Source organism: Dreissena polymorpha, chromosome 3 (assembly GCF_020536995.1).
Source record: "Dreissena polymorpha isolate Duluth1 chromosome 3, UMN_Dpol_1.0, whole genome shotgun sequence".
NCBI classification, from domain to species: domain Eukaryota; kingdom Metazoa; phylum Mollusca; class Bivalvia; order Myida; family Dreissenidae; genus Dreissena; species Dreissena polymorpha.
The window spans coordinates 82,859,259-82,931,347 of NC_068357.1; the positions used below are offsets into that span (position 1 = coordinate 82,859,259).

At 32.6% G+C, this 72,089-nt stretch overlaps 2 protein-coding genes across 2 annotated transcripts; both read left to right on the plus strand.

Moving 5' to 3' along the window:
• Nucleotides 1-12,708: 12,708 nt before the first annotated feature.
• On the plus strand, nt 12,709-35,249 carry LOC127872365 (transient receptor potential cation channel subfamily M member-like 2). The gene is made up of 11 exons (XM_052415696.1): nt 12,709-12,830; nt 18,851-18,930; nt 19,345-19,410; nt 20,092-20,197; nt 25,999-26,106; nt 26,320-26,419; nt 27,342-27,570; nt 27,756-27,806; nt 30,260-30,403; nt 33,576-33,704; nt 35,010-35,249. The coding sequence occupies exons 2-11, from the start codon at nt 18,877-18,879 to the stop codon at nt 35,247-35,249; spliced, it is 1,227 nt and encodes a 408-aa protein (XP_052271656.1). The 5' UTR covers nt 12,709-12,830; nt 18,851-18,876.
• Nucleotides 35,250-35,367: 118 nt separating this feature from the next.
• On the plus strand, nt 35,368-43,624 carry LOC127875014 (transient receptor potential cation channel subfamily M member 3-like). The gene is made up of 7 exons (XM_052419747.1): nt 35,368-35,454; nt 35,776-35,950; nt 37,915-38,062; nt 38,555-38,724; nt 39,048-39,102; nt 39,507-39,641; nt 40,465-43,624. Exons 1-7 carry the CDS (start codon nt 35,377-35,379, stop codon nt 40,484-40,486), a joined length of 783 nt encoding a protein of 260 aa, XP_052275707.1. The 5' UTR covers nt 35,368-35,376; the 3' UTR covers nt 40,487-43,624.
• Nucleotides 43,625-72,089: the final 28,465 nt, after the last annotated feature.

The following is a 72,089-nucleotide window of genomic DNA, read 5'->3' on the forward strand; positions in this document are numbered from 1 at the left end:
CATAAGGAACATTGATTTTTAATTGGTTAAGTTTATTTTACGAACAATTGTACGAAATTTTCGTTGATTTCGATAGTAATGTTACTTTAATTTAAGCTGTTCCTTTAAATCTGACCGTGTCCCTGTCATATCGTCAGTCAAAACGCGGTGTATGTAATCACTAACAAGCCCTTTACTAGATTGATAAGCAACACATTTTAATTTATTCTCATCTAAATTGGTAAGCGTTCCATATTTTTCTACATTTTTAATCCAATTTTTAAATTCTTTTGAATTTCCATCATATGATTGTACAACATGTGAAATAGTCTGAGTGCTTATGGCCGTTTTAACATCTTTAATTTGTTCATTCAAATTTTGAAATAATTCAGGGATTATTTGATTTTCCATTTTGATACAAGCGTTAGGAAATAAAACAGTCACTCACCGGAAGTTGCAGAATATGTGCGGTCTGATGTCGTTGTTCCCGGCTCACGGTCGTTGTTACTGGTTACAGAAGTTGCCGAAACAGAGTTTCTTCGCGTTGTTTTTCATGGCTTCGTAATCGTAAGTGGAAGTATTTCTTTGTTCGAATCCTTGGTTCACGAGCACCATTTAACGTCCTGTGTCACGTAATCGTTCATAGTTCATGGACGACACAAAATTACTAGCAATGTTCATTACTCTTAAATTACTGGTGTGTGCCTATAATTCGATATCTCGTCATGCGCGTATTGTCAAGATGACGAGATTTGCATTAACTACCATTTTCTCGTGACACGCATGGGACGAGTCGGTCCATCTCTATTATGTTCGTTTCTCTGCATAATGTAGGATAAAATATTCAACAACGCCATATATCAGTTTCTAGTCAAATTTAATGTCTGACTTAACTAATATTTCAGTAATACAAATACGTTGTGATTGCTACATGATTGTGTCTTTTTCTATCTGTCCACCTCTAGGTCTAAACGCTAACTGCCTTGTTTCCCTCTAACATCTGCCCCGTGAAACTCAGTTATGAATCCCATTGGTCAGTGTTCTATACGTGCTTGTTGCTGATTGGTTGAATTACAACCTAGGATGGGTATGTACACGCTAATCAGCATTGTGATACAAATAAATAATGCAAATACAGCCTAAGGCTTGTGTCAACAGCATCGTTCTCCCTTTGTTGTTAAACATACACCAGATCCAAATATTTAATCTTTTGACCGTCATGCATACTCGCCACTGTTATACTTGTCAATATTTCGTACATAAAGAAAACCCAAATATTTCACCTACAATTTCTAACCATAATGTGACAGGTCATTGTTCAAGTAGATATATATATATGATCTGGCACGAGTTGTCATATCATACCATATTTTATGAAACGAGTTCAAGAATTGTGTTAGTAAGCGAGCCTTTGGCGAGCTTACTAACGAATTTCCTGGACGAGTTTAATACAATACGGTACGCTATGACAACGAGTGTCAGATCTTTTTATCACATGCATTTAAATGAGCAAATTAAATAAATATTTACGCAAACATAATGATAAATCCCGAATGTTGTTTTCTTTTCGTGACGTTATTTGACGTTGCAACGTCATTTCATCAAAATAACAAAATGCTTTTGGTCAATAAACGAAAACTAAGCCAATGAAAACGCTTAAAATTATATTACACACGTTTAAGATAAACATATTCGTAATGGTTATATTACATGGGAAACAGGGTGAAAAGGAGGCTTAATGCATGTGCGTAAAGTGTCGTGCCAGATTAGCCCGTGCAGTCCACACAGGCTAATCCGGCAAACACCTTCAACTTTTATGGTAATTTTCGTTAACAAAAAGTCTCTTCTTTGCAAAAACCCAGTTTAGGCGGAAAGTGTCGTCCCTGATTGCGAACTGCACAGGCTAATCAGGGACGACACTTTACGCACATGCATTAAATCCCTTTTTCACAAAGCACGGCCCAAATGCTTTCTAACCACTGGACTCTTCCGTTGTGAAGCATCAGGTTGAAAAATATTGTTGTCGCGTAGTAAAGGGCGATTTTTTGTTCGCTCTCTTAAACTACGCAATTTCACTGAGACGCGTGTGTAAGACAGAAGGCATACACACTTGCGACGCACATAAGATGTAAATAATCTCTACAGCCTTTTCTTTCTTGACTAATCATTTCTCTCTTTCACATCAAATAAAACGCGATGCACTATCAACAATGTAGATAATCGTATAGAAAACGCTTATCAGCAATTAAAAGTCGAATTAGAAGAAGGGCGGGCCAACGGACGGACGACAGGAAGGAATGTATTCAATCAGACGCTTAAACAGACAGACTGGCTAAAAGTAATTCTATTATAAATGTGCAAAGCTTATTTCAAGAAAACGACATATATTTTGTCACAGAGAAACAGCACCTACCACATCGGGCATCAGCTGTATAGTTTCGTGAAAAAGAAAAACATTCACTGTAATGCATACACAATATTATCAACCCATTTGTACCTTTGTTTTAGTCTATTACATGCTATACAATTTTGGTGTATGATGGTATATGATGGTACTGTTATGATATAAAAATTGGATACACGTGTGTATGTTTATATGCATTTCTGATTGAAAGCTTATATAAAAAAGATACACTTTAGATATTATAATATAGAACTTAAGGGTCACCAATCTTAAACGGATAGTTACTGAATTGTTCATCCAGTCTTAATTCATCCCATAAACCATAAATTAAATTATGCCACTTCGTTCGTACATCATAGTTTATGCTGATATATTCACAAAACTAACCGGATACCTTTGTGTCTATTGAAACCTACGAGATAAAATATGCAGACTTCCGGTCTCCGTATAAGCTTCATCTATGTTATTTTATTTTCTCGTTTGTTACCGGAAACATAAATGATGCCAAGCGAAATGCGGATGACGAAAATCATATCAAATTTCTCAGGTCGAAACCGATACTGACTTACTTAAGGACGTCAGTTTCAACTGTATTTAAAGGCAATACTTGATTTTTTATATACAGCTTAAAAACGTGATTAGTGGATATTATGAAACATCATGATGCTGTATTATTATTTTTTATTCATTTATTTATTTAAAATTTGGAAACCGCGAATGCCATTGGCAATCATTCAGGTCCTTATAATAATTTTGATTAATATGGTAATAGCAAATTATTACGCTTTTGCTTGAACGTAATTATGTCTATGGGTTACACACATAGAAAATGCAGGTTTTATAGGTTATATAACTTAAAAATTTCAAGAAATGTGTGTGTGGCGGGAATCCTCAATTTTTATTATCAGTAATACCATTATGCTATAAATATTACTATCGACTTTCCGTCGATACGCCCTTGCATCACATATCATGCACATTTATTTAAATGTTTACAGGAGTTCTAAAGGTCGGAAAACATGACTACAGTCTTGATCTACTGGATACCACGGAACACGTAAGTACTTCTCTGTCAGTATTCGTGCATGGTAGCAAATAGTGTTACTGTACGCCAGACCGGGTAGTTCAGTTGGTACAGTGATGGCTCACACATAGGAGACCATCGGGTTCGATTCTCAGCCCGGCAATATAACATACAAGGGTATTAAAGCCGCCAAAACGCTCAAAATTAACGAAAATTTCGTAGTAAAGTTGACACCTAAACAATCAGTGTTCCTTAATAGCAATAGCCACAATTTCAACGCTAGATGTGGTATGATTACATAGATTTTTATAGATACACAATGCTCGTTTTTATTTATTTGTGACACAATTAATTCAAATTTAATTTCAAGCGAATATATCTATTCATACGACACTCGAACACTAAAAAGGTACCATGTTAGTGTTCATGTATCGTACGAATAGATATCGTTACGGGAAATTAAAGTGGAATAAAATATGCAAAACAATAATAAAAACGAGCATTTTGTATCTACAAACATCTATTTTACCAGCCCACATCTGGCGTTGAAATTTCGGCAATTGCCATAAGGGACACTGATTTTTAATTGTTTATCTTTATTTTACGAAATATTGTACGAAATGTTCGTTGATTTAGAGTAGTAATTAGGCTTTATACTATTATCCCCTTACGTCTGATTTAAGTACTTGGGGGCGCATTGGGCAGTTACTGGCATAAGAAGTGGGCATGCACACGTACTGGGCGGGCGTAAGTACTAGGCGGTTGTGAGTTGCTAGTATGAGCACTCAAAACCCAGACTACCATCTGCGAGAGCGCCAGTATATGACTGATGCTCTTGATCAGTTTATAAACAATTGACACCCAATTATAAACAATTCTAGTAAATATAGGATCTTGCATGAGTGGTCGTTTTGTATTGAATTTATTAAACGAGTCATCTAAATAAAGGTAAAAACGAGGCTTGCCGAGTACAATACAAAATTTCAATACAAAATGACCACAAATCTAAGATTTTATTCATAACATGACCAACCCATTTTCTTTTTATTTTATGCTCTTTTCACCATTTATTCACATTGTGAAAGAGTTTAACTGAAGAAATTCGCTGGAATAATGACGTCATTTTGTCAAAAAATGACGTCATTTCACAGTTACATAACTAGTGTATCAACACCCGTGTAATAAACAAAATTGAGCATTACGTTATTTCACTTCTAGAGCGCAGGTCATGTTATAAATTCAGATATTATAGATTGTGAAAAGAAATGTTTTGATTCGAATCTTTAATGGTTGAAACACCTGATAATTTCTTAAAATTACGATACTCATTTGTACAATAAACAACGGGTTAAGAGTCGAAACTAGACGCTGCTCCGGAATAGAATCAAACTATGGACTGTGTATTGTATGTTACTCCAATATTGGCAAAACACGTCGTTATTTACGTTTATGTTTGCCATAAAAGCTAAAAAGAAAACGTTTTATTGATACAAAAAACTATACGCGACCGAAAATTTAAATCTCAAATGTCCTTCGATTCTCATATAGCAATGCAACAACATCTTTTTATGAAAGCGCTCCTCTATATTCTAACCTTGCAAATTGTGAGTAATCACGGGAATGTACTATCAACGTAAGATTCATCGACCTGTGACGTCATTTAGGCGTTCGTATGTGTAACAAGCGTCGTCAAAAACACTTAATATTTATGTACTTATTATATTCACTACGTAATATTGGTGATGTTTTGTGTTTGTTTCTATATCCGGTCCGTATTTTGATTTAGCAAAAATGAAATAAGGGTCAGCGTTACAGCGTATACATTTTTTAACCAAACATTTTTTATTAAATGTAAAGCATACACTTAAAATTAATAAAACTAACCCACCAGGCAAGAAAAATAAAGAAATAAAAGATTTCTTTTACTTTTTTTGCAATACAGTGGTCTACAATTTATAAAAGGAAGAACTATGTAAATATTTATGAAGTAAGTTTTAACAAAGACAGTGTTCTCAAGTAAACTTTCGAACTGCTTATTTTTAAAACAAGCTTCATTTAATTGGGAGAGCCGTAGTACAATTTTCGACTTTCTATTGGAGCTATGTAAGCCATCCGAAGAAAAAAAACGAATTACATGTACATGTTTTACTAAAGAGCATTTGTAGTTTTGACAGAGTTTAAACAATATATCAATTATTGTTCATCAAAAGAGTACGTATTTTGTGTTGTTGGTGTTTTTACACCGAACTGTTTATTTGTATATGCTTTGTACTGCTGTCAATTGTTTGTATGTTACAGTAATGTTTTTTCTGGCGACATTTAATGCTGTAGTGTATTAATTAATCAATTAAACGACTTAGTCATGTCGTCTCCATTCCTTTTCAATTCCAGCCTGATATTGAAGACAGACGACCAAGTTTTCCTGGAACTGACGTCATAATAATATGTTTCTCCGTAATAAATCCAGACTCGTTTAAAAACTTCCAGACCAAATGGATCCCGGAATTGAGAAAAGCCCTGGGAGTCACACCTGTCATTATTCTCGGAACTCATGTCGATTTACGACAAGACCCAGACGTTCTTCAGCAGTTGCAGATAAAAGGTCAAAAGCCCGTGAGTAGTCGCGTAGCCTCTGCGACTTGGCGGGAAATGTTACGTGGAGACATCTTCTGCAATGAAAACGCGCATGCGCAAAGCATTAGACGAAGCCCTACCGTCCGTTTTCAATCCTGACTTGAATCGTTCAGCCTGCTGTGTTCAATTATAACTGTCTTCTTTAATAAATGTATATTTATATTATATGACCAGTCGCACGTTCACTAAATGACGTCGGTTTTGAAAAACGCATATGTGCTTACCTTAAACGCTTTAAAAATACGGACGGTTTCTTAGGAAATTGCTATAACTTATACCAAATACGGTTACCAGTCGCTTGTTATCATGTTACTCTTACGACGCATGCTTTCCTGGTGATTTTAAGAACTGTGAGCATCGGACTTATACTGGGATGCCAGAAAATACTAGAGTGATGAGTGCATCAAGTGGTGAAGAAACAGGGGTTATCGAAACTGACATATCGGATTCATCAAGTATTACAAACTTAGTAGAACTAGGCCAAGTTATCGCAGTTCGTGCTGAAAATGACGAGTTCCTTTTGCTAGAAGCAAAGTACACATCCTTCATTCTAACGCTGGATAAACAGATGACTATCAAACAACTTATATGGCAGACACAAGTGTTATTTAGGGACTTTTTTATGAGCGTATGAAGACATCAATCTTTGAGTACAGGCTTTTACCAAAACATAGAGCATTCGTTCCTGCATTGTCAGATTTGCGAATTGTTGTTAGGTTCAAGGCAAACGAATAAAATTATCTGAAGCAGTTCATCAAACTGTTGTTGATACATTTGATGAACTTAAGTGTACATGTTAAAAATGTCACCGACTGATCCAATACGGCTTTTCATTTGTAAATGTATTGAATGTTGAGAACGGCTTTATTCATTTAATCATTATAACTTATCTGATCAAACACGTCTTAAAAATCAGTTTTATTCAAATAAATCTACGAAACGTTTTTCAAATTTCAAGTTAATCAACCGTGTTGTGTTATTATTTGTATTCATTTCTATAGGTGATTTCAATATACGAGGTGTGACTGTGCTTGATATTTTAAATAAACGCATTTGTTTTATGGGATTTCTGCCCGTCAAACGAGTGTGAGCGTATTCAAAACAGTCACGCTTGGAAACTTGAAGTTTATCATTTCATGTATAATCAGACGCTCCACGCAGAACGTCATCTCAACGTTCGTCATGTTACGCTAACGGGAACCAATAACGTACCGGTACCTGTATATATTTATGTATTAATTGTAATTAATCCGCATGCATGTACATGTTAAAATGTGCCTTGTACAGGATATCACATTCCCATGTAAACCCAAAGCATCCTGTCTTGATTGTTAAGTTTTAGCATATCTTGCTATGGTTTACCCGATTATCACTTATAATGCTGCTTATTTAAATATGAACGAGTAAAACATAAATCGAGGTACGTTATAGTCATTTTAGTCTTCAAATTATTATGTATTCACATTCCTTCATCCGAATCTTTATACAAATGAACGTTTTCTTCAAAAGAGAAGTGTGTCACTTGATTCACGTGATTTTAAGGACAACGACACGAATATGAAAAGTAATGCTTAAGTAAAAATACCGTGCACCGGATTTATACTTGAGAAAATCATTGTATGTAAGATAAATTGATATGCATATGTATCTCGAAAACCAAGAGGAATAACTCAGTTGTGCGATTTCATGTGTTAAATTACACTTATATGCCATTGCTATATCAGATCATGTATTATCTTTTTAAAGCGCATATCGACATTTTTCGCATTCCCCCAATATATGCATTTATTAAATCAATTATGAAATCGTTCAGAAAAATATGCACAATACCAAAAATATTGTTTCAACAGAGTCGTCTCGCTTTTATTTTTTTTCCGATTAAAGTAATTCTCTTATTGTAAAAATCCTGTTTAGGCGGAAAGTTTCGTCTCTGATTAGCCTGTTCGGACTGCACAGGTTATCTGGGATGACACTTTACGCACATACATTAAACCCCCTTTTCAAAGAGCGTGGCTCAAATGTCATGATTTTATTACTACTGCTGATGTTCCCTCTCCCGATAAGTGTCCAAGAAGAAAACTTTGTAAAATAAGACAAATAAACATTGTTCTGACCTAGACATATGCGTAAAAAGTCAAACATACTTTTCTCGAGATAATTTATTTTTTGAAAACAAAATACCATATAAACCAACGTAATGACTCCTTGCAGGTAATGTACCAATTAATCCTAAAGGGCATTACATCGCCTCTTAAAACCCGGAAATATCCGATGACGCTTAAGCATTTAATCATGGTATACATGCGTATACGGGAGCTGACTGGGTTTAAGTGAGTTAAGTTGGAACTGACTTCCAAAATGTAAATCGTTTTGAAGATTTTCGCTTGGAAATAACTTGTATTTTCACTCGGTAAACAACTTTTTAATTATATGTTCTTAAAAAGACTACTCCATTTTGGCTCTACGGTGTTTGAGCTTCCCTCGTTTTTTTTAGTTTCAAAATCGTATAGGTCAGAATGAGTTAGTTAAGCAAAACCGTCCACAAATGTGTTGTTAACTTACGTCACCTTCGAGTTGTTTGATGCACTTATATAATTTTCTCTCATCATACATAGAATTTGCGCATGTGTATTGTAAAATATAACGAAAACCAAGATAGATTTAATTTACCTACGCGGTTTTATCTCTTAAAATTAATTAAGTGCCGAAATATATCGATTCAATCCCCATTTCTGGAACTGACTTTCTTTTAAGCACATTTTGGGACCTGACTTTCAAATGGCAAACAGGTCTTTCATAGGTATTGAAGGTTTGACACGAAATACCTACCCATCTTTAATTTAGTTTATACGTGTACTTCAATATAATAGTTGTGTACAATGTTTTGTGCTGCAGTTAAGGTGTTTAATTAAACAGGTTACTAACATTAGCTTTATAACAATGCTGTACAACAAATCTGCCTATTTTCAAGAGGATTGGTTACGGGATGGCTGATATACGTGATAATAGAATGTTTATCTGCAATTTTCAGTAATATTTTAATGAATTTGATGTATTCTATGACGTGTCTACCTAATTATGATATGAACTTTTGTTTAACCATTCATTTTACTGTATTTTAAGAAGATGTAGGTCTCAGATGGCGCTTACAAGTGCATTTTGCGTTGCAGAATATGTAATTAGGAATTAAAAAATAGTGGAGGGCTGATATACCATTCCCAATTCATGGACCACATGAGTTTAAATGTAGAATATGCCAGAATCCTTCAACAGCAGATAAAGATACACGAACCAAACACAAAAATGCACAGCACACGTTTGTAAAGATTTGTATTAAGTCTACATAGACAAATTTGCTATAACTGCTACTTAATTACACGTTTCGTTACGTATGTGCCGTTATGCAAGTTTCTAACGTTTTTTTTCAAATACATTTTCTTTTAATTGTACTCTATATCAGTATCGTTTTGGCAAAATGGGTTTAATTTCATTGTTTTCAAATTAACGGTTAATATTTAAGTTTGCATTTTTGTAATCCCCTGATGAGCATCTTTAAAGCTAGCTTCAGGTAATCCAAATCGCTTAAGTCATCCCAAATCGCAATAAAGGATGTATTTGGCCTCATCAACCTGATAATAAAGTCTAACCGGCTTTACCTTTTTTCTATGGGAAACGTATATGGTACACCCTGATGCTTTAATGATGTCAAACTTCTACGACGGCATTATATATCAAATTTGTTACGGCGTAAAAATTAACTCCACGTGTCGACTTAAACTACGATGGCAAGTCATTTTCATAAGAGCATGACGCTAAAAATTATGTTGATTTGTCAACTTTGGATACGATTTCAAGACTTAAAGAACCCGGTTGTTGGCATAACAGTAATGTACTTATGATTGTATGTTCGTATGTATTCGTTTAAAATACATAAGATTTATATGTTTAACTTTTAATTTGTTTAACATGCAACTTTCATTTTTTTATTTAAATAAGACGAAACAGAAAATTCTAAAGGAAATAGAACTGAAACACTTGTACAACCAACTTTCACATTGTATTACCAATTTATGCAACCCATATAATTCTGTACAAATTACAATATAATAAGAATATTTCAACCAAAATAATACGCTGTATTTTATTTTGTTCTGTTCACCGATTTTTGACAAAATTTTAACAGTAAATCTTGTTAATCTTATTTTTAAATGATAAAAAAATGGTTGACCTCTTGTCGGTCCATTAAGCATTTCCATGATTTTGAACGCTACTTACATGTACTTCTCACAGCGATTGTGACAATGGGTAAAAACGTTCACAAACACTTCAAGGACATCCTTCCACAATCATCATTGGATATTGTTTGACTTGATGTTTATATTATTCAGTACTATTCAGGAAACATGGTGACATAGTCATTTGTGTGATGTTGAAGCTTCAGTTAAAGTGATGTTATGGGCATTTTTCACTGTTGAATTGAGCTGAAAAGAATTAACAGGTCAAACAAGTTAGTTAAAATGTGGTTACTTACCAATTATCTCCAACTCATCTTGCTACCAGTTGTTTATAAAAAATATGTATTATATATGATATTTTACGTGACTCACCCAGTCCTCTAAGTCGATATTATCCGTAAAACAAAATAGTGTCATTGTGTCGTATTCGAACTCTACACTAAACCTATATTTAGATTCACATCGTAAATCGAATGATTTCTGTTTTCAGTTGTCAAAGCGAAAGTACGGTTGATATTCAAATGCATTATTTTTCTCTTTCCGTGATATTGTTTTCGAATGTTGATACTGCATTAACAAATATAAGTGTTTATGAAGTGAACACACCAAAAATAAACAACGGTTGCAAATAGACGACACCTATAAACTGTAAGATGCCCATAATATCACTTTAAAGTGGGTATGCACGATTTTGTCAAAAATAATGAATTTATATAAAATGTGTAAAAAAAACTTAATTCACATATATTTCAATATATAAATTAAAATAAAAGTTAAAAGAACATGTGGCGGGAAATGCGACATAAGCCAGATATTTAATTCTGAAATAGAACATGTCTGTACAGTCGAATTCGCCAGAATGTATGGCATGCATGTACGATGTGTATCTATATTTAGTTTTACGGACCATTTTAATTTGCTGCAACGATTTCTATTCATTCGACACACGGACACTAACTCCAATCCTAATAAAAAGACGAATGCTTCGGTAAGTGTAATGCATCGTCACAATCGGCTCGGGGCGTAACTTTGTCTTTGCGGCATTTTATGAAATATGTATAATTTATCTAGCCTATTTTGTGTTATTGTAACATATGTTTATCAACATACTACAGTTGTACACATATAAAAATCATGCATACCCACTTTAATCAAGACATTATTAAACGTCTATTGTTGTTTTCATTTTAATTGCTGACCAGACACGAATCACACAAATAGGTTAAAATTGCAGCAAATTTATCACACGCCATAAAGTCCTCACCGGCTCCAACTGGATTGACTCGATTTTCTTATCGTCTCGAAGTCTCCACGAAGTACCATTTTTGTGATTGTCAGTCCCAATCACAATTGTCAACTCTTCTATTTTTGGCTCGAACTCGTTTCAGGTCACACACAGATGTCAATCGATAAGGCGCCCTTGATAAGTGTCCCGCGACGATTCATTTAAGAGTTGTTGCACGGTTGGCATCGAATAAATCGCTAATTTGTTGGAGTAAATACGGCAATTTGTATACAATATTGTCCTTTGTGTAAACAATATTATTACAATTTGTGCTAAAACGCTACCTTTATAAGTACATGAGCTTAAAGCAATTTCTTACAAACTGACACCCTAACGCATTTGTTTGTATTTCTATGTTATGTGTATGTTAATTTCATTGTATACTATATGTGTTTAATTGTGTGTTATATTTAAATTGAAAGCGCCTATGCATGTTTTGTATCTTTGCATTCATTCTTTCATGTAATTGTGCCTCTTAAAAATGTGTTGATCTACCGTACATTGATATTACTAGTATTATATGTGTCTGTCATAGTTGTTATACATTAATTATTTACATTATTTAATGATACTATATAAAATACCTATTTGCTTTATACTGATGCTTTATGACACAACAAACACACATATATGAATAAAACTGTGATAACAGCATACGTACGGTCAAAGGAAAGGCTTGGGGTGAACAGATATCAGATACTTTAATTTCTGACATATCAAATAATATCAGATACATGCACAATAATAACACAAATGTCTCATTACAAATTATAAATATACTGCAATATCGTTCAAATAAACAGTTAAAATGACAGGACCTTGACTTCATTTATCTCTTAACTTAAATAAACATCAAAGCATTGCATTAGTTCTTCTAATGCACTGGTCATAGTTTTATGTCTTGATTTCATGTTAAGTGTGTTTAATGTTAACCTCTATTATGTACTAACATGATCATATGCCATAAACAGATTTCCATAGGATGTCAAAAATGACCTTCATCAAAAAACTAGTTTTTTTTCCTATACTGACAGAACATGTAGTGAAGACAGATAATCAAACAACTTTAAATCTTGAGTGTCTGCTCTTGTCAGCAATTGTTAATCTATCTCGATAACGATAAGTGTTTTACCTGAAAGAGCAAACTACACCGACGTTATAAGTTTTCCAATTCAGCACTTGTTTAATAGCTGTCTAACACCGAAGTTGTGAACAACATAGATTTGCAGCAAATAAAATATATATAATATTTGAGATTTTTAGGATTAGGTAAGTACGCTTTTATTTTATAACTTCAATTACAATTGACTATAACTACAAATATGCAAATCAATGACTCTATTTAAATGTTTAATATTTCAACGAATGTATGTGAATCATGTACAAAAACCATATAGTTACTAATCATTTGATATATTGATGGTATTTAAAAAATATTCTTAGCAATTATCACACATTTAACTAAAATGTAAGCTTAAAACGTGTGCAATTAACTTAAGAAAAAGGGAAACATACCGTGCACTTTATAAAAGACCCATTCCGAACTTCTAATTTCAAGTTAATCGAGGAACGGATTGGAATGGAAATACACGCACAAAACATCGTAAATCTGTTGAATCGATTACATTGTATTCGATTTATGTTTAACTTTCAATATTTTCTGTGTGCTCATGTATACGAATATTGCATCTAAAGTAGAATACATGGTATAGTTTGTAAATGCATATCGAGGGTTGAAAGCGAAATATCCCCAAGTGACATTGTTTTTCAGAACATGATTTGTTTTAATTTTGCATCACTGCATATAGACATATCATATAATAAAACGTATTAATTATATGTAATCAATTTAAAAAAATAAGTCTTTTACTGCAATGTGAATCTGTAGATTATCATATTGGTGTGATGTTTTTGGTTGGTTAAAGTGTTTGTAAAATCAGGTAACCATTTCCGTGCAATTCGATTTGGATTGCTTCTGTGTTGGTGAAGTGTGAATAAATTAATAAACATTCTGTATGGATGTTAATTGCTTGAAATTGTGTTGTTGACAGGTTAATCAGTTCTGGTGTGCTGTGATTTGGTTCTTAACTGATTTGGTGAATTGTAATTCAGTAGGTAGCAATGCGATGTTGTTAGTTACTGATCAGGTGAAGTGTTAATCATTATGTTTCCACTCAGGTATGATGTGGTTTGGTCGTTATGTGTACTTGATTGATGTTGACCAGTACAAACCCTGTCAGGTGTTATTTATTTTGAATCTTTGTCAGGATATTTGTAAGTAACCATTCAGGATTGATGTGCTTTGGTTCGAATCTGTGAAAGTTGATGTAAATCGGTAAGTCACCAGTCAGGAGTGTTGTGATTTGATTGGTATCTGTGCCAGTCAATGTAAATGATTAGTAAACAATTCTGATGAGAAAACAGGATGGAGGTGGATGATACAATTCGCCTGTAATGTTATTCTGAATACGCCTTATGCGATATTAAGAAAGTTGTTTACAAACAAAGCTGGAAGATTTTAATGTGTTGTTAGTTGACAAGTTAATTGCAATATCTCCTGATTCAAAGCTAGACGACATTGCTTGCATAATCAGGGAAGAATGTTACGAACTATTCGGATCATCGTGGATTATGCATATTAACCATTTTTTTCCAACGACTAATACATTTCTAACTATGTCAGGAGACCTATTATTTTTTCGGTACAGAAATTATTTATATAGACCCATTAACTTATATAGTTTGGCACCCATAATCATTATTTAAACCTATTTGCTGTAAAATTACACAGAATGTGTTATATATCCAGACACGCAGGTCTTTTTTAATGATACCGCATACAGATCTATTGGTCGCACCTGAAATCATAGACCTCTGCGTAAAGAGAAGAGAGCCTGAGGCACGAGAAGTTCTCCAGTTTTTGACAGAATACCAGAAAGAAAACAGGAAAGTGAGGACGAAGATGAAATAGGGCAATGGGAATTGGATAGATGAGCAATTTATCAACATTTGCAGAAAGAAGGCCTACATCAACTTCAAAACACTCAAAAAACAGTCGACCCAAGGCCCTTGTTATAGCAGACGCTGACGGGAACAGCCTCATCGAGAGTAACTCAGTCCTGAACATGTTGAGTGAATAGTGCAGCGACCTATTCAACTAGCCCTAGTCACCTTCAGAATGATCCCAGACCACTAGCAGGCGATTAAAGATTTCCCATACTTTAGGCAGAGTTCGAGGTGCCAGTGCGCTGTCGGATGGTTGGATGTTAGAATTGAGAAGTCGAAGGTCATTGTTAGTAGCACCAACAACCCCAGCGCAGACATGAACGGCGAGAAACTGGAAGAAGTGACTTTCAGTTACTAAGGGAGCAACCCTATCCAAGGACGGTACCAGAAATCGAGGTCCGAATAAGAATCGCTATGGCAACTGCAACGATTGACAACTGCAGCGATTGGTATACTGAGAAGATTATGGACAAGCAGTTCCATCAGCTTTCCATCCAAGTTCAGGCTCTACAAGTCCCTCGAAGTCTTTATCCTACTGTACGGCTGCGATACCCGGACGCTTCACGCGGACACGGAACGCATGATACAGGCCTTTGAACACAAGTGCCTCCGAAGACTTCTCTGCGTCTCCTACATGGAGCACAAGACGAGTACATCCGGAACATGACAGCATCAATTATTGGCACGCGTCATAGTGACCGTCAAACGACGAAAACTGGTTTAGTTTGGACACATTACCAGGCACAACTCACTGTGCAAGACTGTGCTCCAGGGAACCCTATGAGTGGTTACCCGTCAGAAGAAACGCTGGATGGAAAACATGAAAGAATTGACGTCCCTTTTAATAAATGAGCTGCTCATAACAGCCCACACAGGACCTTACTTACGGATGATTATAATGATGATGCTTAATTAATTAAAATGTGTATGGGATAGGAGTTACAACGTACAATGAGTGTATCAATCCAATGGGAAGTAATTACTACTACCATTACTATGTCAACGAGATGTGAAGTAATTAGTAAGATCGGAGGTAATTCGTATCATGACAGTATATGTGAGATGCGAAGTAATCAGTTGCATGGCTGACTTAATGAGATAAGACATAGTTAGTACCATGACCGTCTCAATGAGATGGGAAGTAATTGGTTCCAGGACTATGTCAATTAGACGGGTAGTAATTAGTAGAATGACTCTGTCAGTGACATGGGTAGTAATTAGTATCATGACTGTGTAAATGAGACTGGAAGTAATTAGTACCATGACTGTATATATGAAATTGGAAGTAATTATTATCATTACTATGTGTTTGAGATCGGAAGTAATTAGTAACATTACAATCTTTATTCTGAAGGGAAGTAATGAGAACCATGGCTATGTTTGTTTGGCGTTAATTAGTTAGCACTTAGACTGTGTATATAGGGCGTAATTAGTACCTTCACTGTCTTAATGAGATGGAAAGTATATGCTACTATGACCATCTGTATGAATTTCAGAGTAATAAGTAGCATAACTGTTTTCTTGAGTTTTTTTAATTAGTTTGCACTACTGTTGACTGTTTTTGTGAGCGTGAGACTGGACGTTGTTGTAAAAATGACCACGTTTATGAGTTGGAAAGTTATGATTAGCGTGACATTTTGTGAGTTATTAAGTACTTGACTGTGATTGTGTCAGGGGAAGTTCTAACACTGTGTATGCAATGGTAAGTGCTAAGTACAATAAATGTGTTTTTGAAATATCATCTAGTCGATAAATAATTGTTTAATAAGAGATAATGATGGATGAATCATAGTTATGTGCCACATACAACATGCAAGCTTTATTTCATCTGTAATTGGTTTTCCCATATTATCGTATGTTAATTCGAAATAAAATTATATTCTTCATGACCAAAGCGATAGCTGTTTTGTGAAATATGAAACAGTTTAATGCATTTTGATACTATCATGCACTCAAATCAATAGTTCATTTTGCAAGCGAAACATCATACATTCGTGTTGCTGCTCATAATTTTTTAGATGTTAAACAGCTTCGTCTACTTGTGAAATATTGAGTCTGTACCTGCATACTGAAATACAGCTTACATTTTATACTCAGACACTGCTCGTATGCATTATTATGGATACTAACAGTTGTTGTTTTGTGCTTGAATTTTGTATACGAACTTTCAATAAGTGCAATAAAGAATGTTGACCTTCTTGAAGACGCTGTTTGAATGGACAAAATCTGCAAATGTATAAATCAATATGAGCGAATGTGTCAATAATGATAGCAACTCAACCTTGAATGTAAAATAAGTTTCATTGTGTTAGGATGGTTAAGCAAGTTGAAACAATAAATATCTTTTAATGCAATGTATTGTTTGAAGCACGCAAACCAACTAATTGTTATAATTTGCAAAAATGTTAGAGTGTGTCGTGTACAGATTTGCGTTAAAAGATCTTTTTTAATACGTGTTTGAGACATCTAAATAAATACATGAGTACAGTTCAAAGAAATATTAAGGCGATGTACAATAGCTATAAATTATCTTATACGAACGAAAAACGTTTGTGTATTTCGTTTCCAAATATAATTTAAAGAACCTATTTAAAAATGTAAAGTGCATTCAATTTTAAATAAATGGTATGAAGTGATCATTTCGTATAGTTTGTAAAGTCACTTAAAGTCCCTAAAAACAATAAGTTAAAAAAAAGTTTGTTTGTTTTCAAGGCGAAAAGGTTCTTAGTGCCATTATTTGCAAATTTATAATATTCCTATTTTTACAATCAAAACAAAACACTATTTAATATCAAATAAATACTCTAAACTGATGATGTGAGGTAGTAATAATATAACTAAGAAAATTTTCTCTCTAAACAGTGAGCAGATATATAGAAAATTCAGTGGGAAAATATTGCTATTGACATTTTTTGTAAATTACCTGATTTTTGCGAAACTATCAACAACAAAATTGATAAGATCAGACTGTTACCAATATAAAGTTGAAATTTAAAGCCTTTATTGTTAAAGTTGTTACTCCCAACCATTATAACCTTTTTCAGATTTTTTCAAATGCATATCGAGCTGTTTTTTTTTCAATCCTCGATATGTTCAGACGAGAAGTGCATAGCTACAATAAAATGTATATTCATTAACCGTGCAATATCAAATATTTGATTTTTATAAACCAGTTATCTTCAATACGTTCCAAAAACAACTTTTTATCAAATCTGTGGATTATTGTGTTTACTTATCATGTCAAAATATCTCGTCGTGAGCTTTGTGTTTTGATTAACTGATTACAACCGTGTGTGTTTTACTTATTTTTACTTAATTTCGTACTGATGTCTTCAAAATCATAATCTAAAAAATTGCTTAAGTGATCACGTTCGACCCACGGTCTACATAAGAGTGTATGGGAAATATTTAAAAAAAAACTAGTCTGTATGAATCGCTAAGTCACTATGTTTAAAGAACAGCACGAGATCGCATACCAGATGCAATCACACATACGATAATAATTACATCAGTCAAACGATTATCCTCTACTGCAAATTGTATGCAACTGCAGATTCCTATTGGCTCCATCATGACATTTTGACCTTTTTAGCATGTTATTCAGAAGTGAGTTAAATCGAACCTGTGTCAACAAATTAGGTCGCTAAATATTTGTTTAAAGTGTTTTTAAATAAAAATCTTTATTGAAAGTTCAGACTAAATTAACCTGGTCAGACATTATCAGCAGAAAAATACGTTTCTACTTGCATTGTATTGAAGGCAGTGGCGGTCCTTCTTCTTAAACATTACATAATGTAAACTTGTATGCCCGCTAGGGACACATTTTCTCTTAACTGATTCTTTTAGACAGCTATTTTAGAATGTCCAAATAAAACCACAGTACAACATGTACATCCAAAGAGCATACGCATATGTATTTTATTTAGAATATAGTGTATGTATGATATTACATGCACATAAACAAGTAAAACAACCTTATTAATGGGAACATATAATGTCAGCATGATCCGGCATATCAACGTATCAACTGACAATAATATACGCACTGTCTTGGTATACTGAGTTACGTATTACACGTGCGATAAATGAAGTTTGCTTTACTCCAAACATATGTTGTTTAAAGCATCTATTCCCTTCAAAATAACTATCGTCAATACCACGCATGTGATTCGTGCAAACAAAGGCGTATAATGCGTTTTGTCGTGGGACGAATTTGTATTATGTTCCTTTCTTTTTAAAAATTAAAACCTCCACACTATGAAAAAGTATGATTTGTTTTCTAGACAAAAAGGAGATTTAACCTTACAGAATGAGTACCGAGACACCACCACCACCACCACCACTGAGTGTGCGGTATGAACAGGTAGGAAATAATTATATTATTCTTAAATCAAAAGCACACTCATGAATTATTACAATATTTAACAGTATAAGCGAATTGTTGAATAAGTATGAGGATTACCAATTAATATTAATTAGATAAATATAATTTAAGTTTAAAAACATCCGGAGATAAATTCTTGTTTGCAACCGCTAGTCTTTTATTGTAAGAATGCATACAACTTGAAACCTTACCGGGGTCATATTTAACACATTCCTGTTGCTCGGTAAAATAGTCATTGTTATTCTAATTTTACGTTGTAATTTATTTATCGCTATTTTTTTATCAAAGAATATTACTTTACTGAATTAATATTGGGTATTATTTATGTTCTGTGAATACTTTAAAAATATACTATCTATAAATGTGTGTGTAGCATTTTATTATATTACTCAGGAGAAAGAAAAAGAAGACAGCGCCTTAGATGACATGGCCAAGTTCCTGAAGAATCGAATTTTGAAAGTATGTAGTTTTTCAACTTGCGAAACACATTAAAAATTACATCCTTTAAAAGCGACAACTAGTGGAACGCGCATTCAGTGTATATTCACTTTTTTATTCTAATAATAACGTATACATCAATTAAAATGTATTAATCTTCCTTTACATGTTTTTCGTGCAGCAATTAATAAACAAATTTGCCATTCATAATCTAATATATTGTATAATTATATTACCAAACCTATATGTTGTTAAGACATGTTACATCGTGGTTGTTAAGTCATTATATGGCTGATGTGATTATCACCCTTTATGCACATTTATGAAAAGGTTTTAACGTTGACATTGAAATATGTTGCTGACTTATTGCTAATCGAGAATTTCAAAAGTTTTCAAACATATAAACATGTATTTTAACCATGATCCTTATATAATCAAATAAGATGCTAGAATTGTTTTCTTTAATATTAAATTGTTTGTTATAGTAAGTGATAAGACATATGCGACAATGTATTACCATGGTTGTCAAGATTGACAACATGTTCTTCTAAATTAATATAAATTTCCATATTGGTGCAGGAATAAGACAAAATTTGAAGACAATTTCAGGTTGTTTATATTCGGGACTTCACCTAGCCTGCTTTTCATTACATATCAAATTCTTACAAGTGTATATCCTAATTCGTATTACAACGATTTTAGGGTGGTACACCTGCTGATACTAGTCTTCGCAATGTGGGAAGATTAATAAAAAAAAGTGTAAATATTGACCAGGAGAATCCATATAGAAAGGCTCCATATAGTTCAGGTATAGTCATCTTATGTATGAATATTAAGGTAATTTAATTCAATTCATGGGGTTCATATAAAGAACACAAATCAAGAGGATTTTCGTGGCATTATCATATCTGTATTTTATCACTTCTTGCTATAGAGATATAGTATTTCTACGTGTGGCGCTTAAAATATTGTAAATGTATTCGTAAATGATCATAAGTAAAATAAACTCATTTCATATACAGTTCACAGCGTATTTTCTTTATAATGAACTATTTATGCCACATGCCTTTGTAACATATGATCATAAATACTTTTAAAATTGTATCGTGCAAAAAATGTAATGATTTTTTAATCGTTGATATTTGGGTGTAAACACATGTCACTATCATACATGCATTTATATGTGTTCAATGAAGTAATTTCCAATGGCAGATCGATGGTTTTGATGGCAAAATATTTCCTTTTTATGTTTAACATTATGTCCGCCCTTTTCTCTCCGTCAGTCCTATCGTCCGTCGGATTTTTGCGTCGCGCCTAATTAAAAACAATTGATGCTGAATGCTGAAGAGCTAAACTCAACGAATTTATGACCTAGCATGCGCAACTCCATATCGTTGTTTGGATAAATGACATGTTTTAACCTGTGGTGCGGCTAATGCAAACACATATTACTGCTTTAGGGATAACAATTTTCAAACACATTTACCAGCGTTGAAACTGCGCACCTACAGATTTTGCTTAAGGTGTTTTGTATGGTGTACGAACTGGTTCAAAACTATCCTAAACCGTATCGTACGGTTTGTAAACCGTATCGGACGGTTTCCTAAACCGTATCGGACGGTTTACATACTTCTGAACCGCTCGTGCGTCTGTAAACCGTACCGGGCGATTTATTATGTGGATAACAAACCGTCCGATACACTTTAAATATAAACCGTCCGATACGGTTTCCTGGCGTAAATTATAGTTCGGCATAGGTTTTGAAGAGGAGTAAATCAAGCGATCAGAACACTCGTAACACCTTTTGAATGTGAAAAAATACTTTTTCAGTAACTTTTACTCGAGTGAATGTTCGATAATTTATTATTTGAACGCAAATAACTTTTTGTTTTTATAAATGCAAGAGCTCATTAGTTGGAACACTCATTTAGTGTCATATAATACAATACGTGTATTAACACGCTCTTGTCTACTTCTGACATGGCAGAAAAATGTGTGACATGTCAAAATCTGACATGTGTGGGGGAGTGACGTGTCGCTTAGGACTGAAACCACTGGTGTCCTGAGGGAATCGTGGACTCTTTGCTATTTTTATGTTGATGAACTAAATAATATTTTGATATTTGTTAATTTACGTTGACTATTATGTTCAAGGGGCCGGGTCTATAGGCTGTTAAATCTACTATAGTTATAATTATTGGGTTTAATATAACTGTTATGACACATGCATGTCACTGTAATAAATACATTTCTTATATTATTTTACTACGACCTTTCCGAGGCCATGGCGTTTTTATTGCTTTCACACTACATCCCCAAGGCGTTCACACCGCGATCATCCACGACGCTACGGCGACTCCGTTGCGTTCTTTGGGCGTTCACGACGACTTTTCCACGACCATGAGTTTCCGTCGGCGATTTCAATGCAACCGTACAGCATCCATGCCGCGTTCATGAAAACCATTTGGTTTTCGAAACATTTTCCATTCGCAAGTCTAGTCACAAGGTGTGTAGACGCGCATTTTATGAAAATCCCTTCAATTTGCACAGCGTTAGCCCAGGAACGACTGGAGAATACAAAAACAAGTTAATAACTGACTTACCGAAGCTTAAATGCGGACACTAAAACTAAGGTTGTAGGCAGGCGATCCAACCACTCGGCCAATAATGCTTTGATAACATTGTAGGCCTACCTATTAGATTACATTTTTATGTTAAAACTCAATCGAAAGCTTTTCAATTCTACAAAACTAAATTGATTTACCATTTAAATTATTATTGCACTCGTTCCCGTTAATATGAAGTCTCTACGGCGTCCTTCTCGTTGCTACAGCGTTGCTTCTACGACCAGTGCGACCTCACGGCGATCCCATGGCGCACTGGACAGGACGCAATGAGGACGCTGTTCCTCGTCGTTTACTTTTAACATGTTAAAAACAGTCGCCGCCGGTATGTGTCCTTAGGTATCCTAAGGCGTCCTTGGGGTCCCCACTGCGTTCTCATCACGACCCAATGACGTCCATGGCGATTCTACTGCGTCCTGAGTCGCCGTGAGAACGCAGCAAGGACGTCACTCCGGTGTGACGGCGGTATCAGGTTTTTAGGCAGGGTCTTTCGTAGTTCCTGGTGTTTAAACCGTATCAAATGGTTTATGCGCACGAACGGTCCAAAACTTTCCTTAACCGCCGTTAACCGTGTCGGACGGTTTGTTAACGATACGGTTTATACACCGTACGATACGGTTTAGAATAGTTTTGGACCAGTTCGTACACCATAGTTTTGCCTGGAGTAATTGATTTTTGTATAGCATACAAATGACATGTTTTGAATTTTTCGCGCGGAACTCACATCGGTTTGCTGCTCGACAGTTGAGATAAAACAAATGCGACTTATTGTGGTTTTCCATAAAAGCAAAGTTATGGCACTTTTTAATTTAACTCGTACTTTTAAAACATTTTTCGTGCGTTACGCAAAGCTTATTTCCTCTACAGTGGCAAAAGTGTACAAACATATGTACCCATATTTGAAGCCTTTTACATCCGTATGTCTATTACGGGTTAAGCTTAGTACAGCATTTTCTGACCTCGTCAACCCCGGGTCGATCCCTTATCTCGGCGCATGTGAGCTTGGTCGATGGTCACCATACCAGACAGGTGTTTTTTTCTGGTATTTCGGTTTACTTTTCACATTACAAGTCCAACCAAACATGGTTATGATTCAGTAAACGTCTTATTAATTGTTGCCTCAGGCTTTGAAGTGAAAGCGTTGAATGCATAAATTGGCTGAAAATAAAAACAGTACTTCCCATCTTAAAACATTAATAAGCACACACGTAATTTGAAAAGCGACACATGTTGACACAATGTAGTTCTCGTAATATTTGAGGGCATACATGCGATATTAAATTATACCAAAAATATATCTCCTTCGCCATAATGGATGTGTTTTAGTTGCTCCATCGTTGAATTTTAGTTTTTAAATTATTATCTTTTGAATGCTGACTTAAGTTTGTAATTGTTTAACATGTAGAAATCCAGACTACCAAATCGGTTATATCCATTTTGTTATTAAAATGAATACAAAACAATAGCTCGGCACCAAGACATAATTAAATGATAAAAATGTATCTTTTCATATTATTTAGAGTGAAAAGCTTTCTTGGTTATTGTTTATTGGATTTCGCCGCTCATTCACCGCCAAGCACTCGTGTAAGTGTAGTTCTTATACAGTTTGCTTGGATATGTTTATCCCAATTAGGAATATGACATTTATCCACGAAATGTAGAATTGTAGTGTAAATAAATTTTAAATTATAATACTTTTTGTTCCCTTTAAAACATTAAAAACATACTTGATATAACACAGCACTTACAATTTAATGGCTTGAATATTCTTTCTTATTCATTAAAAAAATCAAAAAATCATTAGTATGAAGTTGTACATGCCTCATAAGTATAAACTTCTCTGGTATTGGCAGAAGGGGGAGAACATTTAAAATGGAAGAAGGTACACACATCCTGCAAATGTAAAAGCGAAACAGAACATCCATAACATTTGACTTTGAAGTGCTACGTTTACCTTGTGCATTATTTGAATTTCGAGCTTGAAATTTCACTGAAGAACGAAACGAAATGTAAGTGGCACATCCCATTCTAATGCAAATATAAACATTATTCGAGGCTATAAGAAATTACACATTGGAACGAAAATTCATTATCTTTGACCTTAAATTGTGCCCTAAACATTTAACTTATCAACTTTCAATTTTTACGTAACATATTGCATAACAATATTGACTACAGAGCAAAAGTAAATTTAAAATTCTACCAGGGTTTAGATAGGTTTAAGGCGGAAACATATATAATGATCTTTGATATTTAACAGTAAGTTTGACCTTTCATATAGGGGTATTGGAACATAAAAAATGCTGATTAAAATAATTTTGTAAAATATAATTAAACCATCTTCAGGTATATAAAACACACACAGTGAAATCGAAATACGGACGAACTAACCACCCATAATCTCCCACCGCCTGAAAGACATTGTGACTTACATTCGCCGTTCTTTGGAGACACAAAAATGTTGATCGTGCTTTGTTGTGTGGTCATTCAAGGGCACACATCAATACCAGTGATCTAAATGTTAAAATTTATTGATGCATTATTTGTCAATGGCAGTCACAAAAATTGTATTTTATCAAGATTTAAGTCAATTCTTTTAAAGTTTATGTATACATACCATATACTATAGCAACAGATTATGTATTTTACAGCGGCATTGGCATATTGTGTCAATATCAATATTCAACTCGTTAAATATTATACATTTAACACCAGCGACATAGTCAGTACAAATGTTGTATAAACCTTCTGTAGTAGTTTTATTCAAGGCAACATGAGGTTACTCTGACAACTTAACAATGAACATAAACAATTTTTAAATCGTGGATCATCGTCTTCGGTAAACGCATACACCAGTTAGGTTGCTAACAGTACATATAGCCATAAATTAAGCAAAAATGACGCGCAAGAAAATGACTTTAACTTTATTGCAATTAAGTACAAACAATATAATACGTTATAAAATCTATTAAATTGGTCTTTAATTACTCAATTGTTAAAATAGATCAGAGTAACAAAGTAACAACTCTCTGAGGCACTATGAAATAGACTTTTAAGTACGTATGAATAGAATGTTAATTTATGTTAATTTGTAACTTGCACATGAATATATTTTTATTTATTTGTTAAATTTTAATTCATACTAAACTACATACACATTAAGTTATTTAATATTGAGACAATTTTCAGAAATCCCAGTGCTGAATATTCGAAAACAACTTACTTTTATTCTCATGCGAGAGGTAGTACTCTAGCTGTTTAAACCAGTGTATTCTTAACTTACGTTGCGTTTATTGCATAAACATCAACAGGGTGCAGGATCACGTGGGTTCACACTTAAATATTCACGGATAAAAACACACCGGTAAGTGGTGTTTTTTTAAACTTAAAAACAATTTAAAACAATTGTTCTAAAGAATTTAAACTAGTGCATAAAAGACAGTTTTGTATGCTGCTTATTGCAATATGAAATACGTTCTCAACCTGTCAAAATTTTGGAACCAATTTCAGACGTATTCAATAATTTATTCTTAAATCTTAATATATCGACACAAACTGGAAGCAAAACTGTCTTTTATGCAATATAGATTTTTGCAAATTTAGTTCAATATCTTGAGATATTTGCAAAGATATCTTGCCGGTGTGTGGTACATTCTGTCCAGCCCGTGTGTATACCCTTGTGAACCCCTTTGATCCTGACCATGATCCATATACCTTCTAATACAAGTAGTGAATGACATTCACTTTGTACTATATTTATGATAATTAAGATTTAACTTTAAGTATGTCCCTAAAGAACAAACATGAAATATATGTTGGACAAATTCCCTATTATCTAAGTGTCGTTGTCTTTAATAAATAAAACATTCGTACGCAAAGACGCGACAAAAGAGAAATGTTCGCTGATAACACGACGATTACTCCTAAACAGAAGATTATAATAAATTGTGCGTTTTATTTGAAAATAGTATTATTTTTATTTCAGAAAGTACAGAGGAAGTAGGGACGCCATTAGATCAATTCATATTTTCAGTTCTATTTGAAACGTCTAAGAAAGCAGAAGACGCTTTGAAGAAATGCAATGATAAGATAGGTGGGTCATACATTAGTCTTTTACTTTCATATGCCTAATACATGTTTCATAATTTGAGATTGGTGTGACATGTTAATGAAAAATATTTATGAAAAAAAATCTAACGAAGAAAATAATAACGATATATTGTTTTGTACGCAATATTCTCTCATTTCAACTGTATCAATGGTAACTCATACACATTGTAACTGTAACTTAAGCATGATGTTTAAGGCGCAGCCTTGATTGCGAGTTCTCTTCTAAAGACAGTTTCCAAACTCACAAAAAGGGAGGCGGAATTCGACTTGTCGGCGAACATAATGACAAACTCCAGGTCTGTTTCGCTTTTATAATGGATAATACATTCGTGAATGTCAACATTGATGTCCTAAATTTAATTTTCGTAAGAGATTACAACGTTGTATTGAACGACATAATTGGATGTTACCCCTTTTTCTAATTTTGATGAGTTGATGCATAACGTATTTTGTCGTGTTTTGCTCACTTGAACATAGTCGCAGTGGTTTTGATCATGCGAACAAATCTTACATTGGATGCCGATTGTGATTGTCCGCGAAAACATACTTTTGCATTGCTTGTGTTTCACAAATAATTGTTATTCCATCATGCAGAGAAGAATTTTTGTAGAGGATATTTGTTTAATTCCGGGAAAGATCATCTTTGATTTTATGCTGAGTCATACAACTATTATGTTCGTGAGTGTAGTAGCATAGAATGAAAATATTCAATATTTACGACCACAAATAAAATATAAGAAATCGAGCACACTTAATTCAACAACGTTTAGTTTATATCGTGTTTTTACGAGACAGATAATGGAAACTTGTTACCCTGTGTAAAGCCTCAATAAGACACGTTTGCCACATCTATCATTATTTAATTCTTCCGATTAGAAATATTTATTTGATACATTTTTCGCTTGGAAATTTGTTTTGCACTATGCTGACTAAATTTTAGAATGTTGTAATTGTCTCATTTGTCATTCACCGCGAAAACAAATACAAATTATACTTCACACGATATGTGTTAAATGTTGGTTAATGACTTTGCAACGTTTTGTTACAAAAAGCACGGTTTCTAATCGTTAAAAAAACGTTAAGAATTTGCATAATACTGGTGGGGAAGAGTTCGCTGTCGGCTGTGACAAGTTCTGAAAATAAAATCATGGTATTAAGTTAAGTGATATCATGTTATTATTATGACGGGGGTTAAACAAAATGTGCATTATTTTGTAGAAATTACGAAATGAAGGCTTGCGACTATTTGGCAGATTATTTTAACAAAGATCGAGAACATGCTTACAGCATGCTCACTCAAAAGCTTGAAAAACCATTAAGTTCAATCAATGCGTGGGAATTGGCATACGCAACTCATCTGAAGACGTTCATGGGTCAAACTTGTTGTCAAACCAAACTCAAGATAATTTGGAGAGGTAGAATGGCAACATTTACGCCGTGGTGGCAGGTACCATATAAGATGTTTTTTTTTTGCTATATTCATATAAAATGCAAGCTGTATTAAAGATACGCGATTGATTGATTCTTTTGCTGATTTGCTCTTAGGTTGAATGGGAATAATATATTCCGAATTTAAACATGTTTTTACAACGGTTTTTATTTAAGGTTAACTTCTTATTTATTATTTTTTAGATCGTGATGGCCCTTTTTCTCCCTTTTCTGGTGACCACAATCACGTTTACGGTAAAAATTAACTGTTTCTATCTTTTGTGTCATCGTTTACCGTATATTGAACATTACTGGTTGATATATTCACGGTAAATAAGGCATATTCCAGTCATAAATTGAAACCTGATAAGACAATCACTTACACGTGAACCAATGCAACGCGAGATCTGTTATGAAATTAAAACCTGTTGTCATGAAAATACTATTTATCATCCTTTTAAATCGTGTTATAAGCATGTACTGCAAGATCTTAGTTTTGGCACACCGCTGCTGGATGCAAGACTTGCCTTTCCATCTTATTTGGTCCGTTGTTTCTGCCAGATGTGGGTTAAATAATGTGTAGCCGCCACAAAGTATTTTGTTTTTACGTAGAGAAACGCTCTTTGATTGAGGAAATCCGTTTCAGTGAGATGTATTTATTTTAATGATGATCTTTTATACAATAGTTTTTGTTTTCTTCTGTTTTAAAGAATTTTTATAATGCTCCCTAGAAGGAGCCCTATAACTATGTTTGAGTCGTTTTTGATTTCTTAAAATATGCAATGACAATTTGTTTAAATGGAGTGCCGGTATAAATTAATTTCCTTCTGCTGACAGTACAAACAATGTGTTTACGAAGAAACATTTGTATAAAGCAATTTATAACACCATTTTCATTTCCATTCAAAGCTATGCTAATAAATTTAAACTTTGTTTAGAACAATCAAAGTGGATATGGTAATTGTATGACCTTCGATTGACGATTACGTGCGATTGTCATAGAAATCCTTTTAACCCACTTTTACAGCTCATTCTGTTGATTAAAGCCCCGTTGATTAAATTTCTGCTGTAAACAACGGTACGAACACTTTTTCGACAAAATGACGTCAGAAATCAAGCGAAAATATCCATTTAAACTAACTTTGTTTAAATAAAAAGGTTAACTGAATAAAAAAGTGGGATAAATAGAATGTCATCATTTAATTCCAATATACACAGAGAATAATAGATTAGTGTTGATTATAGATGAGGTTTATTATGCTCGGCACGAAAACGAAAAAGCACTCGCAAAAGCTCGTGATTTTTGTTTTCTAAACCTCGCATGATAAACCTGATCTATAATCAACACTAACCTATTATTCTCTATGTATTTTGGAATTAAATGGTGACATGTTTTCAACAACTCATCTCGGTGTTTTTGTCGAGCAAGGTAGACTATCGTTCTATCGTCGCATAATTGTTACGGCTTTGTGTTTTTTACAAGTTGCTCAATGGTATTGCGCATGTTGTTTACAAATAATTTACTTATTATACATAACTTAATTCTAGCTCAAACTTATCAAAATTAAAGTATTTTCATATAACACATAAAAGGAGTCATTGCGTAACCATGTTTAAACCCAAAATGATGTAAATGATGAGAACACAATATAACCGAATTTCAACTAACATGCCAATTTTAGAATAAAATATTCATATATCGTTTCGTACGGGTCCATCGACTTAGCATAAGCTTTGACAAACCCGACAGGTAATAAAGGCATATGCTCGTAAAGTACCTTAATAAAGCGTTTTTTATATCGTTGATCAGTAGCCATTTATATAAACTGGATATCTCCAATCAAGCGAATACATTTTTGAAAACACTAGATAGTTTGGTCTGGCTATATATTGGCTATCAGATGTAACAAAGGTTATCTTTATGACATACATTATTTTTGTTACACCAGATATCAGCACTTGTGAAGGCAAAACGGAAAAATACACTATGTATGTTATATAACGATATTACAAAACACACGTGTGCTTGGTTGTTTTCAACTATCGCTGTTTATTAAACAGGGGATGTGTTTTGAAAACAAAACAAGCCGATCGTTTTCATTGCCATTTTAAAAAACTGCAATTTACACAAAAGCTCATTGGCGAACTATGAGTGCATATTGATTGACCATACTTTCAAAGTATTTGTTTCAACCTAAGTTTAAACCACAAAAACTTTGCACTTAGCTACATTGCTTATACACTACGCAGTTTTATATCTAGGAATGTTTTTAAGAGAAATATGTCTGTTATTTTGTCCTATGTAGGTTCATGTATAACTTGTTCAGGCATAAATAACTATGGGATGACGTTATAATTACACTATCATACATTATGTTTTCCAATGTCTAGCATTAACAGCCATGTTACATAAAAAACTAAATTTCAAAAATATTCTTACTACCATCAATTCTATAAATAACATGAACATGTGTTTTTTATTCTCTCTTTTGTTCAGATGTTGCTTTTTTGCAGCATTTGATTAAAAATTCATATAAATAATTGTTAAAACAATATCCACATTGACCTTATTCGTCAAAAGGATGCCCACTTTTGATACGTTAACCAGACTATGTTGAACTTATCTAATTTATGGATGTATGCATTATTTGAACCCTCCACAATATCCCAACTTACGAAATATAAAGAAAACATGTTTTCATTTAAAGGATACAGCGAATGGAGATCGTGTATACAAGTATTCCTCAGTCAAAATGTTTACGTGCAAAAGGAAAGGGGGAAGCGACATTGGCTTTTTAGACGCTCTAAACAAATTGTATACAGCTCCCATTTCTGTGTTTACGACCAATACCGTAAGTTTATACCATATAATATTTACATATTGGGTAATGACGTGATAGTCTAGATGGCGACGTCCATGCCGAGACAGGTATTTTAAGCCGTTTTAAACCCTTTATTTATTTTGCTTGATTTTTAAATGACGCTTCATTTCCAGCCATATCGGTTACGAAGTGATAAGCGCTTATTTCGTAGTAACATTCGCTTTATATCTCAACTGTACTTGCTAAGAATTGTCGGAGTGGTGCTCTAATTAGGTAATCTCGCTAAAAAATTTCTCAACGGAGTAAAGTCGAAATATAGAGCGAATATTACCACGAATGATATGGCTGGAAAGTTAGCTGCATTAAAAAAAATAATACAAGTTATACAAGGTATAAATCGGCGATAACTACCTGTCTCGAGATAGACTTCGCCATCTTGGAAATCACGTGATTCCCCCTCTGATTTATAACAAGGTAAACTGTTATTTGTTTAAATAAATGAATAGCAAATACAGGTGTGTTACGTGAACTATCATCATTTAATTTATGCTTTCCGGTGTTTTGTATAGAACTATCCGTGAATTAAAACTGATTATTCACTGTTTCCAACAGTGAACATTAACAGTTAAAATAATCCATACTTTTTAATGCTATACGGTGAAATGACGTCGTTTTCATGACGTAACGACGTCATTTTTTCTGCCAAAAACAATAATGATTGACGTCGCTCTGGAGAGCGGCGACTAGTATGTAATGCATTTTTTTCGCTTATGGGAGGAGAAGTTATTTTACGGATCAATGTATATATTTTTGTTTAAAAAAAATCTTGCATAGTGGTGATTTTTTGTGTAAATTAGTGTAAATGAGTACTGCATTTGTGCCTATTACATTTATTACAACATTTATTGTCAATAATGCAAAGCTAATTGTTTTAATTAATAACTGATCCACAACTGATCATTGGGGAAATATCACAGGGACTGGGCAAATACGCGAAACTTTCTGGTTTTGTATAAAAAAAAAACATAATTAAAATATATTTATTTTGTGGTTTTTCTAATTTGTTTATTTAGTGGAGAATCAATGTAGTACGATATTTGACGACCTATCGCGCAAGCAAGTATATTGGAAGGCGTAGTGGTACGAAAACGTACAATGTATTAGTTTATTAATAGACATATAATTACGATCGCTATGCACAACCTAACCAAATAGCAGTACATAAATTACATCAGCAGGAATAGCTCAGTTGGGAGAGCGTTAGACTGAAGTTGTTTACGCAACAATCATCTAAAGGCCCCCGGTTAAATCCCGGGTTCCGGCACGAACGGAACAGTTCGGCGGCTGACAATTTGTTTCAGTCAGGTTAATAAATATAATGAATTATTATTTAATGTAGACATTTTAAAATCCATTTTAATACAATTGGACATGTTTATTAAAATTACTGGATGCCGCGTGGTGACAACGTTAATTAAAATTTCTTACATCACTTAAGAACTATCCCTACCACAAATAGAGCGCGACACGTATTATTAATTATAACAATGAGCTGCGATAAAGGAAGCAGTCGCTTATCAAGGAGGAGCTGTGTCCCAGCAACCCGTTTCCCTAGAATCAAGAACTCCTCGGAGTTTTTTTTAAGAACCACATATAGAGCGCGAAGCGCGACACCTATTACTTTCCAGGTGGTATGGGCCCTTTAGCATTATCCGACCATTACGTCCATAGTTTTCTTCCTTAGAATTTGAGAAATGTTGAAATCGTTGTTCGAAGTCCAAAATTTTCATCCGATTGTTCCCAAACTTGCACAGGTTTTTTTTATCAATGAGGACCCAACCCAAACTCTATATGAGCAATATCGGACCATAAGTCCAGAATTATGTCTCTTTGAATTCAAAAATAAAAGTGAAAAACTGCTTGGTTAGGTGATTATGTCAACATTTTTCATCAGACTCTTTCCAAACTTACAGTGTCTTCATATCAATGAGCATTTTTACCTCATTTAAAATGAGTAACATCGGGACAATAAGTCCAGATTTTTTTCTATTAAGTTTGATAAAATAAACAATTTCCACTTGTTTAAAAGATTTCACAACTTTCGTCTGAATCTTTCCAAACTTGTCAAGTGTTTTTATATCAGTATTACTCGAACCCTATTGAAAATGATGAATATCGGAGCAATAAATCTATTATGATCTTTTACTGAATTTCAAAGTATTGTGATATGCAGCTGTTTAATGCAAATTACAATTTTCATTCAATTTGTTTTCAAACTTTTACAGTGTTTTCATATCAATGAGACTCAACCCCTATTGTAAATGAGCAACGTAAGAATACGTTCAGAATTATCTCCCCTTGAAATTGAGAAAAATATGAAATTACGCTTACAAGATGAAGCAGATTTTTTAAAACCTACTCAGTTCTGTTTTATTAATGAAAACTGCACACGGATGCCAGTAAAGAAAAGGAAACCAATGTAAATTAAATGAACTATGACATATTTGAGGGTTACAACACAAAATCATAGATAATGGTTATTTGGGGGTTATAACACAACATCATAAATAATGGTTATTTGGTGGTTTTAACACAAAATTATAGATAATGGTTATACCAGTATCTTTTTCTATTTTGTTTAAAATAATCGGCCAATATATTAATATTTACAGTAGAAAAAAAATCGTTCCATGTAACTTCATTGAGTGCCTTTTACACTGAACTTCCCGATGCCCTTTGATGCTTTGCATCAATACTTGAGCGCTCTATAACCGGTTTAAACCCCCAATGCTTTGCATTGACCGTTCCAAGGCGGTGACCCCAGCTTTATTCATATTTTGTGTTTATGTTGGTTTGTATTGTGCTGTATTGTGCTGTTTTGTACTGTTTGGGCAATCGGTCACTTGCCTTAAATAAAGGACCAACTAATTGTTTTTAATGAGAATTCAATACTGCTCCAGCAGTTGGAGTTTCACTTCTTTATATTATCTTGTATATAGCATGTGATAAAACTAAATTTGTTAGATTTGGTGGAATATTGATTTTAATTCACTCGGGATAATAGAAAAAGTGTATTTGTTTGATCGCAAGTGATTTAAAATCGATATTCCACCAAAATCAACAAATGTAATCTTCTGAATAACAGTTTTTCGTACTATCTAAAATGAACTCTTTTTACAGAAAAAGTTCGATTGTTTTGTAGATTTCTTACCTGCTTTTCCTGTGGCTGTTTTCCTATTTTGTACTAGTGGAATTGGAAGCGCGCGTCACAACTATAGAGTATGTCCTGTGGGGCTGGTCGTTCACGATGCTTTGCGAGGAACTTAGACAGGTACTATGAATATGATCAGAAATGTAATATTTGAAATAGAATCAATCATGTACCAAACCGCTAGTCGACTTACTTATAACAAGTGATAGTCATCCACTGCTTTTGTGTAGACATATTTTCAAATTGACAATACCGAATAGCACGTTATCAATGTTCACGAAAATGCATATTGACTTATACAACATTTAAGCCACCGTAAAAATCAACGTACACGTAATTGAATTCAAAAACAAATGTTTATGATGTAAATATTCAGCATCAAATATACATGGTTGAAAGAAATCAACGACAACTGATTTTACATGAATGTATCGTTTCTAACCTTATAACAAGTGTTGTAACATAAATGACAACAGTGTAACTTTAACGCTGATCCCAACTTTAATATGTATTAATGTCATGTTAATTGTATTGTCCTGTATATTATTGGCGCTTGCCTTAAATACATGCTTTACTTATAGTTGCTTTAAAGTTTATGACATGAAGTTTGATAAAGGACGTATCCTGACTATAATTTTGGCAAACATACAAACAACTTATTTTTTGTAATAAGGTGTATATAGCATTTTGTTTCAAATAGTTAATATGGAGAAGCAAAATATAATAATACCTTCGTTTGACCATTTGTTGGACTGCAGAAACGTGTTCTAAAAATGACGTATAAATGTACCCATACCAATAAGGCAAATGCGTATAGTTTAGTATACATACATAATTTGTACATTTCATATTTAAAATGTCCATCGTGGACCAACTCATTAACAAATAACTGGCTCAATGCTGCGAGTGTTCATAAACAACAATAATTGACCTAGAAAAACTAACTATAAATGCAGAATATTAACAAGTCATTTATTGATAAAAGAACAGTCGTCCAGAGATGATGCATCAACCACGCTTCTTGTCATGATAGCTCTTTGTTTCTTTACTTCACAAATAGAAATCTGAGAATTCATCTTAGAGTGTATGCGCTTAGGACTACAAATGTTCATGCAAATATACAAAATCAGTCGTTTAATGTTTTAATGTTTAATTTGATTGTCCCCTAGCTGCGTTTTTGTTAGCTAGACCAATATATTGTATAAAACAGTATGTGTGTGTTTGAGCAAACGCATGATACATGATGAATGTTAAACTCAATTTAAAAAAAAATCATATTATACGGTTTACATCTTATGATTCTTGGAAAATAAAACACGATTATATAATTACCAAGTGATTGTAGTGTTTTCGTTTGCTCTGAAAGTAGTATAAAATTCGAATAGTTGAAAATGATATGCTAAAACACGAATTTAAACATTCCAGTTGGTCACCAGTCAAGGGAGAACACCCCTGAAGAAAATTTGGTGTTGGTATGTTTCTAACTGGAACAAATACGACCTGGCAACTTTCCTGGTCGGTATGGCTTCGGTAGTTATGCGCTTAACGGTAAAGGAGGAGGATGGATTATTCGACTATGTTAGATATTTATACAGGCAAGCACCTTGCACAAATTTATTTATTAGGAATCTTTGTGGCTTGAATATTGGTTTATTAATGCTTTAGTAATAATGGATTATAATCAGTGTGTCAATTTAAATTAAATTACCGAATTTCGAAATTGTACTATGACCTGATAATGAAGTTGCTTTTATAACACCATGTTTATTTATATTTTAGTATTACATTGGCAATGTTTTACATTCGGTTGATGCGAACATTTCTTGTTGGGGAGATCCTTGGACCAAAAATTATCATGCTAGGAAAGATGGTACTTCAATTAATATTTGTATAAAAGGTCGCATGGACGGTTATGTTATTAAACGAGTGAAACCTATAATGACAAGCTGTTCTCTTTGCGTCCATTTCAAATGACGATTTAGCAACCAAATGTATATACGACGTCATTAAATGCAAGCATAATGTTGCAATTGTTTTGAGTTTGCATTAGCTTTCCAGCGTAATTAAAAGAAAGATTATTTGACAAGAAACCTCAGACTCGATTTAATTTAATGTACTATGTTAAAGTCGTCTATGATGTGGACCAATCGTGAAGCTGTGTTTCTAAATACCGTTTGCAATTATTTTTCAGATGATTGATGTACTTGTATTCGTGCGAATTCTTCTGATCTTTGTCATAAGCTTCGGGATCATGTACACTGCAATTCTCTTTCCAAACACGCGACCATCATTTCTTCTTTTAAAAAGGATCTTCTACGTACCGTATTGGCAAATATTCGGAGAAACCTTCTTGGATGTCCTTACTGGTATTGTACTTATGTTTTAAACATTAAATCACATAAATGCAAAAAATCCAATACAGTTATACTATTTCATACATATCACTCATACTTGATCTCTGTATATTTTAAATGTATACGCTTCATTTTTAGCATAGAAATAGCCAAAGATAAAACGCAATGTTGCTGCAAATCATTAACCAGTGACGTAAAATACAAAAATTGATGTAAACATATTTATCATACATTAATTCAAAACAAAACAATATGCTTATTAATTTTATCAATTATTAATTTATGAGAACCAGAGGTTAAGAACAGTTAAGCATACCTTTAAAACGAATTAAAACTAATTGATCTTTGTTTCAGGACACTAAAAAAATGTGTTTAGATTCACGCATCATGTTTTATAATCCATGTTATCCGTTGTTGTTTTTTTCTGCATAGGTACATTTGATTTAAACTCGTTCAAGTAATTGTATTTTTTATTATAGGTGTTTTGTTATGAAAGAAATGGATAATAACCAGAATGTCTCTGTTGAAAGTGTTTCTGGACTATAAATGTTGGCTATATTAACAGTAGTAATTATTCGATGGCGCAAATTATCCGATCAAAGTGTCATATTATACTGATATATTCTTAACTCTGATTTTAGATACAACATTACATGCATATTTAACAGTACTTTGTTTAAACTATTTTGATTAGGAATAATAATGTAATAGATATTAATGTATAATATATTGCTGCATGGTCAGTCTGTGATTAAAAACGTGTCACGAGATAAATTAGACAACACTTTTATTGATGTTTAGCAAAAATTATTTAATGTGTTGTAAGAAAACGTATTGCAAGTCTTACCAAATTGTTTTTTCATTCTCTTGCATCTGAAATGACCATGTACCAAAGAGATTTAAAAGAGTGCAATTGTTCACTCCTAATCAGAAACCGTCTTTATATCTCACTGTTTATTTATCAAATTTTTAACGATGTTGCCAATTGTATTTGATATTTGAATGGTGTATAGGCCGGTAGCTTGCATGGTAAAATACCTTCTTCTGATCGTATTTTCTTCTGATCGTATTTTCGGCTGGTCGGAAAAAGGTCCATGTCATTATAAGTAACAATATAAAAAAGCGTTCATTCGATTACATTGTGAGATACTTCCTTTTGTCCGCAATGTTTTTCAATGTGCTATCGTGATATTGAAACTTTCGTTAAATTTAAATATATTTATTTATAAAATGTAAACAGTATTTTTTTTATATAAACGTTAAAGCGGGTATATACGATCTTGTCAAATATTTATTAATTAATATAAAATGTGTAAAAAACTTATTATACATATATTTCAATATAAACTAAAATAAAAGTTAAGAAGAACATGTGTCGAAAAATGCTACATGAGCCAGATATTTAATTCTGAAATCGAAAAAGGCTGTACAGCCGAATTCGCCAGCATGTATATCATGCATGTACGATGTGAATCTAAATTTAGTTTAACGGTTCATTTGAAACTCCTGCAGCAATATCGATTCATACAACACACAAACACTTACTAAAAAGACGAATGCATCGGTTATTGTAGGAAAATAATTACGAATTATCTTCGTCACAATCGGCTCGGGGCGCTAATTTGTATTTGCTGTATTTTATGAAATTCGTCTTAAATGTATCATTTTTCTTGAATATTGTGTGTTATTATAACATATTTGTATCAATATTTTACAATTCAGCACATATAAAAATCGTATATACCCGCTTTAACATACTAAGTCACATACTATTCAGATGACCAGTAGGTAACTTAAATCTTGTAAAGATTGTCATAAATATTGTTTGATGTTTCTAGTCACAATATACAGTTCTATGATGTTTACAATTATTTACTTTATAACTCGCATAGATTACAACCTTGTTAATTATCGTGTATAAAGAGTATCTTATTTGAAATGCATTGTGAATTATATGTTAGGAATCGGTTTAACAGGTGACCAGGAAAGCTGCACAAAAAAGGAGAGTGTTGCTGATGACGATACGAGGTGTCCTGAAGAGCATATTCTTGCTCCAGTTTTTGGAGCAGCGTACATGTTTCTAACAAACATCATCTTGATAAACCTTCTGATATCTATGTTCAGGTGGGATCAACACATTAATCACATCGCTTCTGATTATTTCAATATTGTATGAAATTACAAAAAAATCAACATATACTGCAAAAGTAAGATATTGTGTGTTCCCTACAACATACCAAGAGCTAAGACCATGTTTATGTTTAATGTTGTGTTGCATAGTATGCCATGAAGTTTATCAACGTGTGGTCATTTTCAACAAAACTATTTCTCTTGATATTGTTGCTGAGTTTTTTTTATTTATTGAAAAAAAAAAATAGCATAACATAAAATATCACAGAGATGATAAAGACGAATTCATTTGTAGAGCCATGTTACATATGAGAAAATTGTAGTTGTTTTCTTTCGGAAAACAAAACATGTTAAAACAACTTTATCCAAATACGCAGGTTTAATATTGACGATTGAAATACAAATTGTTGAAAAGTTCAGCCAACAAGTGCACTAATAAAGAATACAATATATTGAATGTTAATGTCTTTGATATATCTGTTACAGCTCCACGTTTAAAAATATTCAGAAACGGTCAAAAAAGATCTGGAGGTTTTATCTATACAGTATTGTGCGCGAATATTGCGAGAGACCAGTAATTCCGTTCCCGTTTATCGTTTTGGCGCATATATTCCTAATTATAAGGTGTTGCCCACAATCACGAGACAATCCATTCAGTGAGTATTCTTATTAAAAATATCACATTTACCAATTTGATGTGACAATTTTCAAAAACAATCGTGTTGTTTTTGGAGTGTTCTGTAAACAATGTTTTAGAGTAACTGTATACCTATCGTTCGTCTTTTGTATGCACTTGCTTTTATAACGATTAACATTATGACTTTAAGTCCGGGTTCAAAACTTTATTTTGAAAACAGATTTACGTGAAGTGCCAACGTTTATATATAATAATACCTTTTTTTACTGAAATGATGATTTTATTACTTAAAACTACTATTAGATTGCAATAGTAATAACAAAAACAATATGAACTCAACAGAAGCAGCAATACCACACCTGTATCAGTTAACTACGATTAGCAAAATAACCGATAGGTATGTATATGATTGTTTATAATGATAAATATATGGAAACCAATCATGCCACGTAACTTTATCACATAACTTGTTGTTAAGTGTCGTTTTATGAAACGCAAAAAATTGTTGTTTTTTTTATTTTAACTAAATGTATTAACTGAAAGGCGTTCAATATAATAGAACACTAGACATTGATTAGGTTCTGAACGTTTGCAGACACATTCAAAGTACTTTAACGCCGGTATACGTTGCATGAGGGCTATAACGCAGTTGAATAGATACTGCTTTAGTTTTCCTTGTACAGCCTATTAAAATTCCGTCTCGACTTTTGTTATTTAATACGCCGCAATAACAGAGGGTGGTACAAATGATATTATAAAATACAAGGCATTGTGTTCAACCAATATTTTTGTGATTTAAAGAGAGATCTCCAGATCATCAAATGCATTAGTACTACAAGAGGATCATTCACGTATCGCATCAGCAATAGCATCAGCAATAGCAAATGATAAAAGGGTCGTAAATAAGATTGCCAGACTTGCAAATTTACGTCAAAGGTAAATACGCATTTTCATGTTGTCAAGAGATAGAGAAGCGTGTTATTGTTGTTTCCTCCATATGTGTCCATATTTGTTGTCAAATTTCCATACAATTTACTGTATTGTTTTCGTAAGTGTTTTTTTCGAGACTTTTTTTAAAGTGAGATTTGTTTCCAGATTGTAAAGAATAACATGCGCATCACTACACAAACTAAGACGAACTAAGACATGAACATACTGTCGTGTTTTGATCTGAGGAGCTTTATTCCCAAAACAAGTTTTAAATATTCCGCTCAGAGATTCATAATGAACTGATTTATTTTTAAAATGATTTTTTAATTATATTGATTATATTCGAAGATCACGCGATAATAGCGTACCCAAAAGAAATGTTTGAATAGACCTGTGTATATTGTATAATGCCACGCTTAAATGGTGAACTCATAACTACAAATGGTTATAGGAATCCATTATCCAGTCAAATGTTACAACGTTTACGTATGTACCATTACTCAAAACAACTTATAGGAGACCTACAGTGAAACAATTTGACTGTTATACGTTTTTTATATAACTTGCAAGGCTTTTATCACGGTGGTTTTAAAACAATTAATGAATATGAACATACCTATGTATATCTTCTGTCATTTGATTCGTTTAATTTGCGCATTTGTTTTTGTTTTGTTTGTTCACATATGTAAAATTATAACTGATGAGACAGTATTGTGCTAACGTATGTGCGGAAGCTTGTGGAAAATCTCATACAGAACAATCATCTGCTTTAAATATTTGTATATACACAAGCGTTATTTATTTGTCATTATATTTTCTTCAATTCAAGTTTTACAGATACGTATCGCTAGAGTCACCCAACGGACACAACGACTTAAACGGTTTGAAAAGCGTTGCTGTTAACAGCAAAACAAGATGATATGTATCTGCAATCGCAGCTGAAGTTCCCTGTTTTTACATTTTTATCATTTGAAATGTTTTAATCTATTTTCGGCATATCTAAAGTAGTTTCGGATTAAATAAAATTTAGTTTTTCGAGTAAACAAACAAATATATGTATGGGTCTTTTTTCAAATATCTACTTAATAATAAAAGTATTAAACGTACATGGTTTTAGGAACATCAACGGCAGACATACGATAAGACATACACACATTACCTTTTTCTTTTTTTCCTTCATATTTTGTGTTTATATTTAGTTGGCAAGATCTTCCCAATATATTATTTTTGTAAATTGTATAAATTTTAGTGGGTTTGTTTGATTTCATATGCATTAATGATTGTACATTCTTCATTTTGCAACGGACTTTCAAATACATTCGCTTGTGATTTATTTATTGTTCAAATTCAATAATTGCCTTACTGCGATTATAATTTATTGTATTTAGTCCTTTAATTTTTATTGTTATATTGATTGTGCAGTACGTAATAAGCCTCTTTGTAACATGCACTGCATCTATTGCTGATGTCATTTACAACATTATGTGTGGAAAATAGCTTCTTTATAACTTTTGTTTATTATTCAATATAACACATACAATGTATACATGTATATGATCATAAAACAAAGTGATACCATGTAGCAGCAATAATGTTCAAACATGTTATACAATATTTGCTTATATTTACTTTTTTGACCTTGTGGTTTCTTTTGATTAAAAAAAAGGTTAATATATTGTTTTTTTTCTTTGGTTGTTTGTGATAAGTGTGTTTAAAAAAGAAAGACAACAGAATAGTTATGAATAAGGATGAGTTGCATAAAGTGGACAGAAAGCATACTGGACTTGTTTATGAAATTTTAATGTGTTTCCATTTTTGTTCAAATATATGAAGTGTGGCATTGTTTAGGGCTATTTCTTTTTCAATTTGAATCTTCAGTTTTAACTAATTGATAAAATAGTTTATTGTAGGTGCTTGTTTTCTGTGTTTCATGCTGTATATTAAAGCGGGTATATACGATCTTGTCAAATATTTATTAATTAATATAAAATGTGTAAAAAACTTATTATACATATATTTCAATATAAACTAAAATAAAAGTTAAGAAGAACATGTGTCGAAAAATGCTAAATAAGCCAGATATTTAATTCTGAAATCGAAAAAGGCTGTACAGCCGAATTCGCCAGCATGTATATCATGCATGTACGATGTGAATCTAAATTTAGTTTAACGGTTCATTTGAAATTCCTGCAGCAATATCGATTCATACGACACACGAACACTTACTAAAAAGACGAATGCATCGGTTATTGTAGGAAAATAATTACGAATTATCTTCGTCACAATCGGCTCGGGGCGCTAATTTGTATTTGCTGTATTTTATGAAATTCGTCTTAAATGTATCATTTTTCTTGAATATTGTGTGTTATTATAACATATTTGTATCAATATTTTACAATTCAGCACATATAAAAATCGTATATACCCGCTTTAAATATTTCAGTTATATTAATATATATGCAATTCAAAGCGTTAATAACCTCTTGTATTTTGAAGGTATTTACCCCCAAACTGATTTCTAAGAGGAATAGTTAAACCTTTAATTGTTGTTTCTCTAGAAAGGATGACAAATGGTTCCATAGAGATTGAATATATTTACTGTCGCAAAAAAGGTGTTCTATTGTTTCAATATGTTCACTACACATATTACATACATCTGTGTTGGAAATGTTGCACTTAAAAAGAAGTTTATTTGTAGCTGGGTGTATTTATATTGAAAATATTTCACTATGCTATCAGTAGTTGATTTATTTGGCATGAGAAATTTTTGTCTCCAATTTAATTATTTTTTGTCCAAGAAGGTATTGCCGTTTAGTTTGAATTTAGATATTTCTGCAGGGTTTTTAATTTGAAGTGTGTAAAATATTTTGTTTGTTTTGTTTTGCATTTATGTTTTCTACGAATGTGTATTTGTATTGGTAAAAGCTTTAATATGTATGGGTATACTTTTAATAAATGTGTAATTTATCATGAATTTACTTGTAGGTATTCCGAATATTTAGAATAAGTTATCAAAAGAATAGAAGTCGTTTATTTTGTAGTCGTACACTTGATTCATATTTTGTGTTTTGTTCGAACCAATTTTGTATAAAAACGTTTTATTGTTAGTAGTTATGTCTTTCTTGTTCCATATATGTATATTTTACTGTATATTTTGGTTTTTAAATTATGAGTAACTTTAAATACACCATGCCGATAGAACATTCGATAGAAATTATGGTTTTGGTTTAAAATTTTAAATGTCTAAGATATTGTTTTCGATATAACATTCAAAAACAACGGAGTCACCATATGTTTTAAGAATTTTCTGGTAGAATAATTTCCATTTACTCTTGGTATTATCTTAATATTTTTAACCCAACTGCATTTGATTGCATTCAGGAATGAATCTATGTATGTAAGTCTGATGCCTCCATATTCTACTGATTGAATTAATTGAGTTCGCTTAATTTAATCAGGTTTACCGTCCCATATAAAATTAAATATCTCTGATTTTATACCGTCAATAATGTCATTTGGTTGGTTTGGGAGAACTGTTTATAAGTGTATAAATTATTTAAGGGAGTGCACACGTTATCAACGCGGTGTTTTTTTCCGATAAGTGTTAGTTTACGATGCTACCATGAGTTTAAACAATTTTTAATTTTGTGTTATTAAGGCAATAGAATTGTTCTATTTTCATTGTTTGTAAAGGTTATTCCTAACGTTGTTGCTTCATCTGATGTCAAATTGAATTTCATTTCTTTTTTAAGATGAATATTACTTTGTTTAAATTTACCTACTCGTAGCACAGTGCATTTACTTTGGTTTAGGTTAAGACCAGATGCCATTACAAAAAGGGTTGGCAATTCTATAAGAATATTGAATGAGTCACTACTGTCATTTAAAAAATAAGCTGCATCGTCAGCAAGTAGGGACTGTTTAATTTCTTCGTCGGGTTTAAGCGATATCCCCTTTATATGTTTATTTGATTTGATATGGTAGATAGATACTCGATGCATATAATAAATAATGAGGATAAAAGTGTACATCCTTGTCTTACCCCTCGATCGATGATAAAACTGTTTGAGAAAAAGCCATTGTTAATAATTATAATGTTAATATCGGTATAAAATCCTACGTTATAACTTGTATTATTAATAATTACGGTCATGCGTGTATCAAACCGGTCGCCTTTATGGTAATTGTATGATAACACGAGCGAGCTGCAATTCATGATTGATACAACAAATTGTATGTTGACCTAGCGGCAAGGATTTATCAAGGGTGAATTGAGAAATAAAAATAAGTCATGCTATAATGATAGCAGGCTCTTTACAAGATAATACAAGTGTGTATAATAGATTAAACTTAAAATTAATCAGACAAGTTCTTAATTTCAAAACTACGTCATCTAAATGATTGGATATATAGGCTTGCATGGTAAGATAGTAAGGCTATAGTTCTTCTACATCTGAGTTTAAACTTGTTCTTCGCAATATCACATGTATTAAGAAACTGGGTTATGACCTATCAGAATTATATGCATATGCATCACTTGTTATCAAGCGTATGCTAATAGTGGTATGGTTTCCACAAATTAACATAATTATGTATCATTTGTTCGAAAAAAAAACAATAAAACATAGTATTATTTCGTTACCTTCACGAAAGTGCATTTGTGGGGTATGCTTTCAAGTTAATATTATGAAAACATTTTACAGCAATACTACCTTCGTTAAACGCAAGACATGTTACAATAAATGTCATATTTAACGAAAAATGACAACAACTAATCGTAATGTTAAACACACCCAAGCCCTTATTTGAAAGTGCGAACGTTAGAATAAAATTGAATGACGGTTATTCTGTTGTTATGGTAAATTTCTTTTAAAATTAATCCATTAGGCGAGACTCGTTGTTTAGTTAGGAACAACACAATTTCAAACATGTCATTTTTTAAATAATAGCTAAATGTCAAATCGTTCAAAGGTTTACATGCTAGTAAATATGTTTGTAATTATTCATTGAAAAATAATATCAAAACGCTCTATCTTGTGGTAGTAGGTATAGCTTTGAAATCGAAAGTGAAGCGTCATTTGTCGAGCGTTGGTTTTGAAGGAGGAACTATATTGACGTCACGTCTCCGATTGTTGTAAACTAGTGTTTATTTCTTACCTTCAAATATTAGTAATTATTATTTTATCAAGTTTAATATAAATATATTCCGTGATTAAAAAGTATACCTTTTTAATTTAGACGTCAAGGTAAGTAACTCAGGAAAAGCTCGAATCTGCTGACCAAGAAGATGTCGGTGTTTACAAGGCAAAAACAAAGATAAACATTACATATCTAGGACTTAATATACCAGTACATAAAAAGCTACTTTGATAACATTTAAACCATGGTGTGTATTTTAGTTTCGTTGTACGAAATATATGTTTTGGTATTGGCAACCCGCAAATATAACTTATTTCAAAATAATAACGTCAGTCACATTATATTAAATGTATTGGCTTTGCTATTATATAATTAAATACAGAATGCGACAATAAAAATAAATAAAAATATATCAAATTAAAAATAAATAAATAACAATAAAAATCGAAACTGTCATAAAAACATTCCAATTAAGCTCTGTCATAAATTATTTTTATTGAAAGTACAGATTAACGTGCTCACAAATATTCAGTGTCACATTCTAATAAGAGTCATGATATGTTTACAAGAATGCCATAAACTCTTGCTTCATTCACACTGTTATCATTCTCACCCACTTCAGGACGTATGATGTCGTATTAAACTGTGTTCAATAAATGCTTACATTTACTGATTATTAGACTGACATATGACATAAATGCATTCTGCCATATGCTTTTGCACTGCGTTGATACTGCGATCTCTCATTGTTAACGCAGCTATCATCAGCGACATGTTGTCTGAACAACGACTTTGGAGTTTGCACTATGACTGCAATCACCAATTAGCGTAATATAGTCTTAATAAAAAACCCATAGGCGTATTGAGAACGTAATAAACTCGCCGCAGAGTCTCAGAGCGTCTATGATTCCGTTGTCTGCGTTTTTATTGTAACTTTTGTACGACTGTCGTCAAATCGCCACTTTTGACGTTCTTGGTGCGTGCTTTCTAACAACGACAACACGGCGTCCTTGGCGATTCTAACGTATCCTAGGGAGCAATAAGAAGACCAGTCCGGTGTGACGGAGTATAATAAAGGTGTCGCATTTTGTAAATCATACTGTTGAAACGCTGAATTAGTCCATGCCTCATTATGACATATATTTGTGCAAATGTGTGATATTAGATTTTTTGTATTGTTTTGTATGGATTTAGCCAAAAGTAGTTGAAAGCAACACGTACAATTTGTTAACCAAAATATTCAACAAAACTTAAAACGCAAGTAAGATTAACAATAATACTTTGACAATAAAAAACTCGGATGTCGATTGAAGCAGGTCGCTATGGTGAGATAAGTACGTTTACCAACAACTGCGCTAACCGGATCGAATATATAACAGTCAATACTCACGATGATTATAATACGTGAATCAGTCACAACATGCGGCTGATTATAAGATTGAATGCTGCGACACAAACGCAATGCGAAGATCTCACACGATCAATTGTAGTTGTCCACACGGATCCGCAAGTAACACCACGAATAACATGCTGTTGTATCTTTGTTTAATTAAACGCTAGAAAGATACGTTTAAAATTGTAATAAAATATTCCAATACATGTATTATTCAAACGGTTCGAATGATACCAGTGTGTTATAAATGTTAAAATTGTGAAAACCATGCTCATGAGCGCGGACATTTAAACGAAAGAAAAAGCGCCTCAATGTGTCGATTGACGTGCTTGTTTTAAAATCCAAAACACGACTCGCGTGAGCCTTTTTTAAAAAAAAAATATTGAATCACTAAACACGTCTTCTTTTTAGGCGATGGTTGGCTTGTAGTGTAAGTAACTTGTAAATGATTTAACGATTTAGAAACATCAATCAACCTGCGTGTCAAAGAGAACTTAAATGTAAACGGCTGTATTATAAACATTGTGTGAACACTTCTGAACTTAAATTCCACGAAATCGTGTCGAAACTTGCTCAAAACGCTCTTCTACTGATGTATAACAGTGTTGCAGTCTGCTGAAAAACATTGCCGACAGAGTGAAATGCATATTTCCTTATATGACAATTGAGCATTTTTTTATACTCTAGAAGTTGTATTGACATTTCAGCCGAGTTTGAAACACTTTTCTGGTCTATTAAACCTGGACTGCCTGTGGGCGGGGCGTGGCAGTTTTCCTTCTATGACTGTAGTAAACATTTTTGCAATACTCTTAAAGGCACATTGTTTTACTTATTGACGTTTAACTTGATTAAACCCATTTGTTTTATTGTATCGATACAATCGGAGGTTTCTAAAACAAAATAGATGATTTTTCAATATAAGACTGATCCCGGCATTCGCTTGAAATTAGAAAAACCCACGTATTCCTCGGTTCAAACAACGCTGGTCTATGATATCAACCAATTATAGCTTGATTTAAAGCCCCCGTTTGCGGAATATATCGTTGTTTAGCATATAACTCATATAGCGAGAAATTAACTTTACATAAATTCATTGAAATATATTTTTACCGAGGTAGACTTCAAAAACCTGGTCAAAATCGGTTTTGAATCCATAAAATAATATATAAATGATACATTAATGAATGCGATAGGCGAAAATCATTGCAGTGTCGCGAGTTATGCAAAGTGTATCTATATTTAGCTTTCGCTAAACATTGTTAGCATACGGAATATAATTTCATAGATTTAACAAAAACGTAGCGTTACAACTCAGTTTCCGTCTGTAACAGATGTATTTGCATTTGTTCCTACCTTCTCTCCGCTAAATTCACCCGTATCCGGATAGCATTCATCAAAAGTGTTATAATAAAAAGGAAAACACGTCAGTTGCATTAAATGGTTACGTCAAAATATGGCATACAAATGTTAGCCCTAGTAGATACGACACAACTTTATACAACAATACTGCTAATGTGCAAATACGTAAGGCAGACAGCATTGTTGCCTATATTACTGATATGCATCGTTGAAACAGTCTGTAGCATGTAGCATGTAAACAGAACACACACTTAATCAAAATAACAGGTTTAAATTCGTGTTATTTGAATTTGTAGTTCCAGAAATCTATTGTATCTATTAATATATTTAAATAAAATAAAATAAATGCAATAATGGAATAAAATGTAGAAAGATATTGTTTGATTATTATGATGTTTTGTTAACGGTCGCAAAAAACAATTACTGAGACCGACGTTTGTTTGCAATTCGCCTTTTCCACCGTTCGTATCGAAATATTGTAGTAGGTTTAAGTACCGCGTTTTATCACATGCCATACCTGTTTCCCATGTAATATAACCATTACGAATATTTTTATTTTACACATGTTAAATATACTTTTTAAGTGTTTTCATTGGCTTAGATTTCGTTTGATTGACCAATCGCATTTTGTTATTTTGCTGAAATTATGTTGCAACGTCTTATGACGACACGACATGTAAACGACATTCGGGATTTATCATAATGTTTGCGTATATATTAATTTAATTTGCTCATTTAAAAGCTGTTATAAAGGCTCGTTAACTAACTAAATTCCTGAACTTGTTTAATTAAATATGGTATGATATGACAACTAGTGCTATATATATGTTGCATTAAAATTGTCTCTTGGGTAGGATAATCGCAATATAACAATCGACTTACAAGCGATATATATTAAAATATAAATAATAACACGATTAAAAAGGTCGTCATATCCACAATGTGCTTAACCAATTAATGAAGCATAATGACATGGGATGACCTATTTAAACAAATTAGTTTTATTACTGTTGTGCAAACTGTGTTTTTGTCATATCAGGAACAATACCAGTTGAAAGTAATATATGTGCTTTGAATATGTATACATAATTCTTCCTGCTTCTTTTATTTGTTTACACATGATTGCTTGATACATTTGAAAATTAATTACGGTTTGGGAATTAGAATAATGATTAAATAACATCATTCTTTGAGCGCATTGAATACTTGTCTTGGAATTTGGTATCAATGATGTAAATCTAGTACTGCAACATAGGTTGTCTATTGTGCTTCAGAGATCGACACTTTGTGAACTGAAGCAATCACTGTGACATTGAGTGTGTTTTTCTGGCCCAGGAATGAACTTGAAATAATGCCATACAAATTGTTAATGTGTTGTGCTGATGTATCTTAATCATTGAGTAATAAAAAATAATGACCGTGTAGTATTCTTATCTGTATTTACTTTTTAATTTGAATTACGTTCATATGAATGCGTATGTATTTACACGTGTAGGTTTTGTGATTTATTCTGGGCTAAGTGTGAGGTTTAGGATCCCTGCAACCGGCTGAAACCACCAACCCTTAGCACTTACCCTTACACGGCACTGACTCCTGTTTAAATAAATATATAATGATTTTATGATGAATATATTATGTTGTTTCTGGATAAAATATGTGCATTTACACATTCTTCTATGCCTTGGTGTTTGTGAAACACAAAATTGTTTTAGTTTAAAACACTTAGTTAAGTACAATACATTAAGACATCGGCAATAAGGTGTTCGACTTGATCCATGCAATAACAAAGTATTGTCCTGTTTCTAGTGGAGTTTGATCACAAGGCACTTCGGCAAGAGCACGTCTATGGATAATAGTTATATCAATTTAAGCTAATGAGTCGTACGTGTTCTTAAATAACGTGTATGTTTACAACTTATATCCATGGGTAGCTTGTTCTATGTTTATATTGTTATGTCAATCCAGCTGTATGCAATTAAATAGCTCATCATCACATGTGTAAATAACATATTTAATTTGGCTCGCCGAATAAGCAACATTGTTATAAATACTCTTGTGTTTTAGTCATTAATGATCAATATGAATCCTGAAATACATATCCTGGCGTGCGCAAGTAATAGCTATTGCATGCGAAGGTCATTACTCTAGACTATTACCGCAATAGGTTTCGCATATGCACGTACTAGCTATCTCGTTCGCAAATAATAGCTGAATACTTAACAAACTTTATACTATCGCCTGCGCACGTTATAAAAGTGCGTCCGCACATAAGAGATTTCGTGTGTGCACATGGTAACTTCCTTGAGCTAACGTAATATCTAATAAAATAGTTCCTATATCGTTGATATATTAAACCCATAGTTTCATCAGATCGCCGTTTGCACACTAACGTCGTCAAAGATGTGTGCGAAACGCCTAGGTGCTCGCTGATGGGCATAAAAAGCTATTACGCAGCAATTATTTCGGTCACACTCAAATGCATCGATGTTACTCGACGTCTGGCGGTTTCCACAATAAGCATCGGCTTTTTAAAAGCAAAGTACTAAGTATCAAACGGGTACCCGAAAGTAAATAGGATTCTCAGCTCAGAAAACTACCCGTGGATCCGGGACAAAGCTTTTGCTAACGATACCAGGTCGGATCCCCATTACATGAAAGTGAGTATGCAAAGTTTTTTTATAAAGATTACATAATCAAATCACATTGCCTTCTAAATCATTTAGAGCGTTGCTTTTATTTCAAATAAAGAGAATACGCTCATCAAACGCAAGTGATTCGATATGCGGTATTTTAAAAGTAGTAAAACTATTTCGAATAAAACAATAGCGAACCCTGAAACGGAACTAGGTCTTACATCTATTATGATATCAAACGTGAAAGGCATTTAAAGCCACACACCTTGCCTCTGACTTTGAAACGAAATACACGTTAATCAAAACATATATATGCAATTTAAAAGTGTGCAAAATTTCGTTAAATCTATAACCTAGTTAGGAAGTAATTTATTCTTTTTCAAACGATACCGCTTTCAAAACCGAAAGAATGATTTCTAGACGTATACGTCCATTCATTTCGACTAACGAGATTATTTTCAAGTTTAAAAGCGCAAAAAAGACGGATTTCAACCTTGTAACTACCAGATATATTCTATTTGGCATAGATTAAATAAAATCTATAGCATAGTAAGCAAGTTATTTATTATTTTTCAAACGGTACTGCTTTTAAAACCGAAGGAAGGATTTCTAAACGTATACGTCCATTCATTTCGACACACGCGATTATTTTTAAAAGTTAAAGCGCAAAAATACGGATTTCTACATGTAACCACCAGATATATTCTAATTGGCATATATAAAATTAAATCTATAGCCTAGTTGGCAAGTAATTTATAATTTTTCAAACTGTACCGCTTTTAAAACCGAAAGTAGGATTTCTAGACGTATACGTCCATTTCGACCAACGCGATTATTTTTAAGTTTTTAAAAGCAAAAAAGACGGATTTATACCTTGCAACCACCAGATATACTCTAATTGGCATAGATAAAATATTTTTCTCCTATTTATACTTAAATGTACTATGCCAAATAAGGTGTGTGGCTTTAAAGCGAACATAAATAAGTTATTACCCTGAATTCACATTAGATTGATACAATGGTGTAGTCTGTACCATTTTAGCAATACAATATGTAAAACGAATGACAATTATGCCATACATTCCTAACAATCATTTTCAAAAATTAAGTGTATACTTTGTATACTAAATAAATAGAAGCGTGCTTCAGTATGTTAGTAAATGTGTGCTTTATTACACTTTTTCTTATAACCTGTGTATATATCTGAAATATTAAAGCTCTGTAAGAAACGCGTTATTAAATGCAAATATTAAAAAAAATACTTTAATGTTCATCTTGTTGCAAAATGCTGTAACCCTTTAACAATTAACAAATTGTAATGGTCCCAAATTTTAAGCGGATGCATATAGCAAATTTTATAGAAATAAATTAGGTCATCCTCTTATACCTATTTATAACTCATATTATATACTCCTCATGTCACCAAAGATTGGAGACTATAAGGAATGACTTGAATTTGGATATTGCAAGCGTTTGTCCATAATACAAAAATTGATTTTAACAATACATGTAATTTATATTGACACATTTCAATAGTAAAAATAAACATCATTGTATGAATGAAGTAGCATTTACTCCATAATCGTGGTTAGATTGTAGATCGTTAATAATAATAAAGTTAATATTCCTCAGCTCGAAACCAGGGATTGAACCAGGGTCATCCGGGGGTTACCAGAAAATGTAACCACGTTTCTAAACAGCTAGCCCATCAGCTTGGCTGTTTGAAGTTACCTTACTTAACTACAATAGAAGATATATTTTTTTACAACACTTTCTCCAATACTTTACTAATGTCAACATTTTTGGCTGTTTAAGTGGGCCGCGGAAGTAAATGACAATATCAAAATAATTGTGTACTTGCAAATTGGTATATCCTCCTTCTAAACAAGATGTTTATTTGTTGAAATAACAATTGTCTGTCCCTATTCATGTTAAAAATAATCATGATCAAAGACAGACGTATTTTAAAGTTTTGGATAGGGCTGACAAGCAAACGCTGATTTTTTCATGCTGTTGTAAAACTCTTCGATCACGTAAATTCTCATTTGAAAGATTCTCTAGGTCGACATAGTTTGGCATAATTCCGTCTGGGAAGTGGTCTGAAAAAAACGTGTCTATAAAAAATTGGAATCTAATTCTTCCGGCTATTTGCTATTTTTTTTACAGTATTTTTAGTATATTAGTCCTTCTGTAATTTACATTTTTCTGAAAATGTACTGACTGCTGCTTAAATTGTATCATTAAAAGATGCAGCAGTAGTATTTCCCCATTTTTTATATTGACCCCGGAAGAAGGCATACCGTCCCGCACAAATAACAACTCTGTCCAGACGGAGTTATGAAATCCGGAATTCTCTTGCTCAATCCCCCTTACTTCTTTGTCGCCAAGGGAGAAGACTTTGTATATTGAATAACTAAAGTGCATAATTAAACGTTACATTAGCAAAATAAATTTTCACGTGTTCTTACTTCGAACGACATTAATTTTGTTCCGTCGACGTTGTGAACTCCTGGTGTTCTTTTCAGTTAGAGAATACAAGGTAAGTGCTGAATAGAGAGAAATTTATGTTGCGAGACTAAGAACACCGGGAGTGCGAGCCTTTGTGTTTGAGCCGAGAAACATAAACTTCTCTCTATTCAACGTTAATCCTAGTAATCTATTCATCCCATTTTTTTCAACGTTACATTTAACATAAATAGATCTAATAACCTTAACAATACTTGAATTCATTCTTAAAAGCGCTTAAAATCTATATCTAACGAATGTAACCATGCGTAGTGAAACATAATGTATTTGTTTTGGTACGCAAAATAGTTTTTTAAAACATTCACACAAAAAACTGTAAAAAGAGAAAAAATATCACCATATGTATCGATTCAATTTAACGCAGCATGCAAATTGTAACACATTACGACCGCGAAAAAAAGATTTTACTTTAATATAATTCATTTTATTTACGAAAGAAAATGATCAAAATCCAATATGACGGCAAATGCTCTGATAAAACGATGTCGATGTCAACATACATTTATATGTAGATTTACACACAGAGTCGTTCAAAACATAAATTATTTAAAAAAAATACCCGCCTAATTGTGTCATTGACGCTGCAGATTTTGATGGCGTCTAAATCTAGCCTCCACATCCTGTAATTAGTGACCCAAACACAAGATAATTCTTAAATAATCTATTAAGCTTTGAAACACTTGTTGCAAACGGGGTATTCTTACTGATTAGACTTTCTTTGATAAAAAAAACAAAGACAAAGTTTATTCATCAAAGAAAATACCCTTACGTTTACTTACATCCAAAAGCAAAATAATTCGAAAAGACTACTGAACCAAAATACACACCCATAAGTATGTTCTACACACACAATTTCACATCCAAATAGGCACGCACATTCTAAAAATCAATAGCACGAATGAGCTAGATCTACATGTAGATCTAAATCCTTCGTCTCACCGGTTCCATCCGAGGTAAGTAGGCCATAGAATATGCCCTTTTTTCATAATTGTATCCAGGATACATTAACACAAAATATGCGCGTCTTCAATTATTTATTCCTAGAAATCGCATACTTTCGTTTCGTGTAGATGACATCACATATTATTGGAAAATGACTCAATAAGTATGTCATTTTTTGACTCAATAAGTATGTCATTTAGAAGTGCTCGTAGTACAAGGCATCACTACCAATGAGTGATTATAACTTTTATTGTATTACCACGAGAAATGCAACACGAATGCTAACATGTGTTTGTATGTTAAAACAGATAATCTTTCTACTAAATTACAATCATATTTAAATCCTTTTCATCGACTGAAACATGAAATCTGGAGGAACCAACACTAGATGTCGACATTAAGTATGACATGGATCAAATACCTGCACATAAACAAATATAAATTGTGTTGTATAGCTTCTTAAAATCAATTGTATACATTGAATCCAAATCATCAAAATCATTTTTATTAGCATTTTTTTTTTATTTATTTTATTTAAAAAATGTGTGCTAAATATGAACCGACTCAAAACAAAATATCTTCTAAAATCGAAATACTTTATGGTGTATAACTTGGTGTATGTAAGGGCCTGGCTCAGATTGAAACGTAAAAAGCAGGACAAATATTTTAGGATTATGTAACTCACGTTTATGTTACCGGACAGTTTTTTCAAGATAACATATTGTCCATTGTCTCTAAATTTACGAGCAATTTTTTTATCTTAACAGTAAATATGATTTATGATTATATTAACAATATATCAAATGGACTGTGTTCTTATTCTTGTAAGAAATATTTTTTCCAATAAGGGATTTATTTCCGGGAGTAAGTTCCTTTTTAATATAAACAGAAGATGATTTACACAAATGTTTGGTTTTGGTTCAAATAAAGGAATATTTAAACACTAAAAACGTTTTCTAAAAATATAAGACCATTCGCTAGAATTGTTTTTGAAGCTATTAACCATTTTCCCGCAAAAGTTTTAGATGTTTCGATAGACATTCACTTATAAAACATAATATAAACGAAAAATCTAAAATTTTAGCGGGGCATGAATTGCTTTTCAATAACAGCGCAACTATAATGGTTATAATCATTCTTGAAACATTTAAATGTAGCACTACGATATGCTTTGTTCATTTGAATAAATAAAATGACGTGCATATTTGTACGTACTAATAAACTATAATATATAGAGGACATTTGTTGGATTCGGTGGATTATCGATTTAAAGTGATATTATGTTGGAAAAATGATAATGTCTATTAAATTGTTATATTTTGAGACAATACTAACATATTTAACACATATTGTGTATTTGTTTATTAAACAATGCAAAAAAAGTGTCGATATTGCCTGTATTCGTCCATATCCGCACTTTTCGGTCAATCCGCGGATAGGAGTCATATGTGCATTTTAGACGGACCGCTTTTTACCCGGGATACTCGTGATACCTTCCCGAATGGGAGACAACTTCTTAATTACGAAAATCCCGAATAATGCGTTGCGAACGAACACAATAACCTTATAACACAGGGTAAAAATAAACGTTATAAGCGTAGTATTGAAGTCTGAAAACTGCTGTCTGAAAGATTCATGCGACATATGAAGAATTACTCGTTATAAAATATATATATCGGGATGTTGATTTTTAATAATTGCAAAAGCGTTTAACCTTTTTAATGTGGCTGGTCGTTTTCTTACATTGTTAAGTTAAGTATTAATAACATAATTGAGGTTAGCTTGTCTTAAAGAACTGTCGCCTTAAAAACTTAATACGGAGAAAGAATCAATTTTAATTTATAGAAGAGTTAAACAAGACAAAAAACATCACAATACGTAAAGCTATTTTATTTTTTTACTTTATAATGTCCATATTTACAACTGTATTTTTATTATGGGCTTTATATTAATACCTTATTAATTAGTTGAGTTATTTTCGAAGCAAACCAACACCTTAAAAACATATCCGTGCGCAAATATGGAAATTATTGAACAATATACTATTCTGAAAAATCTTATAGTCATAAAAATAACTTAACTGTTATCATATTTTTTAATTTTTACATATATCTACGCATGGGTGTAAAACAAACCTTAATATTATATGTTTAATTATTATTTGCACATGGAATTTAGCCTACATTTAAATTGAAGTTAAATAATCAATGGGTGCATTTCGATGTTGGCGGCTGCTATCAAACAAACCATCATGTTATTAGCCGCGGCTAAATCAAGTTCAAGTGCTGTGAATTCACACCGAAATTTCGGTAATTTTAAGTTGTGAGCGTTAGCTCACGACTAACTTTACAGAGCATGTTTTGCAAATCAGTATGTGCTTAGAAGCCTTAGCTACGCTAAAAACCGTAACTCAATATGCTAGGAACGATTACCGCTGCCTGTCTGCACTGAAGACGACGAATGCTTAGGAGAGTCTGCATCTACAAGTGCAGTGAGTGTATTTACCAGCTTGTACGACGACATTGGCCAGTCTATTGTTTATCATTGAAATCTGTACATATTGTCTGCTTTCAGGGAACACGGGGCTTAATGCATGTCAAATAAGATTAGCCTGTGCACACTGATTAACATGTGCAATGCGCACAAGCTAATCAAGGACGACAACAGCGAACAACTTCAATGCCCTCAGCGCTTTGATTGAATTTCTTCCGATGTTAGGTTGTTGTGCATTCAAATGCATAAAAGGAAAATGTTATGTACAGATACATTTTTTTAAACAAACTATTATTACGCTCGCTATTTTGTTTTATAAATCGAATATAAAATACATTATAAATAACATATTGAATTTTGTTGTTGTATTGATCGAATTATCCAAAAGTGACACATATACTAACTATACATGATACGTTTCAACAAGCATCGTGGTGAGATGGACATGAGATGGACATGGTACTGTTTTATAATATAAGTTCGGTTTCTTAACAGTTTGCATTGAATTCGTTTGATATAAATTATACAGAAGAAACATCCTTTCTTTGATCCACACTGAATGCACTTTGATATCTGAATTAATAGTAATCTGAAGTCAATTTCCTGTCCAAACTATATAATTTTGAAAACACTAATTTCATCGCCATTTTTTTTCTTCTACACCGAATGTTAATATACCGACTCAGCAGATAATGTGGGTAAGATTATTCACTACTATAAAAAGGAAATAGATTGATAAATAATGTTTCTTCAACACAAATAAATGCCTGGGTGTCTGGAGGTATTGAATGTGCATTTTCGTCCCATGTGATAAATCATGCCCGATTATATCAAGCTATTCTTGGGCCGTAACGCGGTCAACGCGATCTCTGTATACACAATCTTTCTCCAGGATATTCTCGAACTCAATTTGAGGACGGAACATTCGTCTATTTCGCCGATTCTGTCACTGCTATTGCACAAACGCGTCTATTTCGGCCATTTTGACAAAAGTTTGCACCACAGTGCAGCAGTTGCAAACGCACAATACACATTTGCAACCAACAGGTGCACTTTACATGAATTTTATTTAATGAAACGGACACAAAGTTGCAAGTTGAAATTATTGCAACTGAGCTGCAATCAAAGATGAAACGGCGCCCTGACTTCATATTTTACAGTTTCTTTAGAATAGGCAACCGTTCAATTTTAAAAAACATTTTATAAAAAAACAAGCACCACTCAAAACATATAGTCAACACTTAAAATGGTGGTAACTTGCGCAACATTATCTTTATTAAAGAATGGCCTATGGTCAATTCACCTTGGTTGCTATAAACACATTGTATTCATCTTAACGAGCAAGTTCCGTTTTATCGGATACATACTGATATATTCTTTTTGTCACATTGACTAATTCAAGGACAACATTCCTTGCAAAAAGTTACGACAGAGAGAAAACCAACTTTTGTTTGGTTTTCTTTTTATTCTTTGATTTACACTCGCTCATCAATTTTGTAATGTATCCGTAGTTTATCATACTGAATCTTAGAAAACTCCCCGAATTGTTGGAGAAGATTTGAAATGACCACACTTTACTGACAACGACACACTTACCGATCAGATCCGAACTGACTAATACGATCTTGTTCAACAGTAGACATTTTCCTCGCTTTGATGAAATACATTTAATTGGGTGGATATTAAATTAATATAAGTCCCCACTCCTACAAAGATGATAGTTATGTAACAGGCGTGCTGGCTTTGAAAAGAATGGTGACGTATATACTTACGCGCTTAGTGTCGCTACAAAATGTACTTCAGCCTACGTCTCTATATCATCGGTTAATGTCGAACTCTTTTTAATTACTCTTTTACATTAAAACTGTAAATTCCCCTCCTATCTCAGAAGAGGGATCCAGTATTTTCAAGAGGTCACCTGATTTGCAAGTTTTAAAATATATGTGTAACCCTGTAAGAACATTCATGTAAAACTCAATTTGATCCAAACAAAGCATAGATACCAATAATTGGTCATTTTTACATATTTTCGATTGTACATACGTCCATTAGTAGGTACATCCCGAATGTGTGTATACGCAAACCCTCTTTAACTGCTATGTGAATACTGTAACAGATACTTCTCTTTTGTGTTTACGGCAACCACTAGAATTTAGGTTTAAACACGTCTAGAATGCATGTTTAATCCTCCAAACGTGTAAGCTATTGAGCATGATTGTACTTACTTACGTGTACGTGCCGAATTTTGTTTACTCAACTCCTTTATAACTTCGGAATGGATTATTTCAAATCCTTGACAAATAAAGGACATCCTACGGGGATGACATTAAGTTGCAACCATTCGTGGCTGATAAATGACTTATTGACTGTTTTCCACTAATGGATTTATATATAATCATGCGAACTTAGCGTAGTTCAAACCCGTTAAGTTAAGCTTCAGTTCACAAAAAAAAACGTTTTGAAACTACGTTTCGAGCCCGTGGGGCAAGATCATGCAGTTTCCAATCGAATATCTGTCGAACCAACTCGTACAGTAGCTATTAGAACCGCTATCTGGGCTATTAGGCTCTGATGCATACATATTGGAAATAAATCACCGAAACAAATCACTTGAAAGGCAGCTTTATTGATCGTGTATTTGCAATTAAATGTAATATATATTTTCATTTTTTTAGAACTTTTCAACATGATGCTTCCGTTAACACATATTTATGGATATTTTACATCCATTTTCACGATATCCGAAAAACTGAAAGACAAACAGACCAAAATAATTATTTTCAGTGGAATGAAATTTTTATACTAAAATCGAAATGTATCACTGAAATAATATATTCCACGGATAAGCATACAATGATAAAAAAGTATTATGAAATATTCGTTTTTGTTTAAAATCCAATCGTTCCATTTGAACGTTGTTTACAAACAAGTATTCGCAATCTTAGAAAAAAATACATAGGCTTTAAATGTATCACTTTTTAATTTTTTGACCTTAACCCTACTTTTTTTAATTTAGATAAGATGAAAAAGTAAATTCTAAAGGAAATTGCACTTTTGCACCTGTACAACTATCACGTTGTATTGACATTTAATGCAACCTATGTAATGCCGTACACATATAATATGATTATTTCAACCAAAATAGTAGGATCCATATTGTGTTGTTCTGTTTACCGATTTTTGACCCAAAAAATCAGGAAATATTTTCAATCTGAATTAAAACAATTATTTAAAATGCTGCACTCTTCAATTATTAGAGGAATATGTTTGACGCGATGTTTAAATTCTTCGGTTGTATTAAGAGAAAATGGTGAAAAAGTCATCCGTGTGAGGTTGAAGCTCCAGTTGATGAAATTGCTGCACACTCACAAAGTACTGTTGTTGTTTTTAACTTTTAAACACGTGGTTTAATGGCAATGCATACATTTACTCTATGGCAAGTCGCATAAATATGAGTAAATGCATTAAATACTACCATCAAATCGGAACGTAAAACAATTATTTTCCGGCAGCAACTAGTATTTAGTGATAACAAAATCCATTAACGAAAATATATTATTCATGACCGCAATATGCCTATATTAATGATAAGTTTCAGCGAGGGCATTCAGACAAATCATAAAAGAACAAGGTAATCATTCTAGACATACCAACTGGAACGAGATAAATACATGGATTTCAGTCGATTCTGAGAACGCCAAGAATAATGCATATATTGTAAATTTGCGATAGCAAATAATATATTGTCAAAGAACAAATATACGTTTGCTTAATTGTTTATACTAAATTTTACAAATATGTATTTTAGAAAGAAGCATATGCCGCGTGCGTAGTTACGACCTGTTGTGTATATTTGATCTTAAATCCAAGGTTGATTGACTTTTCTTTTCAGCCATACGGGAACCTACAGTAGGAGGATCTAATTGTTTACATTATTGACTAGCACATTTTTCGCATACTCTTTGTCAGGGAAGGCGTGATTATTAATTCAAATGCGTGCGGTGCACGTGCGAGCGCTGTAACGTTTCACGCGCTGTGGCTCGTTCATAATCGGATATAGTTCTGTTTCAACATGGCCAACTGCTTTGGTCTTGTACTTTTGATAATCATAATTCTGAAATTTGCCCCCGATTGTCTGGGTTTTAATAGCACATTCTACCGCTCAAAATCGAAGGCTTTAACTTCGTACAACCGGACAATTACTACCCTTTCTAAGATTGGATGTTCCGTTGAATGTTCAAAAGAACGGCCATGTAGAAGTGCAAGTTATCGCCAGACGACGCGGGAATGCATGCTGTCGGATTTGCCATCTTTTGTAATTGACTTTAATGGGCACGATGACCTTTTTGTGGAAGTCTTTGGTTCAACCGGTAAGTTCTTTTCACTTAGGTATCGTCTCACACAACGATCAAAGTTAGGAATACTTTATTTTTGCGGCGTCGTAATAATTCATTCCAGAGGCATAATAATAAAGGCAATGTTCCGGCATGAATAAGAATCTGCTAATCGTATTTTTAAAAACATCCTTAGAGCTCATACGGATATTGGCAGGTTGTTATTTTCTCATTAGCGTAGAGAATTACATATTTGTGTCGCCGCAAAATATTTCATTTACTAGCAATCAATTACTATCCTTATTATGCAAGAATGAATATTTTGATAATTATAAATTATCATGGTATGTGCAATTGGACGAACCTGCCATGGCCGAACAACACACCTAAGAGACAGTAATATACGCACCACATATAGGCGCTTTTCTTTTGTTAACAAGTATAGCTTATGTTCAATAGAGGTTAACGCTTCACTGAACACAGTAATTCGCTGAAGAAAGTGTGTGTGTCACATTAGGCATATTTGATATTCATAACGCTTTATTTAAAAAAGCATTACTAAACAAACACAGTTTTAGCACAATATTTACTCATGCAGTGATGTGTCTTTTATATAAAAATTCACCCTGATTTTTATATGTTTTGAACCACCTAGAACACGCAATTAATATGCATCATGTTGTTTGCTTATTTGGTACAAATGTAAATATACTTTATTCACAATTTGTATATAGGATCTCACTATGTTGATCTTTCAAAACAAATATATATATATTACTACTCGTGAAGCGTGTATAAATACATACCCATTTGGTCTTCACACCTTTTACCTTTGATATATATGTATATGTGAAATCAGAGTACGGCTTGGTGTTTTAATACTTGCTATTTGTACTCACATTGAAAAGTCTGTCTGTCACTGTCAGCCTTTGTTATTCTTGTTGGAAGTGTATGTCGAACATAGATGTATTAGCGACCATGTGTGTATGCGTGCGGGCGAGTAGGATTATATGTGCACGCGTTTTTGTGTCCATACACCCATGGCTTTGTAAAATTCGGTTTTATATTAAAACACACCATTTTGTAGGCAAGTGTGCAGTTTTGTTTGAATCAATTTAAGTAAAACAACAATTTGCTGGTTTTAATATATAGATTAATGCATTTAATAGTCTGTGTCCACGCTTTTGATAAATGTGTATTAATTACAATGTATCATTTCGGACGCGTAGATTACCTAGATCTCCTAAATATTTTTTTCAAAATAGTCACCATTTAACCTGACTTGTTTTTGTACGGTAATATATTGGCAATTGTACCTTCTTAAATAATATACTCAATAACAAATATTTGTATTTTTAAAACAAATATAAATTACGCTGATAAACAAATTGTAATATAAAGACAACAATTAATGTATACATAATATAAACAATGGTATTTTTAAACAAATATAAATTACGCTGATAAACAAATTGTAATATAAGGAAAAAAACAAATAACTTTTAGATCAGCAAACCTTACATTTGGTATACCTATGCACCTTATTCTCTAGTAACGTAGTGAAAATATATATACATAAACACTAAAACTTACTCACATTTCAATGTATATATAAACTTTAAGAGATATCTTTACTTTGTTTTTTTAGGGGGCATTTGACTTTGTTTTTCCTACTGTGAAGGACAATCATGTAGAGCCTAACTTTTTACAACTATATTTTTTCTATAATCACATAGGCATATTAAAATCAAGCGATGATACAGATACATAGCTTAGTTTTTTGTAGTGAATATTTACAAACAGAAAAACAGAAAATCACAAGAACTGCATGTGCATATGTGTGTATATATGTGCATATATGTGTATGTATATGTAGGTGTATATGTTTATTTATATTTATATATTATATTTATATAAATTATATATATATATATATATATATATATATATATATATATATATATATATATATATATATATATATATATATATATATATATATATATATATATATATATACCTTGAACAATATCTCCTTTTGTCGTTTTGCGAAGGAGGCATCTTGATAAAGGTACTGGCATCTTGTTAGAATCTCTTTCTACGATATCTCGTCCCATTGTGAAGAGAAATCAAGTAGAGTCTGACTCTTTTTACCACCATTAGTTTTGTACTAAAATATTCAATATACTAAGTTAGAGTTACCAACAATTGATAACGAAATAATGTATTTTCTGTTTTGGTTGTTTGAAAATTGTATATACAACCGTCATACACATGGGCTACACAAAATACTTAAATTATATATATATATATATATTATATATATATGTCAATATAACTGTTTTGTCAATTATTTGAGCACTTATAGCTAGTTAATATACCAAAATATTGATAACGAAATAATGTATATATAACTGCTTTGCAAATTATTTGAGAACTTATAACTAGTTAAAAATACATAAAATTTATAACGAAATAATGTATCTTCATTGGTTGTTGTTCCGAAAAACTGTATACACTACCCTCATACATATGGGGAACAATAAATACTTAAATAAAATATATATATAATTACTTAGTAAATTGTATACACTACCCTCATACATATGGGGAAAAATAAATACGTAAATAATATACGTATATATATATATATATATATATATATAATTAGCCTTTTTCCTAATCGCTTGAACTGGATTGTTATATGGTTATATACATAATAGTTTAGGCTCTAACATATATACATTACTTGAATTGATTTATCTAATATATATTATACGTACGTAAATATGATAACAGGATCATGAACGTTTTTTTTTTGTATAACACTAATCAACGTTTACGGCCCTAACATACATGATTTCACTTTTACGAAACATTACAATCCTTTATAACTAATAACCAAGATAAAAACATTATAGTCGGTGGTTATTTCACTACTGTTCTTAACCCATTACTGGATAAAAAGAAGGGAAACCTTTATACTCATTCTAAAACTGGAAACATTTTGAATAGCATAATTGAAAACTACAATATAATAGACATCTGACGTAGAATAAATCCAAACGAAAGCAAATTCACCTGGCACTCAAACACAAAACCAACAATATTTTGTAGATTAGACTATATTTTAATATCTGAGTCACTTTGCAACATTGTTGACACATGTAGCATACAACCAGGATTTATGACTGACCACTCTTTAGTTGAAAGAGGCCCAGGATACTATAAAATTAATAACAGCATCTTATTAGATACACACTAGCAAACGCAAATAAAACAAAAAGTATTCAATACAGTTCAAAATAATAAAGATGCAAACCCAAACACCTTGTGGGAATTAAAGGAAATATACGTAACACAACAATTAGATACACATCATTTTAACAGAAAGAAACACACAAACATGAAACTGAAACCATCGAAATTATTGAAACACTTGACAAACAATTGCATGAAACAAACACAAACGATACCACCGAAATTGAAAATGAAATAACATAAAAAACAACTATTAGAAGGAATTTATCATACACATCTCAATGGAATAATACTACGAGCTCGTGCTCAGCATGTTGAACACAATGAAAAAATACACAATACTTCGCAAACATTGAAAAACGTAGAAATGAACAAAAAACTATACACAAATTAGTAGTCAATGGTGAAGATATAATAAACAGAACTAAAATACTAGAAGAACAACGCTTATTTTTCGAAACCCTCTATAAACGAAAACATACACATCATGCTTTAAATCAAGAGGAAAAATTATTGTGTGACGGATTACTAATTGAATATGAATGTGGATTAGCACTCAAAGAAATGCAAAATAACAAAAGTCCAGGCTCTGATGGCATCACAATCAAGTTTTATAAAATATTCTGGAATGATATTAAAACACATTTAATTAATTCACTTAACTATTCATTTAACAACGAAAACTTAACTACGCTTAAAAAACAAAGTTTAATATCACTCATTCCAAAACCTGGAAAAAACTCAGAATCCTTATCAAACTGGCGCCTGATTAGCCTACTGAACAATGATTATAAAATAGCAAGTAAAAATATATCAAACAGAATTAAAAAAATATTAATATCAATTATCACAAGATTTCAATCTGGCTTCATGAAAGGACGTTACATTGGTCAAAACGTACATCTGATACAAGAATGCATAAATTAGTTCAACCAACCAAACAATTCAGGCCTTATTTTCTTTGCAGACTTCGAAAAGGCTTTAAATTCACTAGACCATTCGTTTATGTTCTCTTGTTTAGAAAATATGAATTTAAGTGAATGTCTAATTAAATGGGTTAAACTATTTTATACCGATATCAAAAGCATTATTATTAATAATGGCTTTTTTCAAACAGTTTTAACATCGAACGAGGGGTAAGACAAGGATGCCCACTTTCATCCTCGCTATTTATTATATGCATCGAGTATATACCACATTATATCCAATCAAATAAACATATAAATGGAATATCGCTAGAACCAGACGAATAAATTAAACAGTCCCTATTTGCTGACAATGCAACGTATTCTTTTAAATGACAGCAGTGACTAATTCAACAATCTTATAGAATCGCTAACCCTTTATGAAATGGCATCGGGTCTTAAACTAAACAAAAGTAAATGCACTGTGCTACGAGTAGATTAATTTAAATTAAATTCAACTGGACATCAGATTAAGCAACAACGTAAGGAACAACTTTTACAAACAATGAAAATGAAACAGTTCTAAAAAGACATAACCTAAATTACAAAAATTTAAAAATTGTTTAAAATCATGGCAGCATCGTAAACTTACACTAATCGGAAAAACACAGTGTTGAAAACGTTTGAACTCCCTAAATTAATTTATACACTAACAGTTCTCCCAAACCCACCGAATGATATTATTAAAGATATACAATCAGAAATATTTAATTTCATATGGGACGGTTAACCTGATAAAATTAAGCGAACTCAATTGATTCAATCAGTAGAATATGGAGGTATCCGACTAACAGACATATATTCATTCCTCAACGCAATTAAATGCAGCTGGGTTAAAAGATATCTAGATGATACCAATACGAGTAAATGGAAATTATTCTACCAGAAAATTCTAAAAACATATGGTGATTCCTTACTTTTTGAATGTAATATCAACAATATAGAGAATACTAGGTTAGCGTTGAATACAGAGAAGTTTATGTTGCGAGGCTTAGAACGCCGGAAGCGCGAGCCTTGGCGAGCGCTTTCGGTGTTCGAGCCGAGCAACATAAACTTCTCTGTATTCAACGCTAATCCTAGTATTCTATTTATCCCATTTGATTTTTTCAACGTGACATTTAACATAAATAGATCTAATAACCTTAACAATAATTTTAATTCAGTCATAAAAGCGCTTAAAATCTAACAAATGTAACCATGCGTTGTGATATACATGTATTTGTTCTGGTACGCAAAATAGTCTTTAAAAAATTCACACACAAACTGTAAAACAAGTAAAAAATATCACCATATGCCTACATTCAATTTTACGCAGTATGCGAATTTTAACACATTACGACCGCGAAAAGAAGATTTTACTTTACTATAATTCATTTTATTTTCGAAAGAAAATGATCAAATCCAATATGGCGGCGATTGCTCCTGACAAAATGCTGTCGATGTCAACATACATGTACACCATCGACGACCTAGTTCTGGCTACCATAACTTTAAATGTCGCTTTTTATGATTTTTGACTGGCGCGACTTTGTACAGGTCTTTCAATACTAAATAAACTGTACGCTGAAGTTTCTTTAGCTATCGAAGACCTTGACACTTTTGACGAGTAAACAGACAATTGCAGCGACTGACACTTTATTTGACAAAATATACAGGGCAATACGTTTTCCGACTTCGGACGACGAATTTAAGGACGCGCAGAACGTGTTTTTTATAAAATGTTATGGGTATGCCGTGTGTGATCCGATGCATCAATGGCGCCCATGTTAAAATCATTTCCCCGAGAACAGGGAACGACAAAAGTACAAACAAAAATCAAAACACGTAAGAACTAGTATCTTACCTTTAATTATCCTTTAAAATCCATCTAATAATCCATTTAACTCAATAATTGACGATTTTGCATCTAGGGTCTTTAATAATTATTTTAGCATAGTTAAATAAAGACCCTTATGCCATTCTATCACTTTATTCAAATGAGTTTATGAACGCGATAAACTTTCTTCTTCGTCACACGCTACGTCATGTACTCTACATTACTGCTGTTCAAATGAACCGGAGCAGTTTATCTAATAATAGCCGTTGGTAAACTCGGTTGCATTTGCAGATTTCTGCATACAAACATAATTATGTTTAAACTTGCACAATGTTTTATTTATCTATGGTAAATGCCCTTATTGTACGAGAAAATAATTTAATATATAAATACACAAAGAATGGAAAACATTCCAGTACACAACAGATAAATAAGTAGAAAATACCCGTGTACAAAATGGGACGTTCCCAATTCCAGTGTGGTGCTATTTTTACCATCTTATACTTTACACAGCTCTATGCCTAACGTGAATTAAATAGGAAAGCAAACATAGCAGAGTATTCATGAACTGTGCGATATGTGTATGGCTTGTTGTACATTCTTAATATTTAAGTTAAATGTCAAAAGTATATGCTTTGGTTATAAACAATGCACATTACACGAAATAAGGAAAATGTGATCAATTGACAATTCAGATATGTCGACATACAGTACATGTAGAAAAATTGTGAAATAAGTCGCGTTTATAATAAATCGTCAAAAAAATAGGGAAAATGACGCAATAAGTATGTCATTTTATGACCCCATCAATCAGCTGATTCATTATACGGATGGCGAAAAATTATGTCATATGACTAGTTTTAAAGGTTGAAGGTCGTATAATTTCGAAGCTTAAGTTTTGTCGACTTTGTTATAAATAAAAAAATAACAAAACAAAAATCGTGTAATTTCATATTTTATTTCAACATTTCTTTTGGTGAATATGTCAGATATATGTTTTTTCTGCAAAATATGCACATTTTCTTCTAATGGGTGACCTTAAAATTCAATCAATGAACCAAACAATATCGACCTAATTTTAGCGCATATCGCATGACGTCATTTAAAAAGTAGTCCGTGCACGCGACAGGTATATTCCACAGTGTTGAATACAAGCAAGTATATCCCACAACGTGTTATACCGTCAATGTCGCGGTGAAAATGGGATAAAATATTTTAGATGAAATTTCAACCAAAAACATATTTCTATCGAATGTTCTATGTTCGGCATGGTGTAAAGTTACTCATAATTTAGAAACCAAAATAAACAATAAAACCATTATACGGAACAATAAAGATATATCTACTAACAATAAAACTTTTTTCTATAAACATTGGTTTGAACGAAACATAAAATATGTATATGAAGTGTACGACTACAGAATAAACGACTTATATTCTGTTGATAATTTATGCTACATATTCTGACTACCTACAAGTAATTTCCTGATGTACTACACATTGATCAAAAGTATAACCATACATATTAAAGCTGTTACCAATACAAATAGCACGCCATTTACTCAAAAACATTTGTAGAAAACATAATTGCAAAACAAAACAAAACGAAAAAAATATTTTACATACTACAAATCAAAAATCCTACCGAACCCTTTCAAGCTCAAACTAAATGGCAAAACCTTCTTGGAGAAAAAAATAATAATTGGAAACAAATATTTGTCATGCCATATAAATCAACTACTGATAGCACACTGATAAATGTTGAATATAAATACATCCAGAAAGTCATAACTACAAACAAATATCTTTTTAAGTGCAACCTATCCAACACAAATCTATGTGATATGTGTAGTGAACATATTGAAACAATAGAACGCCTTTTCTGGGAGTGTGAACATATTCAATCTCTATGGAATCAATTGACAAATTTTCTAGACAAACAACTATTAAATGTTAAACTATCTCTCCTAGACGTCGGTTTAGGGGTAAATACCTTCAAAATACAAAAGGTTAATAACGCTGTGAACTACATTATTATATTAATGAAAAAAATTATATTCAGCATGAAATGCAGAAAACAGACACCCACCATGAACTGTTTCATCAATTATTTAAAATTAAAGATTCAAATTGAAAAAAAAAATTACCCTCAACAACGATACCCTTCATATATTTGAACATAAATGGAAACACATTCAACTTTCATAAACAAGTCCAGTTTGCTTTCTACTCACTTTATGCAACTCATATTAATTCATAATTTTTCTTTTTTTTTTAAACACCTATCACAAACAACCAAATAAAAAAATACATATTAACTTGTTTTTATCAAACAAAAACCACAAGGTCAAAAAGTATATATTAGCATATCTTGTTTGAACATTATTGCTGCTGAAAAAAAAAAGTTAAAAACATGTATTGTGTCCTGCGTAATTAGACGTTAACTTAAACCGGTTTGTGATCATCTTACATGAATATTTCGTCTCTGTGTCGTTAAAATCGTGGGTCTTTTCATCGCAAAACCAATACAACCATAAACTATAAACAAGAAATCCTAATTGAATACGCGAATGAGGTTAAAAGGTTGCAACATCGAATTGAGTCTGTATAAGGCATTATAATATATATTAGAACATATTTTATATTTTTCGACCGAAATAAAAATATACTTCATACCAAGCGGAACCAAAGTTTCAAAAATCTAACAATCCGAGTCGCTTGTTATAAACAATTCGATCGCCAGAAATATATAATGACAAAATTGTTGCAATCGTAGGGAAAATCTGAAGAGTATTCTTGTGTCGATTGGCAAAATTATATTATTTAGGAATAAAGCTAGTTCTAAGTTTCTTTTACATTACAATTCCTTAATTTACGTATTTTGGATGATTTACATTGTATATTCGATTCTTAGTGGTCAAACCGACGTTTCGACCCCCAAATGGAAAAGCATTTTTCCATTCTTAATATAATTAAAATTAGGATTGACAAATTGATGGAAAACTATGTATACACATAGTCTTGAAACGTCCTATTACAAGTCCACGTTTGCTTCTGATAAATACAAACTGACATGTTACTTAATTGCCTGTTTTGTGTCGAATCCTTTGAAAATATATTCAAGTTAAGTACAGAGTCGAATGAAATCCATGTGACAAAAAAAGAAGCAAGAAGGCTGCCACAATGAGATTATAATAAGCATCACCATCATATACTTAAATAATTATTCAAATCATCTAACTCAAAATTGAAATAATTTCGACTCGAGAAAAAATGCTTCCATGACTACGACCATAAGTAACAAAAACCGAGACAACCGGAAAACTTCAGAAACTTTCTTAAGTCAAAATATTAATAGTTTGTACATGCAGATAAATTGATTAGAGAAATTCTCTTGAAACCAACAAACTATGAAACATGACAATGAAAGAGTGCTCTTGTTTTAGCATACAGGAAATGTTTCCAAAAGCTCAGGCAAGTGTACACAGACATCTACCTGCACTATATTCATCAGAGAAAATGAAATAAGGGTTAACTGCTAAAATGGAAGAGTCAGAGACGTGTCAGATGTTCGTGTTCATGGGAAGACAAATCGTGTTGAAACCAACAAAGACGATATAAAAGAAGATGTAAGGTTAGTTCACTTTCGGCGAAAGGTGTACTAAACAATTGCGGAATAGGCAAAACATGGACGTCATTTTGGCATCAATTTGATAATATTGTTTCTGGATGTGGAAGTTAAGCGTTCTTAAAAAAAAACAAAGACTGAAAGAGCGCGAGGTTGTTACAAGGCATCGAATAAAATGCGGATCATTTAAACCGCTTGGGGTTGGGAGAGAATATATGGATGTGAGTGTACCCTGTGTATTTTCGATTATAAATACTGAAAACTCAAAGAATTTACTTGCGCTCATTCACTCAAGAAGCGAATTCCCGATGGACTGACACATAATCGACCACGGATATTTTATGGCAGGCATATAGACAACATTATTAACTGGCAGAGACTAATGGATATATATAATCACACAATCAATAACTGTTTATGCATGAACTCAATATGGCTGATAAATACCTAATTAGCATTTTCATTTTTAACAAAATAATATGATGATTGTAATTTTAGTATTTAAAATTGATATATAGAAAAATGTTGAGGATGATAATTTTGATGATAGTGACGATGGTAAAAATAATAATGATAAAGATTATTATTTTGTGTACATTATTTGTATTAATGTTGTGATTAATGCTCAATTGTAATTATTGTGTTTCATTTTTCATTTTAGAAATACGTTTGTTTATGATAATAATATAAGTTATGATTATATCATGGCAGATATTATTATTGTTACATAGTTGTTTATGTTATAGAAATAACATTTTTTTTATAGAAGTATATGATTATTTAGCTCATAATGATAATGGTGATACTTGTAATTGTGATGTTGATGGTAATGAGAATAATCATAATGATTATAATAATTACTATTGTTATAGTTGTTACTATTGCAATTTATTATAAATGTTTTTTGTTATTTATTATATGTTAAACAGTTAATTAGTATAAGAATGTGATTTATTTGGCGCTTATTTGCGGTAGTGCTGTTCTTAAATCGTGACGTAAGTTACGGTTAATTTGATTTTCAACTTTAATATACAATTGTTATTTTGAGAAATATAACGAATACTTATTGACGAAGGTTTTGAAGCGACATATAACAGGAAAGAGTTGTGATTTGTCTGTGTCTTTAAATACGCATTTTATCTTAAGACAACAAGTTCGCAGGAATCGCCTGGTGAAGTAAAAGACTGAAATTGTGTCACGTTTTGAATTGGACTCTAAGCTCTTCTTTACTCTACACCAACATGTAGTACTTTTCGTAGGTCTATTAAGCGTTGTTAAACTTTGATTGAAATTGACACCAACGCCGTATAAATCACGTTTAAAAAAACACGCATTTTATTCCACCCAAATTAATACTGTTAAGGCATAATGAAACCTTATGCGCATGTGTAGTTGCGAAGAACTTGTGAAGATGGTCGATAACTGTATGAATGTTGATCACTTTTACGACGAATGCATGAAGGCCTAGCTACCACAGAGCATCAAAACCATTATCAAACGCATCCTTTGCAGACACTCTTGAGTATTACTTTTCCAGCCCCACCATTTAACGTTTAATCATTTCAATCGAGAATTACTTCGTAAATGTTGAGGAGTGCACATTTGAACAGGTGTTTTGTGCAAATGTTTGTCCAAATGCTATTGCACGTCAGCGAACGAACACGGATTGTATATCAAAATGAATGTAAATATCTTCGGACGTATGGTCTGGGCGTAGATAAATGTATTTAGAAAACTGAATAAAAGCTAAATAACTAATTTACTACACAAGTGAATCAAACAGATATACAAAATGGTTAAATAAGTTCAAGTAGATGCGATAAATTAGTAAATAAAACTATATTTTCTTTCTTGAGATTGTGAGTAAAGGGGAAACCATTAAACACAAAATTATACGAAACCACATGATTTGAACGAAATTGTAAAACAAAACATACCAGTGCGATAATGTACTAGTCAGCTTCA

Excerpts from the sequence above, each read along its gene's own strand:
- LOC127875014 (XM_052419747.1), top strand. The coding sequence starts at position 35,377 with ATGTTTTACATTCGGTTGATGCGAACATTTCTTGTTGGGGAGATCCTT. Across the intron at positions 35,951-37,914 it reads CTTCTTGGATGTCCTTACTG|GTGACCAGGAAAGCTGCACA; the intron begins GTATTGTACTTA and ends TCGGTTTAACAG. Across the intron at positions 39,642-40,464 it reads CTTGCAAATTTACGTCAAAG|TTTTACAGATACGTATCGCT; the intron begins GTAAATACGCAT and ends CTTCAATTCAAG.
- LOC127872365 (XM_052415696.1), top strand. The coding sequence starts at position 18,877 with ATGAGTACCGAGACACCACCACCACCACCACCACTGAGTGTGCGGTAT. Across the intron at positions 18,931-19,344 it reads TGAGTGTGCGGTATGAACAG|GAGAAAGAAAAAGAAGACAG; the intron begins GTAGGAAATAAT and ends TATATTACTCAG. Across the intron at positions 33,705-35,009 it reads TTTGCGAGGAACTTAGACAG|TTGGTCACCAGTCAAGGGAG; the intron begins GTACTATGAATA and ends TAAACATTCCAG.